The 72,089-nt window shown below is 36.4% G+C and overlaps 1 protein-coding gene across 2 annotated transcripts; it reads left to right on the top strand.

The window, feature by feature from the left end:
* Positions 1–15,945: 15,945 nt before the first annotated feature.
* On the top strand, positions 15,946–51,706 carry LOC145683969 (uncharacterized). 2 transcript variants are annotated; one of them, XM_081755702.1, is made up of 6 exons: positions 15,946–16,090; positions 27,827–27,979; positions 35,181–35,313; positions 43,068–43,234; positions 48,516–48,704; positions 51,357–51,706. In XM_081755702.1, exons 2-6 carry the CDS (start codon positions 27,865–27,867, stop codon positions 51,692–51,694), a joined length of 942 nt encoding a protein of 313 aa, XP_081611828.1. In that variant the 5' UTR covers positions 15,946–16,090; positions 27,827–27,864; the 3' UTR covers positions 51,695–51,706. The 2 variants fall into 2 exon arrangements, with proteins under 2 accessions (XP_081611828.1, XP_081611827.1); XM_081755701.1 differs by lacking the exon at positions 15,946–16,090 and adding an exon at positions 16,097–16,284.
* The last annotated feature ends 20,383 nt before the right edge of the window (positions 51,707–72,089 follow it).

Here is a 72,089-nt window from a genome sequence, read left to right as displayed (position 1 = left end):
ACAAATATAGCATTTATATACCTGGCTCAGTTTCACACTCTGTCATTTTTTTTTTTTTTTTTGTCGTCATTTGGGATGTTCTAAGTACGTCCTTTGGGTAAATACTGTTTCAGATACCCTAACAGCAAAGATGTGCTAGGTATGCTACATTTAGGAGTTCTAAATTCATCTTCCACATTTGGTGGATTTGTTGCTTCTTTTTCTAAGCGATTGTGTACTAGAAGCTACAAACACATCAACTTTATTAGATGGCAACTGTCGCCGATCATTTGAAAGTGAGTATCGAAGAACCATGAAATAGACACTCGTCACTTTGTTATAAAATTACATGGCGAGCAGATTTTATCTGATCCCAAACGGTTATCGTCGAACATACGCGGTTAAAGGAGCACTCTGATTAGTCAAATTCAAAAGACCTCAACTATTTATCCCTTTTTTTAAACTTGTTTAAAGTGTTTTTAGACTCACCTTCATGTAAACACATTACGCATATAGGCGAGTTAACATAATTTGGGGGAGTAATTTTGTGGTTCATTGATGCTTACGGCATGGGGAACATACCTAGAACATACTAAGCACGTTCTCCAGGTACATGTGAGGCATGTGCCTAAGGGCGGACATAGACTGTGACTATCACTTGCCATCCATGTTATTTCTCTCTCAGAGATACATAAAGCACATCCTGGACACATTCCCATGTACCTGAGGGAACATAATAGGCATATGCCTGCTATGTAATTGTGCTGTTATACTGTTTGTAGACGATCCAAGAAAGCTTGAAGAAGACTCTTGTTCAAGACCATTCAAGACTATTTTATGAAAAAGACGTCAGCACTGACGTCATTTTTGTCTTGAATTCAATAGTTTTGTTCGAGAAATTTCGTTTCGGCCCTGTTCTAAACAATCCGATTCAAGAGCATTCAATAGCCAATTAGCGCTCGAGTTAGTGCAGGAAAATACAAAACAAGTATGATGGCGTCGTGAGGCAGAGCTGCAGTTGAATAAATATATTTTCGTTACTCTTTTCCATAAATATCTGATATTCCAAGTGTGCATTGTAATAATGAACAAAAGCTAATATTTGCGCCGGGAGATAGTTAGTATTTTTTGTTGATAACATACACGATTTATTTGCATGCCCGTAACTTTTGTTAAATTTTGAGGCAATGAGAAGTATAAGTATTAATTTGAGAATTTATTATATAAGAATACCGGGTGTAGATTAAGAAAGAAGAGTCCATTAAATAAAAAATATATAACTGACTTTTATTGATTTAATAAGACGTTTTGTACTGTTATTAATCTCGGATAATATCAAATAATTGCGTACAGATTAACTATATGCTCACAAACTGAAATATCCTGCAAATGATTACATGTTACCCTATTGTAATCTAATTATTTTATCACGAAATCCACACGTAGTATTACAGAAGTTATTTCTTAAGGTAGAGGTTGCTTTCACGTGTGCAGATTAGTTTTACGAGTGCTTTCTCGTAAGGTACAAATGTGCATCCTTACATATGCTACATACAAGCCAGTGCAAAAAACATTAACAAATAAATAAAATCGAGAATGCTATTTAACAGTGTCGGGGCAGGAGCATTGAAGGAGGTCCAAGGGAGAGTACGTCCGTACGGAGCAGGCGCGTCATCCCGGAGATTATAGTGCAAAAATAAGAATCATGTATAAATGAGAATAGTGCAACAAACCCTTGACTTCGTATTCACTCATTTGAACTGAACTATAGCCCTTGTCATGATTTGATATTGGTAACATTAAACTTCGAAACATAAAATACTGGTTTCCTGCATTATACAAGCATGTTCCGACAGTGGGAATTATTATGGTATCTCAGATAATTCTCCTTCACACACACTCACACATTTTAACAGTAAAATTACTATTCGTTTGACGGGTTATTCTTAACCAGTACCAAATCAGGGATAGATTTGTGAAGAAAGTCTGATGCAGATATGGGCGGTAAGTCCAGTAACTGAAAAAATATTATCATTACTTCGTTTGGTTTTCTGTGATTTCAGCCTTTTCTTTAGTCTTCGATGTCATAGCATAAATAACATCAAATGCCTCGTGATACACACAATTTTAGGGAAGAGTTCGATTTTTCTTTTTGAGTGTGGTTCTGTCATCAGCACGCCATTTGAAGAATCAGATTTTTTTTTTTAAAAAAAAAAAAGCTTAGTATAGGGAACGATTTTATACCTAAGCAGCACTTTACTTTTTTAACGTTACCTAACCTAACTCGCATTTAATGTAAAAGGGACAAACTACTTCGATGGGACTGTTGCAAAATCAATTGACCTGTTTTCTGTTATTTTTATATAATCTATTAAGTTACAAATGCCTGCAAAAAAATTACGAAAAATATGCTAATATTATAGCTATTTATGCGCAGGTCTGAACTATTATCAGTACGCAGTTTCGCTTTCATTTGTTTTCATAGTTGCAGTCACTTGTTTTGGACTGCCATCTATTAACAAGAATATAGAACAGATTCAATACTTCTATGATCGTGTAAAAGATGTTTCAAGTCCATTCGAGACTCTTGTTCAAGTGTCTTGAACAATACTCCTTTGAACGTGTAAATTTGGGATATTGAATGGTCTTGCTCAAGCTTTCTTGGATCGTCTACAAACAGCATTAGGGACATATTCCGAAATTCCGTCTTTAAAGGGAAGGAGAAGTGCAATTTTTTCAGGCAAAACTAACAAAGAGGAGTTTAATTTCCAATAAGACTTACCCATTAATCTTCGTGGTACATCATGAAGTATTCGTATTTGTACCGCAAAATGATCGGGGAAGAAATTTTCACGCACATCATACATCACTTGTGGTATACGCAACCTATTACTACAATAAAATCTGTCTATTCTACTCTCAGTATTGCTACGGACATACGTGTACAAATGATCTTTCTTTTTTAAAATATCAACATCCTGTAACCTAAGTCCATCGACTAAATATCGCAATTCAGGACAATTCAGGAAAATAAATAGCGCAATTCAGGACAATAAATATACATTAGTATATATGCCCCTGTGGCATCTTTTCCAGGTCGCCCCCAAAAATTACATGATCATATGTCAGATTAAACATATATACTAATGTTTCATTAAAAATATCTTATGTTCATTTATTTTAGTATGCCCGCTAGGAGAATATATATTAAGAAATAATATTTTGTTCCAAAGAAAAGCCATCCGGTGTCATGCGCCACTGAGAAATCTCAAATCCGTATTTGATCCAAACTGCAGTACCTCTCCGGTCCACTTCCAAATTGACATAAGATTTATAACCAGGGAGATAAGCGAAATAATCTTCAACTACCTCTTGCAAAAAAAAAAAAAAAAAAAAAAAAAATAACTCCGGGATCGTGGTCAAATATAAACTGTTAAACAGTTGACGTTTCGTTTCAGAAATCATGCCATTAACATTAACACAACTCAATGACACAAGTAAACACAGTAAACGTAGTAAACAGAACAAACACAAGGCAACCTTAACACTCATTTAGTTTTAAATGTAAGCAACTAAAGGAAAACGAAGTAGTCAGGTATTTACAGATTTCGTCTCAGAACAGTCCATATTGCTCGCCTGGCTATCACTTGTATTTAATTTCTTTTGTGAGGCAGTACTATTATTTTGAAGATTCAGCGCGATTTGTTGACGTGTTCGTCTTTTTGGCGATGCATTATCATATCTTTTAGTCTCTAATTTAGAACGTTCAGAGGTATTATCGTTTGTATCAGTTCGAAGCACACAAGAAGCCTCTGTTTGCTTGATATCGACACTCCCCTTGCTGTTGTTGCTGTGAATTGACCTTCAGTTACCTCGGCCTGAGCGAGTTCTACGGGAAAAACACATCAGCTTCCTCTGGTGTTACGTCAGTTGTTTCTGCTTGTGTTTGGTTTTCCACACCTTCGCTTGGAGCCAGTGGCGGCGGTTGACGTTAAAAGTGGGGGGGGGGCAAGACATGATCTGAATATTTGCATATAAATCTTAATTTTCTTGCTTGTTTCTAATATTTTGTTTGACGAAAGGTTGTATAACTAATAGGATACAATCTTTTTCAGTTAAAATACCGTACATAGTATTTCATATTTTATTAAGTAAATTGACAAGAGCAACGCCAGTAGGTAGTAGCCCTTTGTAGTCTTGAAATGAAATGAAATCTTTAAGTTTAACGTCCCACGGTTATGCCGGTTAGGCTAAAAGAGACGATGATAATGAGAAATGCGTGAAATGGTGGAATGAACAAAGTGGGAGGAAACGGGAGATCCCCGAGAAAACCCACGAGCACGGTGTTTGTCCACCACAAAGTCCACACGGCGCGAGCTAGGATCGAACCAGGGACCCCAAGCACCGGAGGTGCACGCTCTACCACTGAGCTTTGTAGTCTTAAACAACAAAAGTGTAAGAAGAGATTTGATTCCTTGCTCATGAACATCTTAAAATTCTGTCTGGAAAACTGTGTGATCAAAGTATTGAATAACAAATTTGCAAAACAAATAAATAGAAAGGATAATATTAATCATAGTAATAAATAATGATGCTTGCTTTGCAAAAGTCATATTGAAACAGGGATTAATGAACAACTTAATTTTTAATTCCACACATGCTATTAAATGTATATTATTACTCTTAGAAAATGAAAGACAGTAAATACTACAAGCATATGCTACGGTACGACATTTAAAGAAATATTTACTTTTGCAACTTCCCGAAACATATTCGTAGCCATTAGGTGCAGTTTTCACTTTCTTGGAGCACATTAAAACATAACAATACTTAGATTCACTCCATACTCCAGTTATACAAAATAACACTAAAACCTAGAATTATGTGGAATTCACTAAATTTAATTGTATATACTCGTACACCCCTAAAACCCACTTCACTCATATATTACACTACAAAACAATGGAAAAGATAGAAGTAGTTTCTTATTACGCTTTTTTCCCTTACTTTAGAACGAAGAAACATTTTAGGAACGGACAATTTTTGTGCAATTAAAAAATAACTTGTGAAATACTTTTTTTTTTCTTCTTTTGCGAAATGCTGTCTGAATTAGTTTCAAAGCGGCTGACTAACATATCGAACCCTTGTAAAAAGTGAAAGTATGCTGAAATTGTTGTGCTCCAATAGCTTAATTTCGGGGTTATTTTCTGTGGCAATTATAACGCAATTTCTGTTGTTTTCTTTACTCCACGGGAAGACAACCAATACGTACTCACGGAACGGCAAATATATGGCATCATTTTATCTATGAACCAATAATACATACAAAAACTTTACATTTCTAAATGAAACTATATACGTTAATGGATTACTTCAAAATCGTGCGGGGACAACTGCCCGCCTTTGCCCCCCCTAATCGCCGCCCATGCTTGGAGCTACAGGTTGTTGGCGAACATCATTATAGCAGATTTCAAATGATAAGCGGCATGGCCTTGAGTTGGCTTCACGCGGCGTCCAATTGGCTTTGAGCGGTGTTGACAATTCGCGACAAGCAGTCCTGCACGCTGACTTCTAGCGCTACTGCGAATCTTGACAATACCAGAGGCGCTTATTAGAAATATTGTATTAGCACATCAACTACTCACTTTACGAAGTAGAGAAAAGAATTACGAACACATACGTGAAAACTACATCTTTTTATGTCAACTGGTTGTTATGATACACGCTTTTAAAGGTTTCCATATAAAACAATTAGTAAAACGAGCGATGAGTCCCGCGTCTAATTTCCAGTGGATTTTTCTTTAATTTGGAAATAGAACTCAACTTTTATTACAGAATAATCATGGGTGTAACCAGCAGGTTGTTCTAGGGGAACATTACTTTCAGGGGGAGGAAAGCTTTTCACACATTTAAAAGAGAACAAATGATCTCTTTCAGAATATGAAAGCATTTTAACTCACCATACATACTATACACATGTTTTATTTTCACGATGCTACCTTATCAAAAGACGGATCTTGACAGTACTGAGTTGAAAACCGGATTGTAGATGAATCAATAACCTATTCATAAGAAAACAAATGCTGTTTATAGCAGTCTGTTTATCTGACTTTGTATTTATATGGGTTAAAACAGTAAGGAAAAAACTCGAAAAAATATCAACTCAGATATTTTTATGCAATAATCTAATAGAGAGTTCATACGGTGGGCTCTCAGTTAGGGAAATGAGAATATAAAGCATATGGTTAATTTTAGTTGTTTTAATTAGGTACAGAAACCGTATTGATGATGTTTGATTTTTTTTTTAAATTTTCATATTTTATTATAAACGTCCCTCATTTGCATTAACTTAAATAAGTTTATTAAACACATACCACGAACCTCATTTTGAAGTTGGAAATAGTTTGGAAAGACAGGGCCCCCTTTTCCCCCGTGGCTACACGCCTTTGGAATCTGATTAATTATATATATATATATATATATATATATATATATATATATATATATATATATATATATATATATATATATATATAATATGCCTAACATCGTAAGAACAAAGTATGGGAATTCGTAATATTGTTTTGAAATTTACTTCGGGATAAATTCTTCCTTACTCGACAGAAAAACCGCAGTATGTTTTTTTTTTCCTTCACGTTTCACTACCTTACATATATGCGACCACTTATTCCCTCTTTCCTCCTCCAGCAGGAATTCAAAAACACCAGGCGTCTGAATGGTGTCGTCAATTATCGTAACCCAAAACAAACTCGATCATATGGACTTGCTTAGGAATCAGACGGATTGTTTTTGTGTGACCTAGACCAAGCCCAAGAATATTATTTGTTATGAAAATTGAGAAGGAAACAAAGATACTAGTTGTGTTGGAACGTAACTTCTCTTCTAGCATAAAGAGAATTCATCAGTGTCTGGGTTACTTTCTTTCGTGGTAGTTCGTTTCTTCTCCAAAATTATAGTTGACAATGTCTTTAAGCAAACCGAGTACAAGTGCGGAGCTTTCTTTTTAAAAAAAATAAAAATAAAAATAAAAAATAAAGTGCTACGAAATCAGTCTCGAAGAATTATTTATTGTGTTTACATTTTTTTTAGCCCATGATAATAAATTTACAATACAGATTCAGATAATGACGAAATATTAACTGACATAGACGATAGTGAAAGTAGGGTTGAAGACGAGTGTTTTAGCATATCTACTGAAAAGTTAATAGGTAAGTAATTTAATTGCTATATATACTTCTAGGATTCACAGTCAAAATTCTTGAGTTTGCTGGAATAGTATATTTACATTGCGAATAATGTTGCAAATGTAGGTGTCATAATCTCTAATGGAGGAAGAGCGAGAAGGGAAAGGGGAGTCCATGATCCGGCAACACCGCGCAGAATATCGCGCACCATTGGCTATTGCCCGTGATGCTTTACATCTGAAGTACACAATAGAACTGAATTGAATTTCTTGGTTTGTTATATGTAATTCACTGCCCGTAGTACAAGATTGGATGGCAGAGGGAGGAGGTACATGCACTTGACGGGGAAAAGTATGGGGTATAAGCAACACTGTAGGGCGAGTATTTAAAGGACAGAGCATTCGTGTAATTCTGATTGAATCGTTGGCAAGTTTTAGGCTGTCCTTCATAAATAATATGTCCTTGATATTTTGAAAACATCACGAAGGAATTTTTCGTTTAAGCTGGACACGGGCAAGATAAATGCCATTATTTACAGTATATCGATATTGTCTAGACCATGCATCAGTTGTAATACTTAACACATTACCATAGGCACTTAAAGCCGTCTGAATACAAGGAATCGAAGTCTCTGGAGGCATATGCGTGACACTTTCACTTCTGAAGAAGCATCGTTTACCAACACTTTAGCAACGGCTCCATTATTATATTTGAAAGTGAGTTCACCATTAGCGTCTCGAAGAATCTGCTCCATTCGAGTTTTCCGCACTAATTTTAAATAAACACAACGTTGGGTAGTCGGAATTTAAATAGCAGCTATTTCGTCTTCTTGCAAATGAAAAGTTTCAAAAATCCAAACATGGAACTCAAAAGCACTAGGTTTCTGTGCGCCATTTTCAAATAGAAAATGAATCGTGTTTACACGATTCATTTTACTTCACTTTTACAGGTCAAAAGAATAAACCACGTACCTGCAATACACAGGAGCAATGAGCTCAGAAAATTATTAGTAACAGTACGTCTCACTAACACTCGTATGTAACACAGTAAGAACAGTCTTCCGAGAACTCTTTCACACGTCCGCTCTCGTCGACGTTTAGCACTCGTATACACCCACTGAGTCACCGCGCCCCCAGATGAAACTCAGTATATGAACTTTTTATTTAAATAGATTCACACGTGTCGCAGCGTTTTCAAAAATTCCACTCCTAAATGGGGAAATTGACATTTTTATATTTTAAAGGTCAGGATGAGGAAATAGTTAAATCGTTAAAAATGAAGTTTTGAACATATTTAACAATTGAGTCAACTTGAGCTTTTATGATTTCATTTCTATTGAAACACACATAGTAATGGGACGAAAGGGTTTTATCAAACCTTTTGATTTTTCCGTAAAATTTTCCTTTTACTGAAAATTCCTTTTCCCCTTAGAAATCCAAAGAGCGAGGATTTCAGCTAGTAAAATATACATAACAAAAGTTATCCATAGTTCTTTACAGAGAAAAAATAAAGATACTTTAATTGATCATTTTGAAAAAGTATTTACAAATGAAGAGTCCATGGGGAAAAGGGGAATGTCCACTTTTAGGCAAAATTTAGATTTTCATGCCATCTTGTTCTGTCACGGACATCCGTACAATACAGGTATATTCAATAAATTATTATATACTAAATGAGTTTAAAATATATCACTCTTGCCCTAGAACCTGATTTTTAACTTTCTAATACCATCAAATTTGCTTATAGGCCATTCAATAAGCGATGATTAGGGTCGAATAAGGAAAAATTGGTGGAAAGCTAGAACAAATTTTAGTTTCCGTAACAATATACTAATTTTGCACCACACTACCACCCCAGATTTGGCCGCCATCTTGAAAAAATGGCGCTAAAACTTAGTTTTTGTAAATATCTCACACGGAAAGCATTTTAAACCAAAACACGTTATTACAAAATAATAATAATAATAATAATAATAATAATAATAATAATCTGCATTAAATTCTCTACAAGAAATGTTGCCTTCATTTTTTCTGTGGGATGCACCGTTTAGATGTTGTAGACGTGGCAAATTACGCATTTTTCTTTCAACATCGCTTTGTAGCAGGACCTTAACGAAAATTTTGATACTATTTTGTTTTAGTGATTTTTTAAATATAAAGCATAAATTAATATATTTCTTATTCATTGCAGGTGTGACTAAGGATAAGTAATCAGATTTATTAGATCATCTATGATCAAGATATCAGCTGAAAAATGTTTTATTTGTAAGAAAGTTCTTGGTGATGGTGTTACATGTATAATAAATGAAAAGGAACTGAAAACATTAGTAGACTGCAGTATTAAAGTGAAGGATGGAAACGGATATCAACTTAAGGCCAATTTATGGCTGAATTAAGCCCTGATGCCAGTTCCGAAGTTAGAGTCGGGTAGTATCGATATACCCATCTAGAACTTTAGTCCAATAATTTATTTCGGGTCGAGGCTCAAGTTTCCCGCAGGAGCAATTCAAAAAGAAAAAAATCACAAACGACAATCTTATCGAGCGAAGTAGTTCAATTGCTAGAGCGTTCGTTTTGCATTCGGGAGGTCGTGGGTTCGATTCCCACTGCCGACCACCCTGACTAGGGTTTTCCTCAGTCCTACCAGGCAAATCTCGGAATAGTACCTACTAAACAGGCCATGTCCGATGCCTTCCAAAATTCTTTCCATTGTTATTATTGTTGTTAGGTATCCAGTACCTAGGTATAAAATAGCCTGTTAGCTGTATCTGGTGATTCCTAAATAAAATAAAATAAAATAAAATAAACACACACCCTGGAAAAAACGAAAAATAGATAAAGATAAAAAATGCTCTCCTCCTAAAAGTCTTTCCTAAAAGATAAAAAGTTGTAAACTAAAAAAAATGGGAGCTTTTCCACTTTTTAAATTCAAACTTGAATTTTTAAGATTTTTTGGAAATTAAAACCGAGGAAGCAAATAAGAAAACCCACAAGTCTAGCTCTTCTAAGAGATTACAACATCCGTGATGAGACATTTTTTCAGATAATGAAAGATGTTCCACCACTGCTTATTAATTTTTTCACATGCGCGTTATTTCTGATCGGTTTCCAGACCGGTTTCATGCTGGACAATCTTGGGCACCTCATAGTCCTGATCTTAACCCATGTGCCCCATAAGCAATTGTCCGCCGCACATCGTCGGGCCGATCGCTACTATGGCGGTATATAAGCGGATTTCGAGCGGGAACGAGGCGGGACATCGAGTCGGTTGAGTAACTGCAACCACTGGCGGACCGATGACGGTTTTGTCGGGGTACCCGCGAATGCGGTACTGCGACGGATGTAGCCTTCGGAACATACGCTGATCGTGGCGGTTGACCCTGCTTACGGTCCTGTGGCGGGATCGGATCGGCTTTGCATTACCCACAATTCTTCACCCTTCGCGTGGTGAACGTCATTTGTTCTGGTTTTCATATGAAGAGAAGAGAACTCGGTAACGTCTGTTGACCTAGGATATAAGAGCAACAGGTGGCAGCACTGTACTCATGTAACTATTGTCAGACAGTTCGTTGGCTTACAAAACTTTTCGTGACCAGTTACAGCTGAACATGTTACGTTATTTGTTACTTGGCAAAATGTCAAATATAGGGCCTACTGCCTAAAGCTTTGCTCATTGCAAACAATCAACTCCAAAATTACAATTCTCACTAACAATTACGAGATAGTAGTTCAGATATGCTTGGAAGGTATTGCCGATGTTCTTGACGTCGATCTTTGCAAAGATGTATCCTTTAGTGTTCATCCTTATGTCATTTCGGATTTAGATTCTGACCACGATCCAGTCATTTTTCACGTCTCGCACCGCAGCATCGCTCGTTCTGCCCCTATCTTCAAGCAAATAGAAACTGACTGGCATCTTTTCAAACAAGAACTAAACACTATAATCGATCTACGAGACCGGCCCGCCACCATTGAGGACATCGACCAAGCGGTCTCTCACATCACGTTAGCACTTCGCACAGCAGAGGCAGCGAGCTCCATCTCCATAATCTCTCCAACGCAAACCGGGCAATGTGATAGTTTCCACCTACAACTCTATATTCATCTAAAACGTTGGGCTAGACGTCGATGGCAGCACACACTACATCCAGCATATAAAACGCTGTGGAACAAACTGTGTGCAAAGCTCAATTTGCTGACAACGCGACAAAATCAACAATACTGGGAAGACGCTTTTCAAAATGTCACAGTAAATGACCGTAAAATTTGGGCATACTCCAAATCAACGTGCTACAAATGCTTGCAAAGCTAGAGTCATACAAGGACCTCAAGGACTGACACAAGATCCTCAGACGCAAGCGAACATTTTCGCTGACTCTCTAGAAGAACAGTTCCAGCCTAACCGAGCACGCCTCGATCCCTACCTCAAACAGCACATCCAAACCACACTATATAGCATAAGGACACAAAACCCAACACATGACATCACCATAGTAACACCTCGGGAAATAGAAAGACATATCAAATGTTTACCAGGGAAGACAGCATCTGGGCCCGATGGGATTCGATCTGAGATCCTAAAACATCCAACTAGAAAACTACTGGTCTTTTTAACCTATTTATTTAACGCCATATTTCAATTATGTTACTACCCCAAGACCTGGAAGGAAGCTCGTGTCATCACCATCCTCAAACCTGGAAAGAATCCACTGCTCCCGGAAAATTATAGACCGATAAGTCTTCTGTCGCACTTGAGTAAACTCTTGAACGTGTGTTACTCTCGAGGCTGAAACAACATTAGTTAATAGAGATCTCCTACCTTTCCATCAGTTTGGGTTTCGTGCACAACATAGCACTACTACACAACTCGTCCGAGTAGTGGATCACTTAACAGCGGCTTTTAACAGGAAACAACACACTCTTGGAGTCTACCTAGATGTCTCAAAAGCCTTTGATAAAGTCTGGTTAGCAGGACTATTATATAAGATATACACCCAAGGTTTTCCGGATCGTCTTCTACATTTACTTCGTTCATACCTCATTGACAGAAAATTTCATGTGTCTGTTGGCGGTGTCAAATCCACGTCTAGATCTATCAAAGCAGGTGTTCCACGGGGTGCTGTACTTTCACCGCTCTTATATAATCTGTACACGGCAGGTCTCCCGAACATACTGCATTGCTTTTTCGCAACATATGCTGATGATACTGCTTTTTCGCAACATATGCTGATGATACTGCTTTTTTCACGACCAGTAGCTCACTTGCACAGTGTTACATCTACATGCAACGACAACTAAACGGTTTTCAGGAATGGGCAAGACGTTGGAGGATTAAAATCAATGCAGACAAAAGCTGTGCTGTCATTCACAATAAGAGACGCATCCGTGCTCCACGAAATTTAACCTATGAGAACGCTCGTATTCCTCACGCTATTCACGCCAAATATTTGGGTGTAATCTTAGACCGTGGGTTTAACGTTCGCCGCTCACATCAAGGACATAAAACAAAGGGCCTTACGAAAAATTTCAGCGTTATACCCCATCTTTCGCTGCAGTTCACTTTCCCATGAGGTTCGAGTTCACATCTTCAAGATGATAGTCCTGTCTACAATCTCTTATGCATGCCCTGCCTGGCAACATGCTTCACCCAGTCATATACAAACACTTGAAAGTGAACAAACTCGAGCAGGTCGTATAATCACTGGTCACGACAGATACACACGAAACAGTCAGATTCTGGAAGATTTAGAGCTACCCACTGTTAGAGAAGTTCTACGGTATTTGCACAGTAAGTTCTGGCGTACTTTACCCAGACATATTAATACCGCCATAGCTAACATCGGCACTGAATGCACTCTCCGGAACGTCCATCATACGCCACGTCTTTAATGTCTTTCCAGAACTCGTAATGCACTCATAATCAGCTACTCTGCGACAGTTGCAGATGTAGACTTCCATCCTAACAAAACAATAGTTATTTCCAACTAACTACCAACATAACTTTATATATTTTTATACAGTCCTACTCATGGAGTCAGGGGCTTCGGCCCTATACTCTATACAAAACTACAACATTACCGTGACCGTGACCTTCTCCGGATGGGAATGGAATTCTTGAAAAAAAAAAAAATGGTGTTAAATCTTTGTATTTTAACCATGTATTGGTATAAGGGTTTCAGCGCTTAAGTGTCAATACGTTTCCAAAATTGGGAGTACATGATTAATCCTTTTTAGTTTTTTCGTTCGTTTTCGACCGACATTGTAGTGTCTTAAAGATTCGATTAAAACAGAATTAAGAATGCTATTTAGTTCCGTTTTTTTTTCTATTTTCCAAGAGAGGAGGCATTCAAGAAAGCCTTGGAAGGGTCTATACGTTTCCGAGCGTCAGAACATACGGGGGTATGACGTCATCAATTTACAAATTCCTTTTTTTTTTTTTACTGAGGTCTAACTTCAACATTTTTTGGTGAGCTTCTCTTTAATCCTAGAATCCTAACATTTTCCCTAAACAATCAGTGGACCAATTAGTTTTGATGAGAATTTTTTCGGATTTTTTCGTCAACATAGAAGGGGGGTTCAGAGGAACAAAAGGTTAAAAAAGGGTTATTTTTGACCAAATATCCCACTTTCGCAATTCTTGCTCCGCTCGGCTAAATGATAGGGACATTTGAGTGGTACTTTCTGAAAGCCTACTCGATTCTGAAGAGAACGACGTATGAATCATCATCCTACGATAATTAGGGACGTGTCAGGAAATTTTTGAAGTTTGTATAGTATCCTTGGGAAATTTCGGAAATATTTGCAGAAGAGGAAAATATTTTTCCCGCCCTTAGTATTGAAGATAGGAGATTGCTATTTGGCACAAGTAATTAGTACCATAAGGAATATTTTTAAAGTGATTTCCAGATCTCTATATTAACCCTGGGCCGCCCCAGGGGGCCCCAAAACGGGGAAAAAGGGATTTTCAGCAAAAATCCCTATTTACTCATTTTCCCTCCTTAGGGACGTCTGAGGGAAATATGGGTAATACAATCTGGAAGCCTGCTCTATTCTAAAGAGAATGGTGTATGAATCGTGATCCTACGATAATTAGGGACGTGTCAAGAAATTTTTGAAATTTATATATGGTATTCTGGGACATTCTGGGAATATTCGCAGAAAAGGAAAATATTTTTCTCGTCCTTAGTGTTGAAGATAGGAGATTGGTATTTGGCACAAGCAATTTGCACACTACGTAGTATTTTTCAAAGTGATTTCTGGATCTCTATGTCTACCCAGGGCCGCACCAGAGGGCTCCAAACCGGAAAAATGGAATTTTTCAGCAAAAATCCCTATTTTCCTCAATGTTTCCCTTCTTAGGGATGTCCGAGGGACATGCGGGTGATACCATCTGAAAGGATACTCCATTCTGAACAAAACGACGTATGAACCATAATTTTACGATCATTAAGGACGGGTCAGAATTTTTTTTTTCAATTTGTAGGGTGCATGTTAGGAAAATTTTGGGCGATTTTTGATGCTCTCTCAACATGGGTAAAAAATTTTCCCGCCCTTACTATTCAAGACAGGAAATTCGAATTTGTCACAAGTAACTAGTACACTACGTAGTATTTTTCCAAATTTTTGGAGGTTTGTGCGCAGACCCGGTAGAGCCTCAGGGGGTCCCAAACTTTGAAGAAGCTTTTTTTTTTTGGTAAAAAAAAAAATCCCGATTTTTCCTCAAATAATTTTCTTCTGGCATATTATAGGGACATGTAAGTGGTATCGTTTGAAAGGCTGTTCTATTCTGAGAAAAGCGAGGTATAAACCATGATCCTAGGATAAATAGGGATGACACTGTTGCTGCTTATCCGAGACTCAAGAAAAACGCCCAAAAAGGCAAGAATTTAAAAGGGTTAAAGGTGGCATGAAGTTAAATTTTGGGGGGCAATCCGCTGTGGTTTGTAGTAGATCCGATTACGTCTTGCACATTGGGAAATACGTGGAGGGATTTCAGCTGCTGAGTATCGGCTAAAGGCGGGGAGCAGCGGGATTATGGCGGATACCCCGCCGACGGGACGAAGGTGTAATTAGTGTAATCGAGCAGGTGGCCTGGCGGCGGCGCGCGCCAGCGGCTCGCCATTCGCACGTCGATGGGCCTACGGCGGCCCGCTGGCAGAATGTTTATGGGGTGATTAATTTCTGTGGAGGTATTTGAAGGAAAAAGTTTTTTCCGAAACATCCCAACAATTCGGTAGAGTTCAGATGACTTCTTGTTCAGACTTGCAGTGAAATTGATGAAAACATGTGTTGTCGAGTAGTGAAAAACCTCAGTGTTCGATTAAATGCAGTTGAGATCAACAATGGCGGCCACATTGAACATGTTTTGAATTAGAACACTTCTCCATAGTACACTCTTTCTTGTGACGTGCATTTCTTTCTATTCTGATTGTGAATAAAGTTTTTATTTGAAAAGAAAATGGTGGATCATTTCGTGCACCGCCCTGTATGATGATTGTATCTTGGATAATTCTTTTTAGACAGCCAGTTGAAATTTTGATCAGAGTAGAGGCCCCCGTCCACCTAAAGGCCCAGGGCTACATCCCCCCTAAGACCACCCCCCTTAATCCGGCCACGGGATAAATTGCAACTACAGTACATATACAACATAAATTTTAAATGTATTAAGTCGTGACAAAAGAACAAAGATGTTTGAAGACCATTTAAAAGAACTTTCAAGAGATAACACAAGATGGCAAGAGTACATAATCTTCCATTTAAAACCATGTCTCATGTGCTGCCATCATACGACAGAAATGGAAAGTACGTTTCGTAGTAATTGATAGTGTTCTGTGTTAATTTCAGTTTCTTTTAAAAGAACCCGAAAACCATGTCTCATGTGCTGCCATCATACGACAGAAATGGAAAGTACGTTTCGTAGTAATTGATAGTGTTCTGTGTTAACTTCAGTTTCTTTTAAAAGAACCCGAAAAATATATAAGTTCTATAAAAAGTGTATAAGTTCTATGGCTAGAAATGGCAGTTTAGCCGATTATTTTCATTTTAGAATAATGTACAAACGTAAATTTAGAGTTAAACACAACTTCAGAAATATTTTACAGGTACGTCGTGTGATTAAGTTCGGTATGTGGTAGTTCATTGGAGCGGAGGAAAGGTTAGATAGAAAAACAGTGCGCTTTACCAAACTTAACCCTAAATTCGTAGAGAAATGCACTGTAGCTTCTATCCCTAAAGACTTTGTCAATATTGGTAATAAACTTTACTCATTTTCTAGCCAAGCATTTAGGTCTACTATTTTTTTTTTAGGCGTAAAGTAAACTTTGACCAAATATATGTTTACAATTACAAACTTGGTTAGCCATCCTCCCTGTTTCAGTAACAAGCACGTGCGCCTTTGGTGCATGTGGTCCCGGGTCCGATTGCAGGTTGCAATGCACAAAATATTTTCACATTCATTTTCATTAATAATCCTTTAGCTTATAAAGGCATGGGCAAACTTTACAATACACGCTCCAGCTGCGCATCGATAAGTAGGGCCGCTTTAAAAGGGTATAGTAGGGTAGGGTAGAATAGAGTAGGATAGGGATAAGTAGTGTAATATTTTCTCTTCAGTATTTATACATTTCATTTCCTACACAAAACTGCATACAGTATAAAAATATTGATGTTAGAATGATAGTACCGGTATCGATACTTGATATGAATTATCGATATTTGTAAAGAAAATTATTTATTTTCTGGTACCAGCACAAGAACTACATTCTGATAGTTTAGCATATGCCCCACAAAAATGTCAACTCAAGAAAAAAAAGGCATATATTCCGAAGTTGGGCGTCCGCTTTCGTCAAGTTTTTTTCACTGTTATCTCCTTTCCACACTTTCTGCAATTTGTTATTAGGTTCATTAATCCGTGCTCTTCACAAACTTTTAAAAGATTTTGCTCGTTATCAATGTATTCCTTCACAAATGTTAAAACTGCTAGTTCATTGCCCTTGTACATTCGCCATGTTGGTAACATAAATGCTCGTTTCTTTCCCACAATCCAACTGTTCGGTTACCTTGCGCAAAGTAGTTCCCTCCGCTCGCCATATAGTCCCATGTTTATAACCGCTTATATATAACAAATAAACAGATATTTCGAGACTCATATATATTATCAAGCACACAAACGATCAAATTATCCATATATTTCCTGTAAATTTTAAAAATTTCGCTGGAAACGGACGCCCAACTTTGGAATTTAACCCCCCCCCCCAAAAAAAAAAAAAAAAAAAAACATGAACTGATTTGCCTTGGTTGCTCTTTATGTCCAAGAATATCATCCCAAACGTAATCAATGGAATATATTTACGGGATTTGGGGTTTACAGGCTGAAGCCCACCCAAATTGCATGATTTCTTTTTTTAAAAAATCTAATGTTAGTCATTCCTATGCATATAAACTTAATTCCCCCCAAAAAATCTGGTGATTTCTAAAATAAATAAAAATAAAAACTAAGCTTTTCTAAATTTACCCAAAACTAGAACGCAGGAGGCACCAGCAGTAGTAATTTCCTGTCTAAGGGGTTACTTTGGGGCGATGCAAAGTAACTCCGTGTAAAGGCTGAAACAACTATTGGGCGATTCTCGGCGTTACGCACGGGACATTCGTACACAAAAACTGCTTTTTAAACAAAAATGTATTTTCAAATAAAATAAAAAGTATGTCAAAATTAGGGGGAAAATTATTAGTGCATAGTTAAATAAAATGAAACACACAAAACAATTGCAATTTTGAGTTATAAGCCAAAATTAAGCGTTACGCACGGGACTCAGACAAAAAGCTCATTTGACAACCTCAGTTTCATTGGACATTCTCTGCGATTTATGGCAGAATTTTCATTTTATATGCCATTACTTATGTTCTACATTCATTCTCCTTACTGTGCATTATATTTTTTAAATTGGAAAATAGAATTTAATTAGCTTTACACTATGTTTTCTTTTTCGACTCACCGTTACGCACGGAACAGAAAAGTAACCATGCAATTGATTGGCTGCTCTAAGACTGTTAGTATGCAATATCCTTACTAAAAAGATTGATATTTTAAGATTAACATTTGGACATTAACAAGCACAAAAAATTTGCAACCATAATTTAATTTAAATGCATTAAATTACATTCCAAAGTATCAAAGTCGAACTTTGCTAGGCAACTCGCTTAGTGTTATTACCATGTCTTTAGAGTATTTGTCTGAGCGCTGATTGATGGCGTTCCAACCACATAATGTTGTACAACTGTTGAGCTGCTCGATTCTCTGTGCTACCTAACAAACATTCATTCGTTTGAACGCTGCCATTGTCAACTGAAATACGGGAAAGTGAATTGAAGGGAAATAGTTGGGTTTTGGTTATTTGGTATGATTCTTTGTTACTTCACAGTGAAGATTTGCGTGAGGGTTTTTTTTTTTTTTTTTTTTTTTTTTTTTTTTTAAGTAAGTAAGTAAGTAAGTAATATGGATTCACAAGCAAGAACTTTGTTCCAAGTAATATTGTCAGTGGTGAACTGAATCGATCAACAAAAGCAATGAGAGACGCTGAAAGGGCTAAAAAATTAAGACAAACATAAGAAGAAGGTGAGACTGAAAAATAAAGTGAGAATTCAGCATTATAGACAAGTTATAAGATTAACTCTTTTCCTCTCACATTCCTTTTGCGAAACTCAATCCGCATTGTTTCGTTGTTAGCCCTTTAAAACAGGAAATCACTCTAAAATGTGAAGAACAACAAGGTAATTCAAGTCAGATTGTTTCAAGGAAAACGAAAAGAGATCCAGTGTACAGAATTATATATTCATCAAATGACAGCGACATTAATTCAGAATACAACTTTGAAGACGATGTTCATAATGATATTCCAACCCACCAACTGTCGAGCTCAGAATGGACAATATTAGAGCAGGTGGATTTATCCTAGTGAAATTTGATTGTGGTTCTTCCAGATATAGGATTAAATATCGGTATGTATGTGTGTCTGAAAGTGATGTAGAAGATGGGGACATTAGAGTAACAAATCTGAAATGCAAGGATAACAGTTGTACAAATTTTTGTTTCGATGAAAAGAACAGATCTTATGTCTCATTTGATCAAGTTTTAAATATACTTCAAGCATCTAATTTGCTGACAAAGAATGAAAGAATATACTATAAGGTTCCAGAACCAATAGCCGTTTATTTAAAGAACTAAAGAGTTTTGAAGCGAATCTATTTGCCCTCTACAAGACTGTGAAACCAACTTAGATACCTACCTTTCAAACGAACAGAAAAAAGTATAATTTATCATGATAATTTGTTTTTAAGCCTCGTGGTAAATGTCTCTATGTAACTTAACGTAGACTTTTTAGGTAGTTATGTTTGATTTAGTTTCTTACAGCAAATTCATGTTTCTTTGAGTTAATACAAAAATTTATTCTTCATTGTTTAACCTCAATAACAATAAACACGTATTGAAATCTTAATTTTTATTCACTTCCTTGGATAAATCTGTAAATGCCCCGTGCGTAACGTTACGCACGGGACAACATTTCTATACCTCATGACATAAATAAAGAGGATAATAAACAAATTTAATAAGTACCACTAACAGGCTAATAATAATTCTACTTTGGAGCAAAAGTTTCAATACTTTATCTTCTACAATTACAAAGAAAACACGAAAAATACAAGTTTTCCGTTACGCACGGGACAGCAAAACATGACATGAGAAAACTACGTTTTTTGCCTACCAGAATAAAATATTAATTAAAACAAAATAGGCAAATTTTTGCCAAAGGTCCATTTCATATTTTTGTCTATTGTTCATATAATTACATATTTAGAATTTAGTTTGAAAATTATTTGAAAATTGGGATATGTGAACAGCATTGAGCGTGATGACCACAGATAAAGTTTATGTGGTCAAAATCTTGTAAATATATTTCACAAAAAGATTTTAAATATCTTAGTATATAGTTACACTATTTCTTAATAGGAAAACATAAACATCCTAGTTTCAAATTAATTTTGAAAATTTACTGACAATGGACCACTTGCCAGAGAATCGCCCTATTGCTTCAAAGTCCCATTATACACAATAGTATTCTACGAAACTGACTTGACTTTGACGGAAATTCTTGTAGGTGATATCTTTCAATTTTTGTCGGCCTTTACAGTGACTGCTTTCCATACCTCTATAACAACAAATCCTCCGGGTAATTAGAACTGATGTTAACTGCCAATATTATAGCCAAAATACAGTTAGATGTTCTATCTTGCGGTGCCAGTTGAAACTTTCTCTTTACAGTTCATGGTTTTACCTACTCTTGCAACTCTTTTCATATTTTCTGCAAAGTTACGCCTGAAGTGCAAAAGTACGGTACTTTAAGCAGGCAAACATACAATAATTAAATAGTGTTTCTTGATAAAAAGGAAAGGTTGACTTTATATTGCATACTCCAATTCTTCATGCGCATCGAAAAGAATGAACTCTTTAGAAGTATTTTGTACAGATAGTGTTGTGTTTTTACTGATAGAACATACTCGGTGCAATTAACTCGCGACAGAACAGAGCGAAGCAGGATGGGTCACGTAGTAAAACCGACCTCAAGAGTGGTAAAATGTTCGTACTTAGGACCGTAGCAGTTAAACCAGTCTTATCCCACGTAATATGTGAGGAATCGATAAATGCAGGCCCCAATTTCTGGAAGTAACCGCATCAAGGTTACTAACCTAACCGTAAGGCTAAAAGGTTAGGTTATAATAGTTAATTTGTTTATCGGGTGACATAGAAACTATTTTTGTTTTTCTAGAGAAGTGAAAAAATAATTATATATCAGACTTTCCTCAGATAGAAGCATACCGTAACCATACTAAATAAATATTCTTTAAACATATTAACACAACACATTCTAGAGAAATAAACATGATCAATCATCTAGAGTAGGGTGACAGTCGTACTGATCTTCACAGTGCAGTACTGTTTTTCAAAGAACTGTCCTGCGTGTTACAAATACGCCTAGAAAATCGAGAAATATACTTTTTTTTTAATATCTTGACTTATTTGCAATACTTTTAATAAATAAAGAATGTAAATAAAGGAATGTTTTGTTCTTTATTTACAACAATTCGAATCACAGGCACTTTTACTACATGATCAACCGCTGTGATTTTCTACATTCCTCAGAATATTATTATTAGGAAAAGAAAACAATAATAAAACCAAATAACAATCAACAACCATGCGTGTTGTGCTGTATGGTCGCGTACTCTGAGGGGAGAACGCAGGCTTAATTATTTGAGAATGGCAGAAACTTCGTAACGAGGAACTGCAAAATTTATACAGTTTACCAAACATTGTTAGGGTCATGAAATCTAGGAGGCTCAGGTCGCAGGTCATGTAGTCAGAATGGAAGAAAGTAGGAACGCTTTCAAAGATTCTGCTTTAAATCCAATCGGAAAACGACCATTAGGAAGACCTAGGTGCAGATGGGACGATAGTATTAAGATAGATCTTGCAGATATTGGAATACAAAGTAGAAACTGGATCCAGTTCGCTAAGGACAGAAGTCAATGGAGAGCTTTTGTAAACGCGGCATTGAACCTCCGAGTTTCATAACCCATATTGATAGTTAATTAGTTTGCAAGGTAATGGATAAATAACCGCTAAGACGAACAGCATTTTTATGTTTCATTAAACTTTTATGCTTCAACATACTTAAGATTTGTTTTTCATTGAAGTGACTTCTTTATCTTACTCCATCAAATTGTTTTAAATTGTTTCATCAATCTTTTACTTGTCATTCATGAAATATTTAAAGTTGTGTTGATTCCTTCAATATTTTTGTTGAGCATCTTCAGAAAATGAATTATTAACTTAGGGTTAACGTTAAATGCAATACGGACATGCGTATTGCCGACAAAGTAGGCTAACGTATTCTAGTGTCCTACTTTTCGCTTGTTAGAATCTGGTCACCCTACTCTAGACGCCAAAATCCGTTGATCAAACTATGTCACTAAGCTCAAATGTTCTCACTGGTTATGTGTGGACTTGAAGTCGGCACTCCTAGTTCTCTTCTAGCTGGATTGCAAGCGCTACTAATTCCTTCTCTATCCGATGGGAATGCTGTCCTGTTGCTTTAGGTTGCGGCTCCTGTCGCCTACCAATGACTGGTTCTCCTTCTACAACCAAAAACCAAAGAAGACAGCAGACTTGAATTCAATAGCTCGCAAGCGATCTGATGGACTCCAAAGGCTGACTAGCGTAGACGATTAATTTAGACCACGTGACTGACAGGTTGGAAGTGACTGATCAAAAGTAAAGACAGTACCCCATCACCTCTCTGATCTGTGTATGTAAAAGACAATTTCATGGGCATCACAATGACATAACGTCAGTTGCTCCTCCCAAGAAAAGTTTTTTCAGGTGATAAAGAAGTATCAGGCCATCGACTAGACAGAAAATTAATAAGAAATCGGGAAAATAATGATTAAGAGAAAGCGGGTACGAGAGTATTATTTATGATGGCACATGTCTCATGTGGTTTCTGCACTTTTATTGTTTCTTACAAGTTACATAAGCTTATAAAACAAATTGTCTGCCGAAATGAAATGGTTTATGTAACTGAAGAGCATTGCATACTTCCTAGCTGTCTGGGTTGGTGCTTTGCTGGGTCATAGGTTCGATAATCGATGCCAATCGGTTCTTTCACAATAGTAAGAAGTTATCTTTCCTTTGGTGCGTTTAAACTTTTCTTTTCACCGGTTAATTTCAATTTCTAAAATTTCTAAAGTCTTCGTCAAGGCGCTGGTTAGAAGAAAAGTTGAACTCGTTGTCTTGAAGTTTACATTGAATTGTCTTCGGTACTTTCGGTATAATCTTTAATGTTTAAAAGAGAAACTGAAAATTGTACTTGTTTGTTCTTGAAGTATCCTTAATATTTGAAGTATGATACAACACGATTAAAAACTATTGTTGTCCATTGTTAGTGCCATCCCAGAGTAGGAGTACACTCCCACTTATATATGGATATCCGCTATATTGGAATAAATGTGGTAGAATACGTATTCAGTGAAATTTTTTGTATATGTGTGGAGAATTCCCTATACTGAATCTTCCTGTAAAATTATGATAGCTTGAGTTTTATTGGCGATAGTTCACAATATAATCCTACTGTTTGTTCACAGTACCTCATCTAAGTTTAATTTCGGTTTCTTGGTTCTAATAAGATTCGTAAGTGGATATTTCAATATGCGATGTATTCCAATGTACCATGTTTATGGTATACTTTGTTTCCATTAGGTGTTGAGAAAACTCTGACAATACTGATTTGTTTTCTGTGCAATCCCTTATATGCGCTTTTATTATAGTTGAGATATTTCTGTTAATCATACCGATGTATGTTAGTTGGCATTGCCAACAAACTTTGTAAATATCTGAAAGCATTTTCCTGTCCGTAAAACAACTTTTGTATTTCGTTAAGTCTTTATTTCTGCCTTTCCCATCTTTATGTGGGGTCGGCGTTGTAATTTTTATTTTCCTCCACTCTTTTTTATCGTGGGCGTCCTCTATTTCCATCCCTTCACCCTCAGATCAGCTCATAGCTTGTCCATCCATCTCATCGTAGGTCTTTCTTTGTCTTGTTACATCTTATTTCCACCTTTCCCATTCTTGTTTCCACATTGCCGTCGTTTCTTCGTGTCCTAGTCGTCTCAGTCTCCACTCTCGATTATTTTTTTTACTCAAGGTTTCACCACAGTACCTAGGTATATCTTACATAATCATTCTTTACTCTATCCTCCCTGGCGATGAACCTGTAGGGGCAAGGCAGGATAATTTTACCTGCCGTTTATTCTCTCAAATTGATAAAATAGAGGCAGGAAAGCATTTCTTGGAAATGTCACTCGAGTCATGCATTGACCAAGGAGAGATAGGATAAAAATGCATTCATTGTTCATAAAAAATACACAGTAATACGTAAATAGTGACAAGATATACAGGTAAACGTTCAAATACATATTCGAAATTGGTCAGTCATTAGTTCTAAATATATTTGAAAAAATCCTGTCTTTTAGAGTAGAGCTAAAAGATGGTACACGGTAGTTTCGACTATCCTATCACCTTTTTATTATGAAAGTTTCCTCTTGTACAATAGTAATAAATATTATAGATAAGTATAGTTCCTGCAAATAACTTAGTGATTTATTGATGAATTTGTAGAAGCCCAGTGGCCATGCCTCTTAGGGCACTTGTGGCCAAGGTATAGGTAGATAACTCTCAATGACCAGACGTCTTAGAGAGTGTTGGATGGGAACTTCTCAATGACCATGCGTCTTAGATAGAGAGTGTAGAATAGTTACTTCTCAATGACCAGGCGTCTTAGAGAGTGTCGGATGGGAACTTCTCAATGACCAGGCGTCTTTGAGAGGGGGATAAGGAGCTTTCAGGATCAGGCGTCTTAGAGAGTGTAGGATAGGTATTTCTCAATGACCAGGCGTCTTTGAGAGGGGGATAAGGAGCTTTCAAGATCAGGCGTCTTAGAGAGTGTAGGATAGGTATTTCTCAATGACCAGGCGTCTTTGAGAGGGGGATAAGGAGCTTTCAAGATCAGGCATTTTAGAGAGTGTAGGATAGGTATTTCTCAATGACCAGGCGTCTTTAAGAGGGGGATAAGGAGCTTTCAAGATCAAGTGTCTTAGAGAGTGTAGGATAGGTATTTCTCAATGACCAGGCGTCTTTAAGAGGGGGATAAGGAGCTTTCAAGATCAAGTGTCTTAGAGAGTGTATGATAGGTATTTCTCAATGACCAGGCGTCTTTAAGAGGGAGATAAGGAGCTTTCAAGATCAGGCGTCTTAGAGAGTGTAGGATAGGTATTTCCCAATGACCAGGCGTCTTTGAGAGGGGGATAAGGAGCTTTCAAGATCAAGCGTCTTAGAGAGTGTAGGATAGGTATTTCCCAATGCCCAGGCGGCTTTGAGAGGGGGATAAGGAGCTTTCAAGATCAAGTGTCTTAGAGAGTGTAGGATAGGTATTTCTCAATGACCAGGCGGCTTTGAGAGGGGGATAAGGAGCTTTCAAGATCAGGCGTCTTAGAGAGTGTAGGATAGGTATTTCTCAATGACCAGGCGTCTTTGAGAGGGGGATAAGGAGCTTTCAGGATCAGGCGTCTTAGAGAGTGTAGGATAGGTATTTCTCAATGACCAGGCGGCTTTGAGAGGGGGATAAGGAGCTTTCAAGATCAGGCGTCTTAGAGAGTGTAGGATAGGTATTTCTCAATGACCAGGCGTCTTTGAAAGGGGGATAAGGAGCTTTCAAGATCAGGCGTCTTAGAGAGTGTAGGATAGGTATTTCTCAATGACCAGGCGTCTTTGAAAGGGGGATAAGGAGCTTTCAAGATCAGGCGTCTTAGAGAGTGTAGGATAGGTACTTCTCAATGACCAGGCTTCTTTGAAAGGGGGATAAGGAGCTTTCAAGATCAAGTGTCTTAGAGAGTGTAGGATAGGTATTTCTCAATGACCAGGCGTCTTTGAGAGGGGGATAAGGAGCTTTCAAGATCAGGCATCTTAGAGAGTGTAGGATAGGTACTTCTCAATGACCAGGCGTCTTTGAGAGGGGGATAAGGAGCTTTCAAGACCAGGCGTCTTAGAAAGTGGTTTATGATCAATCGGGGAAGATTGATCCCTTCTGCGGTGTTCCGTCTCCTTTTTTCCAAAAAAAGTTGCTGAGAGCTTGACTCTACGTCACTTGCCGATCATGGGCGATGATTGACGACGTCATCTTCATCGCTGATGTGTTAAGTATGTTACAGCTAGCACGTGGAACCTTGCAATATATATATTTGAAATTGTCAGATTATAAGTGGGAAACATATTGTTATTATTAGTACTTGAAAAATTTACTTCCTGAAATCCTTTGGTGCTAGTTCAAAAAACCAAGCATCACAATATTACAATTCAAATTTGATACATGCGTCCACATCCTTTGGCCTTAAATTATAGATATTGGTATAAATTAATTAAATATATTTCTGTAATAAAAAGTATTTGAGGTTCAAGGTAAAGTAGAAACTCTGAACTTTATAACGAAGTTATAATATTCCATTTAACTCATCAAAGTATATAAAAGACAACTAGGTTCAGGGTAAAAATTGGGATATTAGTGTCTGGAAAACAAGGTGCCATGACGACCTGACGACCGATTTTCAAACCTTGGTTATTATTACTAATGAGTGTCTTAAAATTCACGCAAGATTTGAATTTTTCGCCATTTGTGCGGTAAGGGGTTACCAACGGGAAAAAAAAAGAGAGAACGTGACAGTTGACAGTTCAGGGTTATTAAAAACGGAGCACTACAAGAAAGAACAATGCGTTTTCATTGTTGAGCAATATTTTAAAAATAATGTAGATTTGGCAGCTACAGTTCGCAATTTTCGTACAAAATACAACTTCATCAACTGTGAAGAGATTAATGAAAAAATTAGGGAAACTGGATCAATGGGTGATCTTTAACACTCTTTCCGCCCTTCAAGAAGTCGTTCAACTCAAAACGTAAAAGCAATTCGTGACAGTCCAGGAACCTCAATGCGGCATCGTGATCAAGAATTGGACATTTCGAGAAGCTCTCTACAGTGTATTCTCACGAAAGATTTGCATCTTCATGCTAAAAAAAAAGTTCAGTTAACTAAAGAACTGACCACACACAGCGAAGAGAGTTCGTTGAATGGATTCTGGAACAACAACAAGCGGATCCTGAGTTTTCAAACAAAATTGTCACATTTCAGGTTCAGAACATCTACGATGATTGTTGAGAAACAAATGCATCCACAACGTGTCTCTCTTTGGTGCGGATTTGGGGCTGGATGCATCACTGGACCGTTCTTGTTCTAAAATGCGGCTGTACAACCAATAACAGTTAATGGTGATCGCTGTTGCGACAGAATAAACCTTTTCTTTTTGTGCCTAAATTGCAATATATGGATGTGGACGACATTTGGTTTCAACAAAACGGCGTCACATGCCATACAGCCCGAGAAACAATTCAATTACTGCATGAGTCATTTCTTGGTCGTGTAACTTCCCAGTGATCAAAATCGACCACCCAGATCATGCGATTTGACACCGTTGGACTTTCTTTCTAAGTCTATAAGGTTTGTGTCAACAAGTCCACGACCACCCACGCCTTGAAGGATAAAAATATAGCGCTATATCAACGAAAATTCAGCCACATTTATGCAAAATGGTCATGGAAAATTTCAACAAAAGAGTACGTATATGCCAGCAAAGCCGTCAAGCCCATTTACAGTATATGCTGTTTCATATAAAACCCTGTACTGTATACTTTATGAATCAATAAAAAAAACTTAACAAGTTTTAATTGTAAACTGTGATTTCTATCAAAATTACTTCTTGCGTGAATTTTGGGACACCCACCACCACCACCACCACCAGTACTACTACTACTACTACTACTACTACTACTACTACTACTACTCTGCTGCTATTATTATTATTATTATTATTATTATTATTATTATTATTATTATTATTATTATTATTATTATTATTATAGCAGCAGGGCTATATTTTATGGACATTTATTTATAAAGATGATAATTGGGCGTTTCTATTCACAGTTCGTCGAGGACAAAGCGTTAACAAATGATATCAAAATATGAAGTCCAAAAAATCTACAACTGAAGCCTGTAAAAGGGATCTTAATTTGCGGTCATTGCGAATGGGGAAAAAGTTAGGATCGAAATATAAGACAAAGAAGGAAACAGAACACGGTAAGCAGTTTAAATAGTATCTTTTTGTTCCATAATACACTAGTTTTCTGATACTCTTTCACAAAAACAGGTCAAACTGGAAATGACGATATGTAAGTAATCCAGTTTACCCAGTTTATATTGAAAAGTTTAAAACAAAGGCTTCATTTTGTAGGATGTCGAAAAATAGATATCTTAATCTGATAATAATTAGTTTTCGTTGTGGCTGATGATATATTAAAAGTAGAGTCTGATCAAGTCCATAATCTTCACTGTCACGCAATGTGTTAACTTAAACTAATTCAGCCTCATTTTTAGGTGAAGCTAAACCAAAACATCAATTTTCACAAAGCCGATGTTGGTTAAGTGAATAGCAAATACTTTCAGATAGAGACATTTTCAGATTTGTTGTTGTTGTTGTTTCAAAGGACAATCATTTCAGTACCTGTATCAACTCCTAGTACATTTTTTGTAAGGCCTTTAAGAACGAAAAACCAAGTTGACTACTACGTACACCTTAAGTTGTTCTGTCACATACTCGAAATTTTTCAACACTCACTAATTCAAACTAAATTGTTAATTATATATTGGTTCAAACAATTAATTCAGTAATCAGTATACGTATAATTCATTAATAATTTGGTGTGAGTAACATTTCAGTGTAAATGTGTGGAAGATTTCAGAATATGTGGAGCGACAACTCAAAATGTACGCAGTCAAGCTGATTCTTTGTTCGTTAAGGTAAAGTGAACTTGAAAACGATATCAGGAATTGTTACAGCCGAAATGTCCTGTCACTGCGGCTTCCCGGTGCCGAAGTGATTGCCCTTTGGAACAAGGAAAATATACGCAAGGTACGTCAGTTATTTACTTTTATTTATACATCAGTGCGTGTTGTACAGTCAGCGACAAAAATTATTTCTGTTTGACTAAATTTGTTTCGTAAATAACTTCAAGATAGAAGGACAATTTGAGTATAGTTTTCAGTAAATTAAAAAGAATGTAATTTTCTGTACTTTTCAGCCTTGAAACTTGGCGAAACTGTGTACGTTTCGCCGTTATTCCCAAACGGAAAGAACTTTTGTCGCTGACTGTACAAAATAAGAACGTTAACATGTTATTAAAACAAACACTGGTTTATATTCACGGCTCCTATGTTGCTATACGGTTAGTGTATTCTCCTTCGACGCTGCAGACCTCGGTTCAGGCGCCGATGGGAGTTCATGTAGTTCGAATCTGATGTTAATCAAATTTCAGATAGCCTTGGTACAGAGGGACGTTATAATCCAATTAATATATATACAAATGGCTATCAAAATAATGAAAACCTGTAGTTTGCAGCACGTTAAATGTCTTAAGGTGCGTGTGTAGCGCTTGTCTGTTGCCAGTGGTGTTTTAGATTATTTTTATAGTACGTTAGGCGGGGTAGAACGAAGGCTTGTTTTGAAACATAGGCAGACGATGAAAATACAAAATAGGAAACGTCTCTGAGTATCTACGCAAATTCAATGGTAAATTTTTACTATATAGTTAATTAATACCACGGCATCGACAAAAGCGAGTTCATGATAAGTAATCAGTAATATATATTTTGTCCTCAGACTTATATTTCGGGGTGATAAGTCCTACTAAATAAACAAACAAATAAATAAATAAAAATAATTTCGGAGGATACAATTGCTAAATATTGTTTGCACTGCTGAACTTTCGACACTCCGCTGGAGTCTTTGGTCACGGAGGATAAAAACAGAAGAAAAATAAAGATATCCTGCATTTTCATGAATTGACGTGTGATTTTGATTTTCACAGTGTTTCCATTGTTTTTATTTTCCTTTCACGTATTTTTGTCCTCCGTGGCCAAGACTACAAGGGGAGTCGAAAGCTCGGAAATGCAAGTGATATTCAAGAATTGTATAAACCTGTACGTAGAATGATAAAATTAGAATTTCGGAGCATGTCATTAGAATGTGTAATTTCGGAGAAGTTATATCTAAGATAAAAAGAAGACAATTTGTATTGAAACTACCTTATATTCAGGATCGTTTCGGGGTAAGGATCTAACCTTCATTATCTTCCCACTTCTTTTGCTAAGTACGGTCTTGGTCTTGGATATTATGTGCTCATTTTAATTATAGGAGATCATGTAAAATAGGAGGATCATGGATATTACCTTGGGCAGAGGCTAAAAATAGTCCCGCCAGTGCTTGGGTTTGATTGGTTTTGATTTTTTATAAAACAAATGGAGAAAAAAATTATTCTGTATGAGGTTTCTGTAAGCTATTAACAGCCCTAGGATAAGTCTTTCCTTGTCCTTTTGTGTGTGTTTCTTCTAGTGCAATTTTAAGTAGAAGTAATAGAGTAAATTCCCGACTGCCCGGCCTAATGTGTCGGAAGGGCAGGCCGTATAACAAAAAAGCCGGATAGGTCGAAGTTCTATAATTATTGACTTCCTACACCATTCATACGATTAAAAGTACACCTTTTATACCAAAACCTGCTTTTATTTATATTTTGAGTTCTTAGGCCGGCATGTTATAAATGTTTGTTGTGTTGTACGTTTCAAAAATTTATTACAGAAAAGGAAAGTCCAAGAATAAAATAATGATGTACATACATACAATTTTAAAAAAAACAAAACGTTTACGTTAAACGCAGTCCTTTTTTTTTTTTTTTTTTTTTTTTTTTTTGTAATAAATTTATTTTATTGTTCGTTGGTAAATGATTACACAAATGTGAAAAGGTAGACCTAAGAAAAATAGTTAAAAGCCTTTGATAAATGACCGTTTCTCCTTGCTAAAGTATGGTCTTTATAACCCCTTTCTGCAGGATTTTTTTTTTTTTTTTAGCGACAAAAAATAATCAATATTGGAAATCCTCATATGGGAACTTGAAAAATGAATTAAAACTTGAAATTTAGATTTTTCACTTAATTTCGGGGAGAAATAAGTGAAAATGAAATGAAATGAAATTTTGAGTTTTACGTCCCACGGTTATGCCGGTTAGGCTAAAGGAGACGGTGATAATGAGTATGAATGGTGGAATGGTGGAATGAAGAAAGTGGGAGGAAACGGGAGAACCCCAAGAAAACCCACGCACACGGTGTTTGTCCACCACAAAGTTCACTTGACGGGAGCAGGGTTTGAACCCGAGACCCCTAGCACCAGAGGTGAACGCTCTACCACTGAGCCACCGCGGCCCCGAGGAGAAATAAGTAAGTGCCATATATGACACACTTAGAACTCTCAAAGAACATGTCAGATGACACCAAAATCTCGTATTCATACACGTCAATATCTCACACAGCAAACAAAACAGTCATTTGATGCTTTTGATAAATCACAAAAAAGCTAAAGTGAAAAAATGATATGTGCCATATATGGCTCGGCATGCGGTAAGGGGTTAAGGAGTTAGAAGTCGAGAAGATCGTACAGAATATTCCTCATTTTATTACGAATATTCTCTTCCAACTAGGCTGGATAGTACGGATTTATCAATATAATTTTAAAATAATGTTTATATTTTCTCTACAATACACATTTTAAAATCCAATTGTTATTTAGTTTGCAGTAATTAGGTATAATGTGTATTTAAAAAGAGAGAAACACCTTACGAGGGTGATTCAAATGAAAACCTTAAAAGTGGTATAAAATGCCGAAAAGTTGTATCATGGAGTTGGTATTTGGCAGTAGTGTTCCTTGAGTTTCACAAAATGACTGACAGGTGGTAGAGTGACCTACAGCAGAGGAGACGGTAACAGCATTAGTACGAAGATGGCCACACCCCTCGCAACATGCACCACGTACGAGAAGCAATCTGTGATGAGTATCAAAGCTATTGAAATTCATCGCAGGATAGCAGCACAATAAGGTGATTCATGTTTGTCCCTGCAGCAAGTGTACGAGTGGTGTTTAGAAACGGCTTAACGTCAGTCGAGAATGCCCCACAACCAGGGCAGGCTCATCCGCAGTGACGGACAAAAACAGTGCTTTGGTGGAAGAGCTTATAAAGGATTGCCGACATATTACTCTAAAGGAAGTAGCAACCATGTTGAACATTACTGTTGGTTCAGCCCACAATATTGTCCATAACGTGCTGCAGTTCAATAAAGTGTTGCAAGATGTGTGCCACGTCACTTGACAGTTGAATTGAAAGATCATCGCGTCGATGCCTGTGAAGAACTTTTGCGTCGTTTCCAATGTCGAAGATTATTCATTTCTGGAAAAAATCGTTACAGGTGATGAGACCTGGGTTCACTACCACCAGACAGAAACAAAAAGATCAAGCAAGGGATGGCGCCATAGCTCATCACCGAAACCCCCAAAATTCCACACTCAACAATCAGCGGGAAAAGTATGCTCACTCTTCTGGGATGCAAATGGAGTCATTTTGGAACATTGCATGGAGAGGGAGGCAATATTAACCAGTATTTCTTATTCATATCTGCTCACAAACCAATTTCACCTGGCAATTCGGAGTAAACGACGAGAACTTCTGACTTCAGGTGTATTTTTCAGCAGACAACGCTCGACCCCATACTACCCATTTGACATTTGAGACTATCAAGGATTTGAAATTTGAATATCTCTCACACTTACCTTATTCACCAATCCTCGCCCCTAGTGACTTCTATGTGTTTGGATCGCTCAAAGAAGCGTTGGAAGGCAAACATTTCAGAAGTGATGAAAGGGTGAAAACCGCGGTGCACGAGTGGCTACAGTCACGACCAAAAGACTCTTTAAACGCGGTATCCATACACTTCCGAAGCGTTGAAATACTTGCGTTGAATGTCTGGAAGACTGCGTTGAGTAATGATAGGTGTGGTTTTCTTAATTATAATAATATAATATTTATAGCACTTTTAAGGTTTTCATTGAATCACTCTCGTACATTTATCATTGTAATAAATTATAACACATTGTTTGAAGGCTTCTCTCGCCTCGTCTTCGTTGTCTTTATATATATATATATATATATATATATATATATATATATATATATACCTGCACTGCTAAATATATGGCACGTTGATGGGTCTTTTCATTCTCGAATAAAATACCTTTCAAAATAAAAATTTGCTATATCCCGTTTCAACGTTGATCACCATAGCACAAAAATGGTAAGGTATAGTAAAAAGCTGTGTTTTGGAATAGATTCAGCGTCCTAAGAATAGGTTTTATTTCTTCCATTAGCCCTCTATTCAGAATGGAAGTGCTAAAAATGAGCCATTTCCGGTTGTAACACTGATCATAGTGGAAGAAATAATAACGACAAGCAGTTTTGTATATAGTGTATTACCAAATTCGATGCCCAAACTCCAGAAGGAGATTAATGTTACATCAAACGAAAGAAAAGAAGGTTTTAATAAACGTAGCTCGCAAAATGCCTACTTTCAGAGTTATAAGTTACTGAAAATGGAAAATATCACATTTTAATACAACCTTGGCTTAAAAATTATGAAACCCTATCGCAAGCATTGAAGGAATTACATGCGAATTAGTGTGTAATTCCTATCGAAATATCGGTTTCACAATCCTCCAGTACGGGCGGCGAATCCTCCAGTACTGTATGGAGGAAGTTGAGGTACGATGGTACAGTTTTTAAATACAAAATTAAATACTAATGACAAGATTGAAACAGACTACTTAAAAAAAAAAAAAAAAAAATCATTTCTCTGCTAGTAATCGAAAATGACGATAATGACCGCGAAGATTCATGAAGCCTGGCTCTGCACAAATTATAGAATTGCTTTCTCTCACGTGTAATGGATCGGAAGAATTCGGTAAGATTCGTGGAGCTGCCTGCCGAACGCACACTTGAGAACAAGTAAAATAGCAGAAATGCACCAACAACGTTGCCAAGTTAAAGGACATGACGAACGAGCAAAAAAAAAAAAAATCTTTTAAAGAACTATAAGACGAACACTAACAATTATTCGAATTAAACGATAAGAATAACAATAGCAAAATTATAAAATAACAACAACTAAATAATAAGAAAATGAGACTTAGCGGTAACCTGACAATACTGTATCCTCAGGAGTGGTTCTCCTCATTGCGCGAGAGACGACACTGACAATATTTTATGAGTGGTGGTTGACGAACGGGACACACTCTCGCGTTCTATTGGGTGGTAAAATTGGCAAATCTATGTTAAACTTCACTACTCCTTGCGATTACTATATCATTATCATTTCCACTCATGTAACAGCCAATATTTTTCAAGAGTTATGCAACCACACACATCATCATTCATCTTCAAAGAAAAGTTTTTAGTAATAAAGTAAAATCAAATTTTGATATTAAAATATTGTTTGGTAAGGTTTCTAAGGGGGTATTTACTAACTTTTGGTTCTAACGTCTGGTGAATTGAGATTCGGTTTGTCACTGCTCCAGTTATAAGCTTTTTTTTTTTTTTTTGTTTTGTTTTGTTTTGTTTTGTTTTCGTTTCACATTATTCCACTCACAGTGTACTGCGTGAAAACGATGCTTTACTATCCAGGTAGCTATTGGTATATTGTTAATTTAGTTAAATAGCATAAAATTATTTTTTTGCACAAAATGCCAAGTTGATTATTCCATAATGTTGCTGGAAGGTCTTAATGAATTTTATCTTTATTATCGGATATCCGACATCATTATAGAATAGCTACAATTTGATTATGAACTGTTAAATAAAGAAGTAGTAGTAGTATATTAGGAAACCAATCAAGACTTTCAAGATTATTCCATACTTACTCATGTAAAATTTTAGTTTCTATGCTTTGTGTCTGCAATGTCGAAGTTGTGAAGGGTGGGTCCTATTATTAATGTGGGCTTCGAACCGCGAATCGATACAACAGTTAGTGCTTCTTCGTGACTATATGATTAGCGTACGTGTCTTTGGCGCGGGATATCCGAGTCTGATTCCCGGTGGGAGCTCATGTGGTGCGGATCGCATGTTAAGCTGTAGGTCAACGTCGCATACAGCCGCAGCGCTGAAAGAGACCTTAGTCCAATCCCACCAACGAATACTACCTTGGAAATTACGCAGTAGTTAGCCAGTATACAGACTATCACGCAAATATCAACTTTCGCTCTATAGGCCATTTCTCACCACGTTATTTCCACTACATAAATCACAGGTTCACCTACCATCCCCGATTACACAATGGATGAATAAACATTGTATATTATTATTATTATTATTATTTAAAATTATTTATTTATTTATTTATTTTTTTTCAGGAAACAAGTCTGAAACATGTTCTAAAAAGAGAAAGACAGGCAAGCATTGTGTAGCTCTTTGGTGCCAGAATTTCCTTAATTGCAGATTGGACAAACACATTTCTTTTTTTACACTTCCAAAAGAAAGAGACAGGTAAGCATAAATCTCTAAAAATGACCAAAAAAAGGGGGAGAGAAACTATATTGACAAATAGAGTACATGCATTGAAATTATGTAGTTTATAATATTTTTTTTTTCACTTCCTTTTTACTTTTTTCATCATCGAGAGTTCATAGAATTAAATTCACACTAGAAAGCATAATTACAGAAATAATGATATTTGTGAAGTAACTTGTGAGTGTGGAAATGTTGAAAAAAATTCATAAAATTAAGGAACACATTTGAAATTCGAGTAAAGAATGCCTTTCAAAGTATTAAAAATATCAAAAGCTTAAAATTGATACCTTTGAAGTTACATGTGGCGGTTCCCGCTGATTTATTAGCTAACGCACAGAGTGGATGAAGTTCTTAAACTATAAGTCTACATTAAGAAAACATTGGTTACTTGCCAATAAATTCTCCCGTGGGGAAACTAAATATTCTCCAAACGTATCGGAACAATAAGCTAGTTCCGTCTTCACTGGTAAGGTAACAAGAATAAAAATCGATGAGAAAAATATGATATGGAAAAAGGAATACATACCACCAAATAAATGTAACGTAAAAGATGGCTATTTAAAACCACGAACAGAGCATAGCGAGCGAAAAAAAAGAGCTGAGTTGAAAGAAGCGTGATGTCTGCGTTACGTCACTATTGCCAGATCTAAATAACATCAAAGGTAGGTAACCAGATTTTATCAATGTTGCCAAAATCCAGCTTTAAAGCCGGTTTGTATTTATGAATAAAGAATGATTCTTTAATTTCCCGTTGGTTTTTCGTTTTTACTAAATCTATAGGTCTATATCTCTTATAGCCTCGGAGATACTGAAAAGAACGTTAAAATTGATCTAACTGAAAAATAATGTGCATTTGTACTTACCTTTCCTACTACTTAAAAGCCACAGTAGCGTATTCAGTAAAGCATTTACATGCTAACTGGTCGGACCGGATTTCATCCCCTGTGGTGGCAGGAAACTTTTCTCGTTCTACAGCCGCTTCATTGCAGCTCTCAGAGTCACCGAACCTCCTTAAATTGGTTACCTAGGGAAGTGAAGAATGTCGGAGAGGGTGCAGAGAATATTATCTCCTCTATGCAGTGGGCAGATGAGTTTTTAGGGTTTTAACCTCCCTCTTTGCAAAATATTATGTAAAAGTAAACCTTTACCATATTAAGATATGTATATAAACACCTAAAATTACATGAACTTGGGAACCTGAACCCCCTCCCCTCCGCTTCTGACGAACTTCTCTGTACTCCCTGAAGTTCGTCAAGAAAGTGTAGAGCCTTTAACTCAATACTCAGACCTTAGTCTCTCATGGCCTGTCCCGAAAGAAAAGAAAAAGGGGGAGCGACCGTTTTCTTTTCGTACTAGCTAAGTTTACTTTCTGATACTTTAGACTAACTTCGAACCCTTCGTCAGACGAAAAGAAATAACTAAACAAAAATTAGAAGGGATAAAATTGAGAAGTGCCTTATAATTTTACAAGTCCTCCGAAAATATATACACTTAGCCTAATAGTCAAGCACGTTCTTAATGTTAATTCAACATTGTTGCCACTTAACACATTTAGTTCTCTTATTTTCAGCACGGACAAACTCAGCACGCACGAAATCACTCTAATCTTTTATAAGCTGACCTAAGTTGAAGTATATATTTATTTTGAAACATACCATGATTCTTATGACAAAAGTCTTACACTTACCTGAAATTAAATTCAATCGTAAATAATTTCAGCGCCATCATCAGTGGTTCTTTATTCAAATTCTATGTTGCTCGAAGAACTGTTGGGTGGATTCATTAGTTCGTGCCGTTTGGAGCTAATGAATATATTTCTTGTTTGAGGGTTGAACTAACCAGACAATGATCACTGATGTATTCCGCGAATTATTCACCGTCTTTTCCCTGGAAGCCTTAAGGAAAAAATCACTAGCTTGGAGCCATAGAAATCATCAGTGAAATTTTGCAGCTGCTTATCGTTTTTGAAGAATGTTTCACGGAGTGCATTCGACAAGGATTGAAAAAGATGGTAATCTCGAGAAACCATATATGGAGAATACATGGATGAAGACGAACCTCCCATTAAAGGTACTGAATGGATTGTCATGTATATAGCGTTGTCCAAGTGGATGATAATGCAATGTCCTTTATTCGATCTTTTTTCTTCAAGTACTGCATGAACACGTTGGAGTTGATCATGGTATGCAGCAGCAGTGATGGTGCGATTACGAGGTAGGAGTTTAGTATGGATAATCCCTTCCATGTCTCACCAGACACACAAGGGCTGACTCACTCCTTTCTCTGCGGAAAGTTCATGTACAGACACCATTTCTCATCTCCGATAATAAGTTTTAAAAATAATAATAATAACAAAAAAGTGATTGGTAAGTAGAAAAGAATAACTTCAACTTTAAAGAAAAGAACACGCAATACAGTAAGCTACATCATCACTCGAGAAATGAACTTCAGCAACATGAGGATACAGTACAATATTTAAGGTGTTTCTGTATTGTTTTTTCCCGATGAGTGGTTCTTATTTTGTATACAAAGTATTTTCATTTCTTTTGTTTTCTATCTGCCGAGAACAAGCCTCCAAGGAAGAGACAAAAGTTTGAAAGTACAAAAATTACTCAGAAATGAAAATTTGAAGGAAGCGAGATGATTGGTGATATTCCTGAGCACACTCTTTTGGCATGCATTTTAATTTGTCACTTTCCGAGTTTTGCAGATTTTTTTAAATGTTCAATATTGAAATAAAAATTAAAATTTATTGAAAGAAAGAGAGAGAAAATTACAATATACGTAGTACCAATTACAATAGTACATTGGAAATTCCAAATGCATAGATCTGTATAATACAATTTAATTTTATTTATTTATTTATTTATTTATTTATTTATTTATTTATTTATTTATTTACTTATTTACTTTAAGAGAACTTTATTGAATTATTTGTATAAATTGTAACTTGTAATGGATTTCAGTTGTATAGAATGTTGAACATACATACATACATTCAACAGTAAGAAATATAAATCGTGAAAACCATAATTAAACAATAACAATAATGTGTATAGGAAACTAGTAAATACGTGTAAAGAACTACAAGAATATATGAAGGCTAAGACCACGAAGGAAAAAGTAAAAAAAATATAAGGAACAACAAATTCTAATAATACATAAATAATATAGAAAACCTAATTGTCACAAACCAAACTACTACTTCTTACAGAAAAAAAAATAGATAACATAATTTACAGTGGGAAAATCTCGCTGGCTCTTTACCTGGTGGTATGGATCCTAATATAGAGGCTACATTACCTCTTTGTACTGCCATGGTTATTCTTTGAATCAGGAAGCTGCTTGCTCTATCATCACCGGATAAATGAGTAATACGTTTACCTACTTCCTTTTTAAAGTTTAGGCCTTGTTTGCCCTACGATCCACTGGATTCAATGGCAATTGTTACAAATTGTTACTTCCACTGCTAACGCAAATTCAGAGAGCATAGTTGAATTATATAAAATAAAGGTATAATAATCGGAGAACATTATTCACAAAATACAAAAGGAAAGAAAAGAGCTAAGATTGTGGAAATTGGCTAAAACCAAATATTCTTTATTATGTGATAGGTGTTTCAGCATGTGCTTTGATAAACCTGGCACTGAACATCCGTATTTAACATATGTTACTTTCTCTCTCTCTCTCTCTCTCTCTCTCTCTCTAATTGCAACACTTCAGTTTGTGTTTTCGATATGCGCTTATTGCATAAACATTTGTGCGTGTAAGCGCCGTTGCACTGTAACGAATTGGTAAATTACCTTGTGTATCGATATTTAGAACACGTTGATTTATATCGATGTAGAGCAACCGAAAACATTATATGATTTCCGCATATTCTAAAACGAACGAAAAATCCTGAAGTTGAAAGGCAGGTATTAGAGTCGTTCTTTTTTAAACGTAAAAGTACGAAATTGAAACGGAATTCGAGGTAATTAGATAAACCGTGGCTTCCAGTTTTATAGTATCTGGAGAGAAAAAATAGATGAGAGTGTAGCTCTACGTTTTCATGTAGTCATTACATTTATTGGTAGAAGCAGTACTGATTACTGACAAGCTTTATCAGACTGTATTGTTTTATATATAACCTGTGATTTAAGAAATCGTAACTTCCTGCAGCTTGCGGCAGCTACTCTTGAAAAAGATCGTTTTGCAACTTACGAGGAACTTTCTGAAACCACAGAGATTCCACTTGGCTTCTGAGAAGAAGAAGACCTTCTGAACAATGCAACATGCTGAAAGAAAAATGTCACATTGAAAGTTAGGCATTCTTGAATCGAATTCTTACTATTAATGAAATACGTAAGAGACTTTGAGCCGGAATTGAAATCACAGTCCAAGAGTGGAGAGCTCCGCGTATGACCATCAAGGGATCATCATAACAGGCTGAATCCATGTGAAACAAGTGTCACAGCAGTGTATTATCGTAACTTCTTGCAAAAACTGCGCGGAAAAATGCACAGAACTCGAGGCTGGGCCATTCATTCTCAGCGATAACTCTTCCCTGCATTTTTGAAATGGCGTAAGTGGAATGCTATGCAAATATGGTTGGGATGTTACTTCATGCTGCCTACAGTCCGTACGAGTTCATCAGACTTCTGCCTATTTTCAAAGTTGAAACAACCTATGGGGGATTTGTTCTCCATTTCTAGAAATGCCTTCTGCTGCCGTTCCCCGAACCATTCGACAGCTGGATAAAAATGGTATCTTGGATGATGCTTTTTGGACATTAGGACTCGGTCATTGAGAAGCAGGGAGACTGAAGGCTTGTAAAGAGATACTTTAAAACGACTAAACATGTAAATAATAAAAAATTAGTTAGCATTGGGGAATGACCTCGTAGCTCCAATTTAATGACGTTTGAAGCTAGCTGACTGTTCAGTATTTTAAATAAAACTGACGATGTGAATAGCCAAAATTCCTTTTGCTCCGTGCGCAGCCAAGAACTCTGATTTAAATAATTAAACTTGTTTACCCTTCTGCTCACTTTCCTTGGTAAGAAATGATGATGGGGTGATACCGAATCACTCTTCACGATCAAATACACCACGAGATATGCACAGGTATTTTCTTATAATGCCCCAGCCGTACGCCTTAACTATGGGTACATGTGTGTAAACTGGATCTGCATAACAACCAGAACCCCGAGGTCTTTGAAGCAAAATCAAGAACTGAAGACTACATTCGTTTTTCAGAAGTCAGACTGATCCACCATCAGAGACCCGGCTGCTACCTTTAAAGGCATAAAGAACTCGGAAACGCTGGAATTTCCCACTCCCGCTCAAACCAAATGTAATATTGCAAACTGGGGCGCATTTGGAAGGAGCATCTTCAAGCATAAAGTTTTCAGTGACTGTGTTCTGAATTCTTTAACATAGGGATCAGAGACATGGACACTATCAAAATCAGACATTAGCTTTCTGCAGACTACAAGCCTTGCCGAAGGTTGTTGGAAAAAGTTTGAGATACTTTAATCCAGCAGTAGATTGATAACTGTTGAGTATCATAATGCAGATATATTATACAGCAGGCGTGTCATCATACAGGTGACGAAGCTGATGAAATGACTCAGAAAATGAACCGTTTTGTGGGAAGGATACACTCTTTTGCACGCACATATTTCGTACAACCGAATAGCGAAACAGTATCGTAAAAATATTTAATCATCTAATTGACCTGGTCACGGCTAAAGATATCGTGTCTAGACTAGTGTTGTAAAATTTCCGGAAATTTTAAACCTGTTGGTAAAAAACTGTTTTGTTTTTTTTCGGTTTCTTTTCGGAAAAATTACGAAAGTCTTTGTATTAGGTTAGTTTTACTAGTAATTGAACTTTTTTAGAACGCGTGAAAAATGTAAGTTGAGAAATTTCAATATTGTGAATATTTAAAAAAGGAGCACTCGAAAATAAAATTGGTGTAATTATTCTTGAAAATTAATAGTCTGCATTCATTTCCTTTATGTGCTTTTACTCGTTTACTCCTGGCTGTGCATTAATTACAGAACTTTTACAGTTGCATACACATCTACCATCACGAAGCCTTTTGTTGCAACAAATGGGGTACTTGAATGAAACTGAATTCTTAATGTGCTCTTTGATCTGGTGAAATTTTGTTAATTTTAACCAAATTACTTCTTAAAAGAAAGAGCGATAGGCAAATTTCACTAATACTCATGCACTTAGACATGTAATTACTATCATTTAATATTCAAATACAGACTTTAATGTAAACTCTATGTACAAAATTTTGAATGTAAACAAATGCCTGTTTTCTAGTACGACAAATTATCTATATATAAAAAATGAAATTGACTATATTTGTAACTTAACAACTCTTGAACCACCAGACTGATCTCGATAAAAATTTTCAACGTATATGAGGTTCGGGCCTGGGATAGACTTTACCATTTCAATTTGAAGGTGCAACTTGGAGGAAGGAAGTGTGGATATATATTGAAAATTACCAATCTTAGTGTCGAACTTATTGTTTTCAGGATTGCTGAGATGAACAGTGATATTTCCGACGCAGTTTAAATCCAAATTGAATGCCGAAACTTTAGGGAGGGGGAAGGGGGCGATATATAAAAAATCGAAAGTGACTGATATTAGTGTCGAATCTCCTAGTGTTCATGTCTCATATCCATACAATCCCACACTCCAGTCTTTTCTTCAGTTCTGTACCGATGCTTTCGGTTCCTGTTTTCCTTGGAATGTTTTCTTTCTCTGAGCTATTCTGGATTTTACATTTTGTTTGAACCTGTTACCGCTCATTATTTTACTCCATAAGTAACATAATTCCTCCATTTCTTCCACCAGCTGATCTATTTTGATTTTCATTTTTCTTCTTTGTTTTTCTAGTGCGTCTTATAACTTTTGTTTTGCTCTTGTTGATCTTCATGTTGAATTTGCTACTAAGTAACTGTTGCATACCGTTTAGATCTATCTCTAATTTTTTCTCACTGTACGCCAACATTGTGATATCGTCCACAAATCTAAGTGTGTTTATTTTCTGCCCATGAACAGTTATTCCTATGCTATGAATATGCTTAATTTCTTGTATTGCTTCTCCAATGTAGAGTTTAAACAACATTGGTGACAATGAGCATCCTCGTCTAACCGCTCACTGAATTGCTGCTTCTTCTCTTTTTCCTTCTGTCTCAATTGTTGCCTTCTGTTCTTTGCGCAGGTTATATATTATTCTTCGCTCTTTATAGTTTATTTCAGCTTTGTTCAGAATTTTGAACATTTTGTTCCATTCTTCATCATCAGAGGCTTTTTCTAGGTCCACAAATGCTACGTAAGTTACTCCTTCCATTCGAATTCTTTCTTCCTAACAATCTTCTTAATGCAAGTATTGCTTCCCTCGTTCCTGTACTACTTCTGAATCCAAACTAGTCATCTGCTATCATTTCTTCTATCGTGGATTCCAGTCTTCGATAGATTATCTGTGTCAGGATTTTTAAAGCATGCGTAAATAAGCTTATCGTTCTGTGATTCTCGCATTTCTCAGCACTTGCTGTTTTTGGTATTGCCACTATCTTGTTAGTCTGCACTATCTTCGTAAGTGTTGTTAATTAATTTATACGATCTGTTGTGAACTTCTTGTCCTGCATTTGAGATGATAACATTCGATAATACTTTATAAGATTTATGTAGTGACTAAACATTCATCTCCGTGTTCTCTTTTAGATGTATCCAGTGGCTTAAATTTGCTCTGAGAGATGATTTAATGTATCTGGTAGATGCTCAAAAGAGAAGTTCTTGGGTGTTGTGTAGTGATCATTTTACTGAAGATCAATTTAGAACAAGATATCCCAGAATTCTCTTAACACCAACAGCAACTCCTTCTATTACAGGTAACATTTTTTTTTTTTTTTTTTTTTAATAGAAATTTCGAGTTTTAAAAATTTAATTAATTAGTAAGAGAGAGATGCATATACTTCAGCACATAGTGTCGAATCCATAGTTTACGGAGTCGCTTAGATAAACAGTGCCATTTAAATCCAAATTCAGACCCGCAACTTGGGGGAGGGGGAGATATGTATATAAAAATATTGAAAATGACCGACACCAGTGTCGAATCCATAGTTTTCGAGGTCGCTGAGATGAACATTGATACTTTCAATGCCATTTAAATCCACTTCAGCCCTTTATGTTCAAAATGAAACGTATTCTTTCCGTGCGAAGATTGGGTATTTGCTAGTGTACCGGTAAGTCATTTTGAATTTTGGGGGAAGGTAGATTGATTTACGGAAATAATAAAAATGTCACCAGAACCTGATCTTCCTGCTTTTAAACTCGTTTTCTGAATTAATAAATCTGAAAGTCTTTAAGTATAAGTTACTTTGTGCAGTTAATTTGGTTAGCCGTATAATGTGTCTAAGGGTGTCCAAGCACGTTATTCTTTCTTTCCTTGATTTCTTGTAATGTGCTGGACCACCCCACAGAAAAGTCGTGGCTGATCTTTTTCGATATAAATCACTGCTAACTTTAGTAACATGTTTCTAAATATGAAAGTTAGCATCACGCGTTGGTCGAATTCTTAATATGACGCCAAAAATGACTCCGAGTAGGGCTCTTAATATTTGTTGATTTCAATGTCATCAGCTGATTAAAAGTAGTAATATCATTGTATTTTAGGAGTATAGAATAGAATAGAATATTTTATTGTCATTGAGCTTTACAAGCAATAGACAACGTCCGAATGAAATATACATAGCTATAGATACAGATATATATATAAAATAATCATTACATACAGACAATCAGTTATTGGTTAATATTATTATGAACAACCAGCATAACGTCTAGAAATACTGATGAGAAGTATATTTCATCCCTGATTTAAACATCTTTACAATAATAGTGACAACTTAATATTCACATAATAAAGTTAGTTAATGGTAATCGTTGACTATTAGTCGGTGTCAATAATGTAGAGTTGTCAGGTAGGGCAGCTGGAGAACCTGGAAAAGTCAGGGAATTTAGTTGTTAATAGTACAAAAAGTCAATAAGTTATTATTTTTATCTTCTCTGCTTGTCACCATACGAAGCGTTGTGAGTTTGTACTTTTCTTTTACGATTAAACTCTCTAGCATGAAGGACTCGAACTTAAGGTGACCAACTGAACTTGGTTGTACCAGTCTTACTTTTTATGAACTTAGTAACAATATTAATGCTAACCTCCAATTCTCTGAGTACTCCCAATCTCTAGTTGATAATATGAATGTAGAAAGGGGAGGACAGGTTATATCAAAGTTTAAAAAACTTTTTTTTTTTCTCTCTCAGAATTCTTGTTTGTTTGATACTTACCATCTTAAATTTTAGAACTTTGTGCTAGAATTAAAGAAAATAATTACATTTTAGAAACAGTTAAGAGGAGCATGAAATTAGATTTTTAGCAAGTTACTGAAAAGTATTCAACTCATGAATACTTACGTTTTGATAAGAGTAATCGGTTTGCAAAACCAGCTTATTACATTTTTTTTTATTACGGGTCATTTTCCCATACATTTAAACGAAACTGCTTTAGAGGGAGGGGGGGGGATGTGGACGCGATATTTAAAACTGAGGTATGAACAGTTTAGTCTATGAAGGGTCATTTTCATCTGAGAACTGGAATAACTAGTCTTAAGAATTGCAATGAGCTGGGTTTGTAAACGGACTACTCATGTAAATTGAGCTGTAAACGTTATTATAAGCTATTTTATTAAATTTCTTTTCCTTTTAATGTCTTTCTCTTTTTATCAGATTTATATTTTATTTGAGTGATTGATTTTGTTGTATTAATATTCAGTTTGACTTAGGATATTATTTAATTATATTTTCATATTAAACTTTGGAAATATCGAAGAAAACTGTTTTGAATATTGAGTGGGTGAGTTCCACACTGTATCCTAAAGTAAGTGTTTGAAGGAAGTCCCTAATAATTCATATAAAGTTTTTTTATTTATTTATTTATTTATTTATTTAAGAAGACATTTGAACTAAGTATCATGTGTCAGCAAGCTGTGATAAGTCATTCCAAAAGTGCCAAACATAGAAAGATGACAGATAACAAAAGCAAACAAATAGTTATACCACAGGTCGTAGTAGTGCCAAAATCATCTTCTTATAAGTGAATCAAGGGATTGTGAGAGGAAAAAACTCACATTGAGTGTCAAGGGTATTAAAATCTAGCAGCATGTCTAACTATGTTATCAAAGAGGAGATAACAAGCGTTGAAATAATATAAGCAATGAAGATGGCTGTGGCACCTTTTTTTATTTAATTCATGCACTGGTTTGGGTGCGGTATTTCAACGTATGTCTCCTGATAGTGAAATAATTCAGAAGTTTTCAATGTGGAGTATAAACTCATCCTATGTTGTTCTTGTATGGCTTAGCGCCACATTTTAAGTCACAGTTACTTGAAATTCTAAAGGAACTTCCAAATATAGTTGTTTCTGTAAATAACGTAGCGCAAATGGATGTACTTACTAGCTTTTGGGATAACACGGTTAACCAAGTATCAGTTAGCATTTGAATTCCGTGTTTCTTGGCCATTCTACTTCTGAAGACCATCTTAGCAAATTCAAAGCTGCTCGTAATGGCTTATTATTATCCAGAATAATCCAAATTTTCATGGATGGATCCAGTGTCAACTGGAAACGTCATCGCAATTTGTCTACTAAAATAGCACAAGATGAAAATGGTGCCAAACTCTTCGACTTGGGTGCTTGCAGTTCGCATATCATGCATGGATCACTTCAAACTTAACATGATGCTGCTAGCTGGAATATTAATAACGTTTTGAAAGGCTTGAACAGACTTTTCAGAACAGCCCTATACGCCAGGCAGATTTGATATCGTTCACAGGCATTAATAAATTCCTCAAGAAATTCTGCAGTTGGCACTGGGTGGAGAATACCGAAGTTGCTCAGTGCACTAATGGCTTACTACCACATATCAAGACGCACTTGGACTAATTTAAGAAGCCTGTTCCGTAGTATTTAGAAGATGGGATTGTTCAGAAAGCAATTAATGAGCTAACCTTGCCTAGATTGGCGTTTTTAGCGTCTATCAGTGCTGATGTTGAACCTTTTTTGGTTAAATTTCAATCATCAAAGCCACTAGCCCCCTTTTTGTCTACAGAATGTGAAGATTTGATTCGTAGCCTTATGAAGATCTATTAAAAGTGAAGTCTTAAGAGGCCTCATCCCGGCGAAATTAAAAGACCGTTAATTTTACAGTAATTATGTGATATCTTCAAATATATAAAAGATAATCGAAATGTGGAACAAGAGCGCCCTAGACAATATCATTTTACATGAGATGCCGTTATCACGACTCACTTATCTGCTTTCGATTTCGAGCCATTTTGAAAATCGGCATTTATTTTCGCGTTTCTAAACGGGTCGAAACGGAAAGCCACTAGATGACTTGTGACAACGGTACCTCACGCAAAATAATATTGTCTAGGGTGCTCTTGTTCCATATTTCAATTATCTTTTATCTATTTGAAGATATCACATAATTACTGTAAAATTAGCGGTATTTTAATTTCACCGGTATGAGGCTTCTTAATAATAGAAACGGACACGACCTTGGACACGGCCTCTTAAAAGTATCTGATGAAAATAAACTTCGCTCTTGTTCTAAAGTTAACATAGGATTTGCTGCAAAGGAGTTTTTAAATTATAGCAAAGCTGATAAAAGACTACAGCTTGAATTTCCGCTGGAATGTAGAAAATTTTTGGGATTTATGTACTGAAAGATCCTTGAGAAATGTCTCGTGAAATGTAGATTAATGCGCAGTCTTTCTTGTCTCATTCCGAGAGAGATTCATACAAATGGGAATTTGTGTGAGAGTTGTGTGAACGATGTTTCGCAAGAACTATATGAAAAAAATCACATTCCGCCACGAATTGCAGAAGAAACAGAACATCAGTACAGTAAAATTTGTTCTAAATTACAGAATGAATGGAAGGAGAAGTTTGACAGTTTCAACCCTGGAACAGATCGACCGGACTCTTTTTTATCACAGTTTACTCGTAAATAATGATGAGTTCAAAGAACTGTGGAAGGTAATGAAAAGTTTGCCTATTCTTTCTCACCGAAATGGGAGTGTTCAAAGTGTTTTTTTTCTATTAGAACATGATGGTAGAAAACCTTTGTGAAGATTGAATAGTAACATTGAAATTAGTGTATGATTCTGTTCGTGCTTCATGGAAGCGGTATGAGGAAGCCATGAAGAAGAGGAGTGCCGAAGAAAATGTAGTTAAGTGGAAAAAGCGTGAGCGTAAATGCATCGCTGATCAAATTACTATACTAGAGAGGAAGAAAGCAAAGTTATCAAAAGAGGCTGATCTGAAAAAACAAACTATCAACGTGCAAATTGCATCCTTCAGAAGATCTCTTCTGTAATGCAATAAAAACTTGTCACAGCTGTTTGTTAGTTACAGTGTATTATATGCTAGAGTCTGTTTAGTGTTATCAAAATACATCATGTAACTTCTTTTTCTTATATAAAGAATATATAAAAATACACAGGAAGTTAGAAGACGGATGTTGTGGTAGGCCTTTGTATTTTTTTTTTTTAAATACAACTTCTCGCAAAAAAAAAAAAAAAAAAAAAAAAAACAATATTAGAGGCTAAAATATACACTAGAAACTCAAGAAATTCCATCTAGAAAATGTGTTCTACAGACCTGGAAAACCTGGAAAGTCAGGGAATATAAAAAATGAAAATCCCTGGTCACCCTTATATAATGGTAATATAAGGAAGAAGAATATAAATGTAAAATAAGTAATTAATGAAGAGGATATGAAGTTAAATAAACAGAGAAATATTCAAATAAAATAAACACTTATTATTGTTGAGTTGAGTTGATTTTGAGTTTAACGTCCGTTTCAGCAGCGGACTATATGAGACGGGGCCTACTAATTAAAGTGTAATCCTGGCCACATGAGCTCCCGCCAGGAATCGAATCAAATCAGGGTCTCCCACGAAAAGCGCATTCAAACATATGTTCTTTTATAAGTGCATGCCAGAATTTAAATTGTCATACTTCGTATATTGTTAAAGAATATAGTTTTTCTTTTGAGACTCAACATGAATATTGCATTTTTTTTTTTTTATTATTTTTTTTTTTCACAGTACCTGAATTCCATGTGTCAAGGAACAACAAGCAAGAAACTTCAAAACAAAATAAATTATCTGAAAATAATTCGAAGAACATGACGCACGAAAAAGAAAAACCGGTGGATTCGATACAACAGAAACCAAATTTGTTACCACAACAAGATAAGAACAGAATGCAGTATTCAAACAAAGAACTCCAAATTGGTAAGTCCCTCTTCTATCTTCATTCTACAATGTGTGTAAAATACTTATTTTTTTAAAAGATAGAAAAGATATTATAATGTTCTTATGCTAATCTTGTATACTTACTCTCAATTAATGGCCTGAAGCACAGATCTTTTTTTTTTTTTCATGGAGATATTTTCCCTTGTGAAAAGCCACTGATATCTATAAGCGGATACTGGAAATGTCTTTTGTGTGTGAGTGTGTGTGTGATTTTACGAACTTCGCTTTGCTTTCCTATAGTACATCATGTAATTAAAGAAATATCTTTATAACATATAGTACTTATGAGTTCTTGGTTCGATCCGTTTTGACTGTCTTTATTGTTTTCAGACTCGTATTGATATATTTGACAACAAGGTAACTTTGTATACTCAATGTTTCTTAATAATAGCTGTAGAATGCTTATAAATATACCTCACCACATATTAGGGAAGAGGAGACACCGTAGTCTAGTAGAGTGTTGAATTCACATCCACGTGGTTCCGGGTTCGATTCCCGGCCGGTGCTTCCCAATTTTCGGCGTCTACCCAGCGTCGTGAGGCAAACTGGGGAGTCACGTGAACAAAAGACGTGACGGCCATTAGGTCTAGAAAGTTCCTGTTGCGCCTGTTAGAGACAGAGTGCCGCAGTGCGCTGACCACGTGCTTGTCGCTAGGTTGGACGTGGTTCAACCAGTCGCTGACAGATGGCGTTAGAGGCGGCTCAGGCCGTGAAAATGGGCTGTTTCGTCAAGTGACTTGATTTTATATATTTGTAAAAAAAAAAAAAAAAAAAAAAATCATACAGTTTCAATGCTCTTTGGGCAACTTTTTCAATGATATCAACTAGATTTCTAGACTGGTAATATGTAAGTGGGTTCTTTCCTACCCGTAGAGCACTAGTGTAGTCTGATGAAAGGAGACTAACCCGATTTAGGCACTCTAGTCAGTACAATGATGCCGAAATGGATTCTGCTTTCAATGTTTTTTAATTGTGATCCGAATATGGCAACATCTTTCTTCTATCATTTATCAGAAAAAGAAAAAACATTATTGTTAAGTTATGCTCAAAAAAAACAAAAAAAAAAACTTACTTTCCCGGAAGCTCTTTATCTTATCCTACATAAGATTTCATCAAATTAGTTATATAATGTATTCTTCCTTTGTGGGTTCCTTTTCTGTAGTATATGGAACCAAATTTGTCTTCAGGTTCGAACAGAAAACATTTTTCAAAAGGGTCAACCCATATTAAGTGGCCCAGAGCTGGTTTCTTCTCCATCTCCGAAAATTATAGAAATTGGTGTGTGATGAACCTTGTGTATGAGAAGGTCAATAAAACTATTCACGTTGTATGTACGAGTGTTCCTGAATGGCAGCTATCTTTGTTGTCGGTGGAGTGCCATTTTATGCATTTGCAAGCGTGTACGAAAACTACAGTTGCTCAGGACGTATGAATCAAACAAACACGAAACAAAAATGAATGTTTACAGGAGAGACTGAGATATACGGAGAATGTATACCCTCCGTAAAAATATACAGAGTTGCAAACCAATACATAAAATCACCAGAAAAATTACAGAAAATGGCACTTTTAAAGGGGCTGTATGTTGGAATGGTATAAAGTGAGGATTTCATAAATGTTGTGCTGAATACTGTTGCGTGTAAAGAGTCTGCAGAAATAGCTACGGCTATAATACTACTGGTGCCGTAGATTTATGGGTGTCCGAGAGTTAAAGTTCATAATTTTGATGGTATTTTTGGGGCGCAATATGTCAGAAGGGCAAAGTGCTGAAAATTGTTGCTTAGGCCACAAAGTAATTCTGTATGTGAATACATTATTGCAAAAAAGTCAAGACTGATATTACATGGAGAAAAAGGTGAGGACATGGTAAAAACGCGACGAAAGCACGTGCGTGACTATGGTCGTAGCTCGGAACAATTTAAATGTTTGGATATGTCTCATGCTAAATCTCAAAAACTACGCATGGTTCAGCAGTTAGGCCCGCTTTCGTTTGTGTTTAGTTATGCAGAAATTTGCAAGTAGCGTTTGTTCTTCTTTCTAGCTCCATGGTCATTGTCACTCTATATGGGAGAGAGGGTTAACTCACCCACGACACCCATCATCGAACTAGACCGCGGTATTAAAACGCTCAATGTATCAGCAAAGTGTTATTGAAATCCAATCCAACGTACGAACGTTAATGCGTTCACAAGATTGCGTTATATAACACAGATAGATGAAGATAGATATACGCCGGCCTTTCCCATAGTCCATTCTGTAGATGTAGGTGAAGAGGATTACCATGGTCACTCATACCGTACGCAAAGAAGGGAGGTCCGGGTTTTAACACCCCGTCGTTCAATAAGATGTTATGAGAAAAATTATCATTTACAATAGTGACGCATACACAAAGATCTCACGTATCCAGAAACTATATGAACTTAGGTGCTTGAACTCCTCCCTTATTCCATTTCTGTGTACGACATTGTACTCACACGAGACTATGAGTGATTTCTGTACTTGTGTAGTGCTTTCTATTCTGCACAGTACGATTTAAATAATAAGTCTTTTCTAATTTCGTGCTGCTCATAATTTTTTGTCAACATGGATATAATTTGCAAGCTAATTTACATATGTCTCTCTTATCAACAGGTGTTCAGCAGATCTCGCACATCGAAGGTGTAGAAAGCGGAGATATCTTAGACGAAGACATAGACGAAAGTGTCATTGAAGTTGTGGACATTTCACCTTCCGGTGATTTAGTGAAAAAATGCCAAAGTGATGGAGCAAGGATACTGAATAAAATTTTGACTGCTTTAGGATTTGAGAAAAAGTCAACCGTTGATTATAACAATAGAGTAGTGAGAAAAGCAGAAACGTTGTTAAGTTTAGCTAGGACTGCTAAGTTTGATGAAAACAGTGGCAAGCAGATGGAAGAACTATTGGATAAAGTGTTGTTGATAGCTAGAAAATGTGTTAATAAATGTTAATTAAATACGAAATCTCTATATATATGAAGTGATTTTTGTCGTATCTAGATAATCCTATAGCTTGCGTTTCTAAGTAACTCCTATAAATAGATAGCTAAGTAACTAGATAGTCCTGTTGATAATATTGTTAATTCGCGTCAGCACACTAGGCAGGGTTGGAAAACATCAAACTGCAAATTCTCATAAAATAACATCATATTTTCTGTTCCAGCCGTGCGCGGCAATAGTAGCGTAATGTAAGCAAAACACATTGTATCATCTTATACATATTACCAAGAATTAACATAGACTTCAGTAGTTAAAACAATAAAATCAAAATGCTGATATAGGTAAAACAGTTGAAGATTAGAATAACCCGGTCAGGAAACAAAAATCAGTGCGGAAATTTGAGTTTTGCTTCAAATGCATAATCGAATCGAAGGATAACGTATCGAATTTCAAACTTTCAGTAAATTAATTGATTCATCACTCTCTCTAATGGCACTTGCTGTCATATTACGTGGTATGTGTCGGGGTAACGTTGCAAGACAATCTGATACGTGTCATTTTGGAAGCCAAATATTTAAGTTACCATTACCTATCCTAATATTTAAAACTAAAGTATGATATATATGTATGCGTGTATTCACGTAACTCGAATATTGGATCGATCTCAGTCAAACTTTCATTAATATCTTTACCAAAACCTCAGGGTGATTATAGGCTGCCTACCATTACATTTTACGGGATAAAAGTTGGTGAAGTATGTGGAAAAATCTAATGATACCCAGCGTGTCTATTCTTTCTTTCTTATTCTTTTACGGATCGTAGTATTTGTGCGATCTTTAAAAGTAACATGCATATTAGGGTGAGTCGAAAATGATGCTTCCAAACTTTGAAGTTGAAAAGAGCCTAAGTCCAGGAAGTTCAGAACATCTACAAAATTATAAATCTCTGTATAATATTTTGATTATACAGCTCTCTATTTATCCCTAAATAGAATCAATCTAGAACTCAGCACAGAGAGGTGGCTGCATATTGAGTTTGAACCGTACCTGAGTTAACTATTGGGTACATCTTGAACATCACATCCGCAGTCCGATGTGAGAATGAAATCCTTTGTTATAAACTCTTATCTTTCTGTCATCAATTCTGGCTTGGATGAATCCATCTTGATTTGATACTGTACAAATTATTTTTGATGTTGCTGCCACTAACTTAATACATCGTACATTGTTTTCTGTATGGCAGGGCAGTTTTAGAGTCTCCACTTTCCTCTACAATTCTTTTACTTACCATGACTTCGCAGTCGTGGAATCTCTCAAGAGAGGAATGGTTGTAAATGATATAACCGCCAATCTAAATGAAGTTGTGTTCTGAATGAAATTTGCTCGATGCCTTTAACAATTAATGGAACTAGCGGTCATGTAACTATATTCGATTAAATACAGCATTCCGCTCTTTTCTCTACTTCTAATGAATGCTCCTTCTCATTTGTTTGAGAAATTACTTTATTGTAAAAAATAGTCTAGTCCTACTTCATGTGGCGCATTCCGTTGAAGAAAAGAAGCTTAAACATCACCCGCTCGGTGTAGTATCTGAAAATCAATATAATTTGTATTTTGCATGAATTGTCTGCAGTTTAATTCATCTAAAGTGATACTTTCTTTAAATGATATGACAGTCACCAAATGGCTTTTCAAAATGTCAACAGCAGCTGTGTGATTAAGTCGCTTAAAATGTATGAATTTATTTATTTTTATTTTATTTTATTTTCTTAAGTACTCGCAGAGCTAGTTCAAATTCTCCACAAAATTCGATTGTCAGTAGTGGAGATAAAATATATCGATTCTTACACTCTCATTACGTTTGAACACAGTTCTGTAACTCTCGTCTTATTGAATACTAATATTAACCTTCTTCAATACTGCACAACTCGTTATGTAAGTGCCGTTTTGATACTTTTGGTTTTATACCCAAACAAAAGTTTTTTAAATCTTTTGCGTCCTGTTTTATCATATACCTTCTAGTCGTAAAATTATACGTGGTCCAGAAAGAAGTCGAACTTCCTAATATAAAGATACTTACCATTTCTGGAAGTTATTCAGATTTATTTCCTTCAAAATAGTTCTGTCCACTACTGTAACATCGTTCTCAGCGCGTCTTGCACTACTTGAACGCACTTTTTGGAATAGCCTGGTGGTCTCGTAGTGATTATTATTATTATTTAATCTTTTCAGTGGATTGGAAACGGCGACCTTCCAGGGTGGATTTCAACGTCGAAAATAGAAAGAAGTCTGTAGGTGCCAAACCAAGCAAGTAGAGGGCATACCACACTCGTATTGTTGTTTGCCAAGAATTCCCCAACGAGGATCGCCGAATGGCTAGCACATTCTCGTGGTGCAGCATCCGTATTTCATTTTTCTAAGTTTCCAGTCTCTTCTTCCTACGGCCGCCCTCAAACGCCTCATCACTTCTAAATAATACTCTTCGTTGATCGTTTTACCATTTAGGACTATTCATAATGAGCAATACCACAAAAATTAAAGAAAATAAGCATTATGTGAACGTTTGAACGAATATGACGTGTTTCTTTGGGCCTCGGCGAAGATTTTTTCCACTTATTAGATGACTGTGCCTTTGTTTCAACGTCATAGCCACAGACCCGTCTCATCACCTGTTATGATGCTTTTCAAGGAGCTATCGTCTTATTTGCATGATTCAAAATTCTTCACAAATTCCCACACTTTTTTTTTTTTTTCATTTGTTAACAACTGTGGAGCAAATTTTGTATCAATACGATGCGTGTTCAGTTTTTCAAGTAAGATCCATGGTAGGGTGATTTCTACATCCTCAGCTATTTCGCGGACGGTCAAACGACGTCTGAGCGTGAACATCATCATATGATGATGAACGTTCAGGTTTTTTTCTTATCTTTGATGGATGTTCTTCCTGCTTCGAAATGCTGAAACCACTCTTAATACTAGATTTGGCTCATACATTCTTCCCCGTACACTTCGAGCAGCACTTTCGAACTTTCTGTAAATGTCATGCTCAATTTCAAACAAAACTTGATGTACACACGCTGCTTTTCCAAAATCTTAATTTTTTGTAATAGCATAAAATCACCATAAGTACAGAACACAACTTCACTCCAATGCTTGCAGTCTCAAAATGACACAAGACAGCATGATTCAATCACCGTTAAAATGCTTGAGAAGAATCCCACTACGCGGTCCTGACAAGTAGAAAGTCAAGGATAGTTTCATTGATCATATATATTAATTAAAAAAAAAAAAAAAAAAACTCGTAATCTTCTTCTATGGAATATCACTGATTAAACTAGTGTTTCAACTACATGTAGCTTACCTATAACTACTTACATTCCTTTCCAACAATAAATGTAAAGAAAGAATAGATACTTGATCATAGAAATTGCAATATTTTGTTTTTAGAATCAAAATTCCTAAACAATAGATAAGCGAATGGAGTATTTTCTTCCAAGATGGACGTGCTTTTTTTAAAAAAAAAAAAAAAAAAGTAGAAACTGCAAATTACTTCACGAACACTTTTTAATTAATATCAATTAGAGGTGCGGCCTTCTAACAGTTTGTTGCTCCGTCCTACACCAACTTTATCTGTTTGTGCCTCTATCATCCTCAGCTAATGTTTGTTCTGATATTTCTATAACTGCGACTCTTACATGGCGTGGGAGACCTGGGTTCGATTCTCTGTGGAAGTTCATATGGTTCGGATCCAAGTTAAGTTTTAAGTCCCCACCGCATATAAAACCTAAATGCTGAAATGGATGGGAAATTCAAATCCAACCAAGCGACTCTGACACGGAATCTCAACACAGCTGGACATATACATTACTCATGTCGTCATTGGGCTTTTACATGCACCCGGCGGAGCCGATTGCGATTTAGAAATTCTTCAATCAATTAATAGTTTCAGGAAGAAGATGTGTGTTTGAAACATCTATGATAATTACATTAATTCGGAAACTAATATATTGTTACCAGATACGCCCCACTGTTATCCTTCATTAACTGATCCAATAGCAACTAGAAAGCAAAGAAGGCTGTGGAAGAAAATAATTGAATATTTTACGTGGTCACTTGTACATAGAGGTTTATCTTCTAGTTTTCACTTCATGATCATTTGTGCAATGGTTGAATTGAAAATAAGTTGTTACCGGTATGCTCGTATTCTTATATTAGGCATACTTTATGAGAAGTTATTACAAGTTATGGCTTTACATTGCCCCTGTTTTTATCGAAAATAAACAAACTATACGTGTTATCGCGCGTTATTGCAGAAGCGTCTAAAACAGGCGCATGGCATGCAGAACAAGAAGCACAACCTATTAAGGTGAAACTCATTTTCTTCATTGTAATGCTCGCAAAACGACAGTATGCAGTATGATTAATGAGATAAAAAGCTCAAAATTATAATTAACTCTTAATAATTAATTTCTGTTGTGATAATATACTGTCCAAAGATTAATTTTATTAAATCGATTCCCAGGAAATGACGAATGCAACGTCCACTTCGCTGCAGCGAAAAGTACTCGGCCGTTTGAGCTGAAGTTTAGTACACAGATGTTAGCTAGGAAGTGCCAAGTCTGAAATGATTCTACTGAATATAGGTTAAGAAGTGGTTAACAAATTGGGGGGGGGGGAGAAGAAAAAAAAACTATATTAGGCTGTTTTCGTGATCTGGTGGCAAACTCACAATGATGATAGGCCTTGTTGAAAGAAGCAATTTGAGAGAATAAACAGTTTCCGGTGTCACAGGGATTTTTTACCCCTGGAAAGTTTTACCCCCTGGAAAATTTTACCCCCTGGAAATCTTTACCCCCTTGTCGGTTTCTGGTAACTTCAAAGGAAAAGTCAAAAGTCACATTAAAAATTCATATAATTGAATGTGATCTCTCAGTGTATGCACTCACTTTGGTCAAGATGGCTTTAAATCCGAAGATTTGGTAGGGGGGTAAAAATTTCCTAGGAAATTATTACCTCCCTGTCGGTTATTGGTTACTTCAAAGACAAACTCAAATGTTACATGATAAATTGATACCACTCTGTAGTATCTCTCAACAGACACAGTCACTTTGGCTAAGATGGCTTTAAATCCGAAGATTTGGTAGGGGGGTAAAAATTTCCTAGGAAATTATTACCTCCCTGTCGGCTATTGGTTACTTCAAAGACAAACTCAAATGTTATATCATAAATTGATACCACTCTGTAGTATCTCTTAACAGACAGAGTCACTTTGGCCAAGGTGGCTTTAAATCCGAAGATTTGGTAGGGGGGTAAAAATTTCCTAGGAAATTATTACATCCCTGTCGGTTATTGATTACTTCAAAGACAAACTCAAATGTTACATCATAAATTGATACCACTCTGTAGTATCTCTTAACAGACACAGTCACTTTAGCCAAGATGGCTTTATATCCGAAGATTTGGTAGGAGGGTAAAAATTTCCTAGGAAATTATTACCTCCCTGTCGGCTATTGATTACTTCAAAGACAAATACAAATGTTATATTATAAATTGATACCACTAAGTAGTATCTCTTAACAGACACAGTCACTTTGGCCAAGATGGCTTTAAATCCGAAGATTTGGTAGGGGGGTAAAAATTTCCTAGGAAATTATTACCTCCCTGTCGGCCATTGATTACTTCAAAGACAAACACAAATGTTATATTATAAATTGATACCACTCTGTAGTATCTCTTAACAGACACATTCACTTTAGCCAAGATATGATTTTATGAATTTATATTATACCCTGTTATCTCTTAACAGACGTACTGATTGTCGGTAAGATGTCTTTATATCAGAAATTTTATAGGGGTGCTTATACTCTTGTATTGGTTCTGTGCTACTTCAAGGATAAGGTCAAATTTTTACATTATAAATTGATGTTATACCGATTTATGTCTTAACAGACGCACTCACTTTGGGGACGATGAAGGATGGTTTTATTTTCGAAAGTTCATAGGGAGGTAATATATAAAGAAAGCTAAAACTTATTTTTATTTTAAAGGAGATGTTGAAATACCAAATTTGATGACTGGGGTTTAATAGAGCCCGAAAATGTACACGCTTTTATAAGATAATTTTCATACGTATTCTTCGCTTCCGCTTTGAAATTCCAAAAATCGATTCTCTGTGATATATCACGTTTCAGATCCCATGTACTGACCAAGCTTTAAGTTTCTAAGTTCAGCGGTTGTACATACGACTTGAGAATCTTCTTTTTACAAGCCTTGTACGTTGTTCTGGTGGCTAGCTCGCACTAGCTAGCTACGCCATTTTCAACAGTGTTGACAACTTTATCAATGTTTATTATATCTCCGGTACGGTTAGAGAAATCGAAGTGTTGTAAACGGTAAAATAATTTGAACGTTCCTTGCAAACCACACATGTAACTAGATATAATATTTACCTAAGATTTTTGTAAATAAAGACTTTCAAAAAATTCAAATTTTCAACCCCTGTAACTTCGTTTCTATTCATTCGAAAAACGTCATACCATGACCACGATATTCAGCGCTAAAGTTCTTTCGAACTATATTATCCTGTGCATCTCTGTTGTGCTGTGTCTGCGTTAGAGGCTTCCAAACTTCGGATGTTTGTGATACCATAATATCTTTAGCTTGTAACACTGATTAATAAAAGTAGTATTTTAAGTTTACATTTAACATGGTTAGAAATGTGTAATAAACTGACGTAGTGCCATTTGAAAAAATATAAATTTATATTTGGTTGGCAACACTTGTGAATTTCTGTCTAAACCCGTTATAGCGGATGATCACGATAAATTGTCTACCATGTGTATATAGGGACAGAGAGAGGAATAAATTGCAACAACGTTGTTTTTAATTGAAAGATGTGTTTTATGTTTACAATCATTTATGTTATAAACTGTGTAATTGTAGTTATCAAGATTATAAGGCAACTAATATCTAATATTTTACACTGCAAACTAGGTTATATTTTGGAATCAAAGTCTGCTTTCTCAGTTGCAAATAACAAAATTTAAAGTTAGATTTACTTACCTTTGTTTCAAAAGATTGTTTATTCTCTATAACAAAATTTAAAGTTAGATTTACTTACCTTTGTTTCAAAAGATTGTTTATTCTCTATATATTTTTCTTCCTACGTGTTCCACACTGTCAAAAGAGTAAAATCGAGTTTCAAAATCAATATTTTCCTTTCGACGCTACTAAATCCTTAAATCTCGACTACTAGTAGAACAAGTCAAGAGCTGCTTTCACGAACGAAACTATGAAATATTTTTTAACAGTGCAGTGTTTCGGAGGAAAGTTTCTTCTTCCTTTTATACTAGGCCGCTAATAAGTAAGATTTGAATTGTTCCTCTTGAAGAGCAACTTATACAAATTTCATTGATATAATAAGAAAACAATTAATAGAAATTACCACTTTGACACTGCAACCATCTTAAGACACCTGGGGGGCGCGGTGGCTCAGTGGTAGAGTGTTCACCTCTGCTGCTTGGGATCACTGGTTCGATCCCAGCTCGCGCCGTGTAGAGTTTATGGTGGACAAACACCGTACTTGTGGGCATTCTCGGGGTTCTACCGTTTAATCCCACTTTCTTCGTTCCACCATTTCATTCATTTCTCATAATCACTGTCTCCTTTATCCTAACCGGCATAGCCGTAGGACGTAAAACTAATAGATTTCATTTCATTTTTTTCTTAAGACACCCTCGTCAGACAGCAAATCACGTGCAAAACTGGAAAAGCAATTATTTCCTAGGAAAACATTACCGACTATCAAGTTTTTGGTCATGAAGCCAAATTTTCGGACATAAAGCAATCTTGACCAGAATGATTGCGTCTGTTAAGAAATAACACGGAGTAGCATCAATTTATAATATAACATTTGATACTATCTTTGAAGTAAACAAATAACCGACAGGCGGTATAAATATCTCAGGAAAATATTACCCACTATCAAATTTTCGGACATAAAGTCATATTGACCAAAGTGAATGCCTCCGTTAACGAACAACACAGAATGGTAATAATTTATAATGTAACATTTGATGTCTTTAGAGTAGTGCTCTCAACGGGTCGGGTCGGGTCGGGTTGAAGACCGACCCGACCCGAACCGTGACCCGAATTGACTGACCAGACCCGACTGACCCGAACCGTGATCCGACCTGATTGACCTGACCCGACCAGACCCGTAACCCGATCCGAGTCGGGTCGGTTCGGGTCAACCCGATCCGTTTGAGAGCACTATGGTCACGACACTGGGTGAACGCCAAAATGCACTCACATTGGGAATTAAACCCGGATCACGTGTACCGAAGTCTTACACGTTAACCACTAGCTAGATCGAACGGGGGATTTGTATATGCATCTTAATGAATATTTGGCACTTTTGAGGTTTGGTTATTTCTTTTTATAACTATTAACAACGTCCGACGTGGGAAAAAATTATTTTTTTTCTTGCTTTAGTTCTATGTGGCGAAAATTTTCTTCAAGGTCAGTGTTCTCACCTGCTCGGACGGCAGGGGGTCTTCTGGAATGCAGTAGCAAGAGTCTCTTGGCGGAGACAAAAGGAAATCGTTTAACTACAATGATAAGGGTTGAGGAAACAGGAGAACACCTGTGATTTTTTCCAACCCTTCAAGTTTCATTCCAAAATAGGTTCTTATGATTCCGGGACCCGTGCCACTTTGATTTTTCTTTCTTGGTAATTAAAACGTATTTTACAGTATATATAGTTGCACGTAAGAAGATACATAAAATGAATTTTGTAATTTAAAATTTAAAAATACAGTATGATATTTAATTATAAAGTACTAATTTTATTTCATCACTTTCAGCCCAACAAATAAAATTCAAACGATTCGCTCCCTGGGTCTTGGTCATCAATACTGCGTCTTATTCTTTGTCTTGCAGTCAAGTATTGGTCCTGCATTTCGTAGTCTTGGTGGTCTTTCATGCTATACAAGAGCCAAGAATGCTCGCCTCATCGGTACAAATGAAGACCAAGTGTGATTTTGATTATGGTCTTTCATACTATACGGAAAGCAAGAAAATACGCTCATCGCTACTTGGTGATCACCAAAAGAAGGCCAAGAGCAAGATTACTATGCAATTCGTCTTGCATATCCAATCTTTATCTTGTTCTTGTATCGATGTCCTTGGGCTTGGTGAAATAAAATGAAATATTCAGTTTAAGGTCCCTCGATTCTGCACCGAGGCTAAGGGATATGATGACCATGAGAAATGAATGAAACGGTGGAATGAAGAAAGTGGGAGGAAACAGGAGAACCCCGAGAAAACCCACTACACGGCGTTTCTCCACCACAAAGCCTACTTAGCACAAGCTGGGATCGAACCATGGACACTATTCACCAGAGATGAATTCTCTACCACTGAGCCACCGCAGCCCTGCTTGGGCTTGGTCGTCCATATCCAATCTTACTTTTGGCCTTACTTAAACAACTTCTAGTTTTGTTCTAAATCCAGACTCCATATTGGCGTAGATATTAATATTACAGTCGATTGGTAAAATCAATCTTCCACATTTAAAAATTAAAGTACACACAATTACAAAAATAAGCATTTACCATAAAAGTACTAGCTTCAAGTGTTCAAAATAGATTTATGGTTTCTATAAAAATCAATAGAAAATTGCTATTTTCAGTTAGGTAGCTAGTAAAAACAGCAGTTTTCGACTCCAGCCGAGTTTAAGCTCAACCTAAACTCAGTTGACCAAAGTGAACTGACCCGATTGACCCGATCCGACAACCCGACCCAAGCTGACCCGACCCGATAACCCGGTCCAACTTGACCCGATTGACCCGACCCGACTGACTCGACCCGAGTAGACTAACCCGACAACGCGACCCTTGCTGACCCGACTGACCCCACCCCACAAACCGACCTGATTTGACCTGATCCGACCAGACCCGTAACCCGACCCGAGACGCGTTTGAGAGCACTACTTTGGAGTAATCAAAAACAGACATGTGGGTATAATTTCCTAGGATATTTTTACCCCCCCTACCAAATCTTCGGATTTAAAGCCATCTTACCCAAAGTGAGTATGTCTGTTAATAGATTCTACGGAGTGGTATCAATTTATAATGCAACATTTGAGATTGTCTTTGAAGTAACCAATAGCCCACAGGGACGTAATAATTTCCTAGGAAATTTTTACCCCCTACCGAATCTTCGCATTTAAAGCCATCTTGGCTGAAGTGACTGTGTCTGTTAAGAGATACTACAGAAAAGTATCAATTTATAATATAACATTTATGTTTGTCTTTGAAGTAATCAATAGCCGACAGGGAAGTAATAATTTCCTAGGAAATTTTTACCCCCCTACCAAATCTTCGGATTTAAAGCCATCTTGGCTAAAGTGACTGTGTCTGTTAAGAGATACTACAGAGTGGTATCAATTTATGATATAACATTTGTGTTTGTCTTTGAAGTAACCAATAGCCGACAGGGAGGTAATAATTTCCTAGGAAATTTTTACCCCCCTACCAAATCTTCGGATTTAAAGCCATCTTGGCCAAAGAGACTGTGTCTGTTAAGAGATACTACAGAGTGGTATCAATTTATGATATGACATTTGAGTCTTTCTTTGAAGTAACCAATAGCCGACAGGGAGGTAATAATTTCCTAGGAAATTTTTACCCCCTACCAAATTTACGGATTTAAAGCCATCTTGGATAAAGTGACTGTGTCTGTTAAGAGATACTACAGAGTGGTATCAATTTATGATATAACATTTGAGTTTGTCTTTGAAGTAACCAATAACCGACAGGGAGGTAATAATTTCCTAGGAAATTTTTACCCCCCTACCAAATCTTCGGATTTAAAGCCATCTTGGCCAAAGTGACTCTGTCTGTTAAGAGATACTACAGAGTGGTATCAATTTATGATATAACATTTGAGTTTGTCTTTGAAGTAACCAATAACAGACAGGGAGGTAATAATTTCCTAGGAAATTTTTACCTCCCTACCAAATCTTCGAATTTAAAGCCATCTTGGCCAAAGTGACTGTGTCTGTTAAGAGATACTACATAGTGGTATCAATTTATAATATAACATTTGAGTTTGTCTTTGAAGTAACCAATAGCCGACAGGGAGGTAATAATTTCCTAGGAAATTTTTACCCCCCTACCAAATCTTCGGATTTAAAGCCATCTTGGCCAAAGTGACTGTGTCTGTTAAGAGATACTACATAGTGGTATCAATTTATGATATAACATTTGAGTTTGTCTTTGAAGTAACCAATAACCGACAGGGAGGTAATAATTTCCTAGGAAATTTTTACCCCCCTTACCAAATCTTCGGATTTAAATCCATCTTGGCCAAAGTGACTGTGTCTGTTAAGAGATACTACATAGTGGTATGAATTTATAATGTAACATTTGAGTTTGTCTTTGAAGTAACCAATAGCCGACAGGGAGGTAATAATTTCCTAGGAAATTTTTACCCCCCTACCAAATCTTCGGATTTAAAGTCATCTTGGCGAAAGTGACTGTGTCTGTTAAGAGATACTACATAGTGGTATCAATTTATGATATAACATTTGAGTTTGTCTTTGAAGTAACCAATAGCCGACAGGGAGGTAATAATTTCCTAGGAAATCTTTACCCCCCTACCAAATCTTCGGATTTAAAGCCATCTTGGCCAAAGTGACTGTGTCTGTTAAGAGATACTACAGAGTGGTATCAATTTATAATATAACATTTGAGTTTGTCTTTGAAGTAACCAATAACCGACAGGGAGGTAATAATTTCCTAGGAAATCTTTACCCCCCTACCAAATCTTCGGATTTAAAGCCATCTTGGCCAAAGTGACTGTGTCTGTTAAGAGATACTACAGAGTGGTATCAATTTATAATATAACATTTGAGTTTGTCTTTGAAGTAACCAATAACCGACAGGGAGGTAATAATTTCCTAGGAAATTTTTACCCCCCTACCAAATCTTCGGATTTAAAGCCATTTTGACCAAAGTGAGTGCATACACTGAGAGATCACATTCAATTATATGAATTTTTAATGTGACTTTTGACTTTTCCTTTGAAGTTACCAGAAACCGACAAGGGGGTAAAGATTTCCAGGGGGTAAAATTTTCCAGGGGTAAAAGTTTCCAGGGGTAAAAAATCTCTGTGACACCGGCAGTGCGGCGTTTCGGAGATAGAGGCCATCGAAAATTTGTCGCAACGGAACTAAAATGGCTATAACTTAAGAACGAAGTGTCAGATTGAGGTCCGGTCACAGTCAATATGCATTATTCGTACCTAAAATTTCATTACTATAGGAACGGATTGTAAGTAAGGAGGCGCAAAGATGACTCCAAAAGGAAAGTAAGATATTTTGTACATCTGAAAAAAAAATGCTACAAGAAATTATCAATTAAGCAGAAATGTTTAATATTCGAATAAACGAAAAGAAGACTAGGTTTGCGGAAGCATGAATTACGGATTGGACGGAAACTGTGATCATGGGGAAATTGATAGAAATGGCGGGCTATCACGAAACAAGTTTTAAAAAAAAATCAAGTACAGGACGTGAATACTTGTATCTTGCAAAAGTACAAGAATGATTCTGGAAACATGTTCCCGTGCAGGAAAATTGGTCGACATAGGAAGCTGGCTGCGTAAACCCCTGGGTATCGTAAAGAAAGAAGGCGAAAATACTTTCAGAAAGCAATACTGAACGTAGCTACACACTGTTAAAGATAATGATGAATAAACTCTGCCATGTGAAACATTTAATACATTGAAATAGTAGGGAATGTACTTACAGCTTCACAGTAGATGTTCAAACTGACGTCCCTTGCCGTTGATGCAAGGAAAACAGCGTCGCAGAAGCTCTATCGCATACGCTGCAATATCCCTTGTATCATTCTGATGATGTTACTCGCAGTGAGGATTTATGCAAGAAGTTCCTCTTTGCCCTTTACGGGAGTTTCATAGGCAAGGTTTTTGAAGAAAGCCCATAAGAAAAAAATCAGGTGAGGTGAGATCCTGTGAGCTGACCAAAAAACATGATCCCGTCATCCGATCCCCTAGCCAGGAAAGATTGATCGAGATACCCAGCAGCAGCAAAGTGGACTTGCGCCCCGTTAAGTTGAAACCGCGTATGCTGACGAACATCAAACGGCACATCTGCTAATTCTGGAAGCCTATGCTGCAGAAACACTGGATATACTGGTGTAGTTAAGCAGGCAGGAAGAAGATAAGAGCCTATAAAGTGGTCGGAAACCATGCCTGCCCACATGGTTACTGCAAATGTCTGTTGATGGCTCTTAACAATTGTCGTATAAAAGTTTTCATCGACCCACACGTGACTATTCCGACTGTTAAATACAAAGTCTACTAAAGCAGGCTTCATCGGTGAACAGTATAGAGACTTAAAACTGAGAATCGGTCACACAGCGCTGCACTAGCCATTTACAAAATACGACTTGAGAGTCGAAGACAACTTGACTCAGATGTTGTACTCCCTGTGGATGATAGGGATGGAATATTTGCCACGCCCATTTCATTTTCTATGGTCCTCGTGCTTGTCGAAAACTGTTCCTCCACACTACGAAGCACTGCTTCTTCGAAAGCGGGAGTCCTGGTGATTCGGCATATTCCTTATCGTAAAATTGTGATCACAAATATCCAGTTTCCCGCAAACCTTGGAACTGGTACGAAAACATGGAATGCTTCAGATGCCTTTTGTGGAAATCTTTGCGATATAACCTAACCACTTCATGACCGTTTCTATTATCCATTCCATAGGTAAACACCATATCTGTAAGCTCATCAACTACAAACTCCATTTCACTGCTACGAAAGTACTGTTACACAAACGACCCACGGAATAATTACACTACACCAGTCTGTCGGCACTAAGCAGATGACTGCCAACAAGAAGCCTTCGCAACTAAATGAAACACCCCGCAGGCAAATTATAGTTGATACGGTAGGCAGATGACCTCTACTAACTATACTACTGTAGTAGAGAAAGGCGTGATTACTTCCTTTCTATCATTAGTTCCGCCCACAGGTGTTCATTTACTCCGACCTCACTCAGTCTGACCCTCGCAGTGGCAGTTGGCCCTCGCGAAGAAAATTGTCCATCGCCCTCGTGTTGGAAACTAGCCCTCGCCCTCGCAAAGGAAGCTGTCTACCCTCGCCCTCGCAGTGAAAGTTGGCCCTTGCCCTCGCTCGCCCTTATATTATTGAGGGTGAGGAAGCCCTCGCGAGGATCAGATCATCAATTTTCCAGACTATTTGTTGAATTATTTTCTTAACACGTCCTAAACAAAGAAAACTAAACATACCATTATATAACTTACTCCGGATCACCTAAAATGGAATAAATCATTGACTACTCTACGCTTAATATTACCATGAATATGTTCAGATAAAATTTGAATCGAGTTTCCTTTACATCTTTCGGTACAAACTAGTGTTGCCCATGAGAAGAGAATGATTGGTCATGAGTGTTGCCCATGGTGATTCCTGACACCAAGATAAGACAAAAAGTATAGACCAACCTGGGTGCAAAAATGCTTCCTTTAGGAATTATAGGCTGCCGAAAATAAATTTTGAAGGTCCATAGATCAAAAACTATGCTACCTACCGTAGTCGGTTCAAAACTTCACTTAGGAACTAGTATGTGCCCTAGCCAAATATCCAAGTTTCAGAATCCTGTGGTACTTCCACAATTTTTATAGAGGGAGTTTGGCAACGTGCATATAATCTGAAGTACTCACGAACTACATCTATAAAAATTGTTATGGAAGTACCACAGGATTCTGAAACTTGGGCATATAGTAGTTTCTAAGTGAAGTCTTGACCCGACTGCGGTAGCTCCCATAGTATTGGAACTATGGACCTTCAAAGTTCATTTTTTCATGTTTTCGGCAGCCTATAACTCCGAAAGAAAGCATTTGTGCACCCAGGTTGGTCTATACTTTTTGTCTTATCTTGGTGTCAGGAATCACCTCCCAAACGTTGTCGGTGCTGTTTTGAAACACCCTGTATAAATGTATCAAAAAGTATTTATATGAAGTATTATTGCGTTTCTTAATGTTCTAGTTGAATGTCCTTGCATAAGTAAACAACACTATTAATACATGCTTTTTAAATTATTGTTTCATTATCGCATTTCGTAGGTGAAGTTCACTTTTATTTTCTAACCCCCGAAAGAGTAGTTAAAGTTTAATTTAAAACAATTTAAGGTGAGTTCTCCATACGATGTTTTCGTGTTGATTATCCGCGTTGCCGTGCCACCCGATTCAGCGAATTATCGTGGGTACACCATACACACACATACACACGCACACACACACACACACACACACATATATATATATATATATATATATATATATATATATATATATATATATATATATATATCATTTGCAAATATGGCCCCCGCAAACTCAGAACTCTGGCTACGTCCCTGCTTGAAAATTACTTGCGAAACATGGATGTACATATTATGTAAGTATATAGGTAATTCGAGCTATATGTATCTATTTTCTCTGTCCCGGCAAAACAACTGATTCTTAACTTTCTAGTTTTCTTTTGTATTAATTTTCGTAGATTTGCTGCAATATGAAGGATCAATTTTTTTCGCTGTACGAATTTCGTTAAATTTTGGATCTGTTTCTACCCTACCTTACCTAGTAAAAGTTATATATATATATATATATATATATATACATGAACTTTAGAGGTAGACTATGCTAAGTCATTTTTGGGTCGAAATTGAGTTAAGAATACATTATTAATAGACTATGTTCTTTCTAGTGGTGAACAATGTAAGTCTAAAAGCATCCTATTACTTTGTAACTACTTAGTATAGTTTGAAAACAGTACTATAGGTCTTACTTAAGGAACTGGTTTTTCGTTTCTCTTGTAAAATTACTAAATTATGACTTGGTTTAGTTTACCTCTGAGGTCCAGATATAATAAAATCATAGCCATAATCATAATCAACCATTCTCAATCCACTGCTGGATGAAGGTCTTTCCAAGTCTTCTCCACAACTATCTATCTTGAGCAGTTCTTTTTCAGGTTACTCCCCAGTTGTTCTTGATTCCGTCAAACCTTCTTGTATAAGTATGTTTCCTAGGCTGTATTTATCTCGTGGTATCCTGTCTAGAATTGTTTTTGTCTATCGATCATAATTTCTTGCAATATGTCCAGCACATTTTCCAACCCATGTTAAAATTATTCAATTAGTAGTACCAGTCATTAGTAGTATCAGTCATTAGTAGTATTGCCAAATAATTCATTTCTATATATTTGGCCTACAAATAGTTCAAATCCGCTACTTTTGGAGCACAGACACGCTACTTTTTGATCTTCAAATCTGGCAACACTGACTCAATGATTTAAATCAACACAATGTGAGGACCTCCATTTGGTCTAGCTGCTAGCACGCCTGACTTCGGTTCGGTGGTCCTGAATTCGATTTCCGGTGTGGGTACAGTTGAACGACCGAAGTGGTTCGGATTCCATTATTATCATTAGCTCCACGTCACCTTTAGACGCCCTAGCGTAATCATGGGACGTTAAACTAAAAGAAACCAAACCAAAAATCAACACAATATGTATTACTAACTGTAAGTCCTTTATTGCATATAGCTATATGGTATGGATCGAGTTTGAGGTGGTCGGTGGTCAGACTAAAACAGGTGAAATGTAACTAGGGTGTATTTAGAACTTTTAATTAAGCACGGTTTTAATGTAAAGTGTAGACCAGACATAGGACTTAGGGTAACAACCAATATTACTGAAAGTTATCAGTTACATTTAATTTCAGTTGTAATTTGCATTTACATGTATTGATGGAACGAAAACTTTGACATTAACATTATAAATAGCCCAAAGACTATGAAAAACGTCATTTTTTGAAAACATCCTTTTACCATAAAGCAAATTACGAGTTATTAAAATATTTTGCAGCTTAGTTACATTGTTTGCACTATATTTAGAACTAGCAGCGTTCACCCCGCTTCGCTGCGGTCACCCCGGAACGCAATAAACTTTGTTACTTAGATAATTTTTACTTTTTCGCTTTCAAGTGATATGATAAAAACCATAGAAGATTGCAGTAAATGTTAACATTATATCGCCTGTCATTTATGTTAACCCGCCCCGCTTCGCTGCGGTCACCCCGGAAGTTTTCGCTTTCAAGTGATATGATAAAAAACATAGTAGATTGCAGTAAATGTTAACATTATATCGCCTGTCATTTATGTTAACCCGCCGAGTTACACGGTCATGCGGGTTGCATATAAATACGTTTATTTTTACCTATGATGAACTAACAAAGGATTTGTACGTTATGGACACTTGAATTGTCAATTATTTCAAGACACTGGTAATTAAAAATTAAAGTGATATGATAAAAACCATCTAGGGTCCAAATCCTAATAACCCCCCAAAAATAAAAGAAATTGGTTCAGCCGTATTAGCGTGATGAGGTAACAAAGGATTTGTGCGTTCTCTTTTATATATATAGAAGATAATATTTAGCAATTTCTTTAAGTTGGCAACACTGCTTAAAATAATAGAACTGCGACTTGTTATAATTAAAACCACCAAAAATATTGTTGTAATGTTATAGAAGCAACACAAATACGTTATTTTAAACAGTATAACGATCACAATCCAAGTGTTTGGTATGTCTGCAACGGTTTGAAATAACAATTGTTGTAAATGACATCATGATCACTTAAGTCTTTTGGAAGCATCTACATGATGAGACGTGATATGTCAGCACGTTTTCGAAGTAAAGTCTTTAGAAAAAGTTAAATTTTTCATTTCTTGTAACTTTGTTCCTTCATTCATTCGAAATACATTATACCATAATCATAGTATTTGACGCTAAGATACAAATGATGCGCATTGCACCGTCTATGCTATTTGAGTTATAAGAGATCTCCAAAATGTTGATGTTAGTGATACTGTATTATCCTTTGTTACACTGAATAATGTATGTGATATTGTGTTTTTATTTAATATCTAAATTAGAAATAGGTAATACCTTACATAGTGCTATTTGAGAAAATACACTATGTATGTGGTATTGTGTTTTTATTTTGCGTTGGTAACACTGCTTGTTTATATATACGAGCGGATCCAAGGGAAGGGCTATAGGGGCTATATCCCCCCTTAATGCTCAGGTATACACTGAATAAAATGAGCTTCAATCCTGCTTTACACTGGATAAAGAGGCAAAGTATGGTTTAGCCCTTCCCTTGATCATATCCTAGATCCGCGCCTTTATATATATATATATATATATATATATATATATATATATATATATATATATATATATATATATATATATATATATATATCGGGAGAGGCTTGGGCCCGATACTTACCCCCTAAATACGCTACTGTACATCAGTCAACCGTTCCCATATTATCTCATACAGCAACGAAACAAATTTTGAGTAAAGGCAAAATAATTATCAATATTCGAGACGAGACCGTGGCTTTCGAGACTGACCAAGGTCTCGTCTCGATTTATAGAGGTTTGTCTCGGTCTCGTCTCGGTATGTAAAAGTCCGTCTCGGTCTCGTCTCGGTATATAAAAGTCCGCCTCGGTCTCGGTACCATCCCTAGAAAGGGCCGATAATAGTATCATCAGAATAGCATATAACTGTTCCTCATCTTTTTGTTTTCACTGAAGTTTTTATACACAAAGTAAACTTAGTGTTCCACTGTCTAATGCATGTCAGAATTTCGTGTAGAAAGTCCTCACTTCATTTCGAATCATACTTTACCTATAGATCCCGTCCTTCGTAATCGAATCATTGCATAAGGACATTCTCCAGCATACAGAAAGGGCCGATAATAGTATCACCGGAATAGCATATAACTATTTTCTCTTCTTCTTTTTGTTTTCACTGGAGTTTTCATACACAAAGTAGTGTTCCACTGTCTAATACATGTCAGAATTTCGTGTAAAAAGTCTTCACTTAATTTCACAACAAACAAATTTAATGTGTACAAATGAAAGGTGAAATCACAATGTGGAGACTAGATTACAGTTAAAGAACTATATTTAACTGTATGTTTTATGTTTTTATTGAGTACACTCCATATTCACACATTCTTTTGAATTATTCAATTCTGGAAAACATACTGAAACTGAAAAACTTAACTTCAATACATACAAATGCCTACAGAAACATTCAATCTCCTTTAAGCTGTGTTTAACGCAATCGCTTTTGTTTTTAACATGATTTTCTCTATCTCAAAGTAAATACTTACATATTATCATTGTATTGTATTCGATATCATTTTATTTTTTTAAAAAAAGCTTTGACCGTAATTCGAACCCGGATCTCCTGTTAGGTAATTGAACGTCTTATCAGTACGCTACACTTCACTTCACATTTCAAAACTAACCATAACAATACGACTGATATATAGAAGTGAAAATGAAATTAAATCTTTAAGTTTTACGTCCCACGGTTATGCCGGTTAGGCTAAAGGAGACGGTGAAGAGAAATGAATGAAATGTTGGAATGAAGAAAGTGGGAGGAAACGGAAGAACCCCGAGAAAACCCACGAGCACGATGTTTGTCCACCACAAAGTCCACACGGTGCGAGCTGGGATCGAACCAGGGAACCAAGCACCGGGGGTGAACGCTCTACCACTGAGCCACCGCGCCCCCCTGACTGGTATATAGAAATCTTGGTTATATTCACATAAAGAAGAAGTCACACAGCCCAAACTTATGTAACGGAAGTGATACTAACAATGTATCCTGCTACTCATCATAACTGTAATTCAAATTGATAAAGACAAAATGTAAATTGTGAAAATTGGAAAATGAGATTCCCAGGCACGTTTATATCTTACCTTTCAGAAGCTATTGAACCAAAATTCACTTCATCGCCAGACCACTTGGATTCATGGTCAATGCTCTGAACTTCAACTTCGAAGATCAGGAGCTCCCTCCCTCCACATTTTCACTTTTTCTACGACGTGGCAAAATTACTAAAACAAAATGCTTGGGTACAATATACGAGGGTGTATCAAAAAGTTCGTACAATCAGCTAGAAGAAATCCATTCTGGAGAATTCTGACACCATTGTGGCATTGGTCCTTCTCTACGAAGTCACAGTGTCTAGTGGCACAGTTTTGCCAGAGAGTGGTTCTTCACTTTCCGTAAGCCCGTTTTGTAAAAGTCTGAAGTTTGGCTTTGAAACCACAGTACAACCTCAGAAATGACGTCATCCCTACTGTCAAAATACCGTCTCTGATCGGACGCTTCATTTGTGGGAAGAGAAAGAAGTTACTTGATACTAGGTTCGGTGAGTATGGAGGTGGTGCAATATTTTAATTACATAATTCCACTGCCTTC

Source organism: Thermobia domestica, chromosome 4 (assembly GCF_964235325.1).
Source record: "Thermobia domestica chromosome 4, izTheDome1.hap1.1, whole genome shotgun sequence".
Classification (NCBI taxonomy): domain Eukaryota; kingdom Metazoa; phylum Arthropoda; class Insecta; order Zygentoma; family Lepismatidae; genus Thermobia; species Thermobia domestica.
Note: the sequence above shows the minus strand (reverse complement) of the source record. Positions and strands in the feature narration are given on the sequence as shown.

What these genes read in the sequence shown, in the direction of transcription:
- LOC145683969 (XM_081755702.1), top strand. Translation starts at nt 27,865, where the DNA reads ATGAAGTCCAAAAAATCTACAACTGAAGCCTGTAAAAGGGATCTTAAT. An exon ending in CTTCCAAAAGAAAGAGACAG is followed by an intron (nt 35,314 to 43,067) that starts GTAAGCATAAAT and finishes GTTCTCTTTTAG; the next exon opens with ATGTATCCAGTGGCTTAAAT. An exon ending in AGCAACTCCTTCTATTACAG is followed by an intron (nt 43,235 to 48,515) that starts GTAACATTTTTT and finishes TTTTTTTCACAG; the next exon opens with TACCTGAATTCCATGTGTCA.